The 72,089-nt window shown below is 41.0% G+C and overlaps 2 protein-coding genes across 2 annotated transcripts; both read right to left on the minus strand.

Annotated features, from left to right (window-relative positions):
* Window positions 1–25,544: 25,544 nt before the first annotated feature.
* LOC110933491 lies at window positions 25,545–26,772 on the minus strand. The gene is made up of 3 exons (XM_022176710.2): window positions 26,677–26,772; window positions 26,041–26,533; window positions 25,545–25,570 (listed from the first exon to the last, which is right to left on the minus strand). The coding sequence occupies exons 1-3, from the start codon at window positions 26,695–26,697 to the stop codon at window positions 25,545–25,547; spliced, it is 540 nt and encodes a 179-aa protein (XP_022032402.1). The 5' UTR covers window positions 26,698–26,772.
* A 16,554-nt stretch (window positions 26,773–43,326) lies between these two features.
* LOC118491574 lies at window positions 43,327–44,997 on the minus strand. Its single transcript, XM_035989450.1, has 5 exons — window positions 44,979–44,997; window positions 44,757–44,894; window positions 44,415–44,671; window positions 44,074–44,277; window positions 43,327–43,338 (listed from the first exon to the last, which is right to left on the minus strand). Exons 1-5 carry the CDS (start codon window positions 44,995–44,997, stop codon window positions 43,327–43,329), a joined length of 630 nt encoding a protein of 209 aa, XP_035845343.1.
* Window positions 44,998–72,089: the final 27,092 nt, after the last annotated feature.

Here is a 72,089-nt window from a genome sequence, read left to right on the forward strand (position 1 = left end):
ATACGGCTTTTATGACCCCAACCGGTTTATATTGTTATATTGCCATGCCTTTTGGATTAAGAAATGCAGGTGCAACATATCAAAGGCTGGTGAATATGATGTTCAAAGATCAAATTGGACAGACTATGGAAGTGTACATAGATGATATGGTAGTAAAGTCAAAGAAAGCTGAGGATCACCTAAGGGACTTGGAGGAAGCATTTGATATCCTTGATAATTATAACATGAAGCTTAATCCTTCAAAATGTCACTTTGGTGTTAAAGCAGGTAAATTTCTAGGATATATGGTAACTCAGAGGGGCATTGAAGCAAGCCCGGAACAAATTAAAGCATTGGTGAATATCAAATCCCCTGCCAACGCTAAGGATGTGCAAAGGCTAACAGGCAGGATAGCAGCTCTAAATAGGTTCATATCCAAATCCTCAGAAAGATGTAAAGAATTCTATGATATCCTAAGAAAGAACAAGAAATTTGAGTGGACTGAAAAACATGAGAATGCTTTACAAGCCCTCAAAGAATACATGTCCTCAGCTCCAGCATTGATGAAACCCGAAAAAGGAGATGTGTTATCCTTATACCTGGCGGTATCCTCAACAGCTGTAAGTGCAGTCCTTGTTAAGGATCATGAAGGTGCACAATATCCTGTCTATTATGTAAGTAAGAGTTTACTTGATGCTGAATCCAGGTACTCACACCTTGAAAAACTTATTCTTGCATTAATTATGGCATCTACTAAGCTAAGACATTATTTTGAAACCCATGCTATTGTTGTTAGAACTAATTTTCCAATCAAGAATGTCCTCAGGAAACCAGAGATGTCCGGAAGGATGGCTAAGTGGGCAGTAAAGCTTAGTGCCCATGATATAAGATATGAGCCTAGAACAGCCATCAAATCTCAAGCATTAGCAGACTTTGTGGCTGATTTCAGTAGTGATCTACAAAAGGAAGCCGAATTGGAGGTCCAGCAGCTGGATGAGACCAAGGATCCTTGGATACTACATACTGATGGATCCTCAAATGTCAAAGGCACAGGGCTTGGCATACTACTAAAATCGCCACAGGGGGACATAATACCCCATTCCATAGCTTGTGAGTTCCAAGCCACTAATAATGAGGCTGAATATGAAGCCTTAATCGCTGGCTTACAAATTGCTAAGCATATGGGGATCAGGTATCTTGAGGTATACGTAGATTCATTATTGATCACTAATCACTTTAACGGATCCTATGCTGTGAAAGGTGAAAAACTAACCAAATATTTAGAGATAGTCAAAGAATTGGCACTCTCCTTTGTTTCTTTCAGTTTGACACAGGTACCAAGGGAGGAAAATACAGAAGCTGATGCATTGGCCAATCTAGGATCATCTTTGAAGATCCCTGAGGATATAAGTATCCCCATCATCCATATCCTAGCTCCTGCTATTGAAAATCAGGTGGCCATGGAAATAGAAGAGGATACTGCAATGATCCCTAGTGAGGAGACTCAATCTTATTCAGGATCATGGATCTCACCAATCATGAGATACTTACAACACGAGGAGATTCCTATGGGAGAAAATCCTAGGGCTTTCAGGATTAAGGTGTCTCAATTCACAATCTTGAATAATGTGCTATATAAGCGATCTCTTGCAGGACCATATTTAAGATGTATCGAGGATCCTGAAATTCAAGAAGTATTAAAAGACTTCCATGAAGGAGATTGTGGAAACCACACTGGGGGCAGGGCATTGTTCTCAAGGATCCTTAGGACAGGATACTACTGGCCAACTATGAAGAGGGATGCTGTGGAGTATGCTAAGAAGTGTGATCCTTGTCAAAGACACGGCAATATCCTTCATCAGCCGGCTGAATTTCTACATCCTATACCATCCTCTTGGCCATTCATGAGATGGGGGATGGATATAGTTGGCAAGCTCCCTAAGGCACCTGGTGGAAAAGTATTCATGCTTGCCATGACTGACTACTTCTCCAAGTGGATAGAGGCCGAAGCCTTTGCCCAAGTCAGAGAAAAGGAAGTGATATCCTTTATTAAAAGAAACATTATAACTAGATTTGGCATTCCTTCTGAAATTGTATGTGATAATGGTTCCCAATTTATTGGGAGCAGGACTACTAACTTTTGTGACAGTTGGGGGATTAAGATGATAACATCAACACCAGTCCACCCACAAGCCAATGGCCAAGCAGAATCATCCAACAAGATCATCATCAACAATTTGAAGAAGAAACTTGGATCCAAGAAGGGGAAATGGGCAGAAGAATTGCCTTATGTGCTTTGGGCTGACAGGACAACTCCCAAGAATGCTACTGGTCAAACACCCTTCTCCTTGGTGTTTGGGGCAGAAGCAGTGATCCCAACAGAAATGGTGGTCCCAACTGCTAGAACAAGTACCCGTGATCCTGAAGAGAATGCTGCAAACTTGGCTCAGGATTTGGATACTATTGAAGAAATCAGGGATCTGGCTAGGATAAGGATGGCTAGCTACCAACAAAGAATGGCTGGTGCTTACAACAAAAATGTCAGAATAAGGAAATTCCAAGTGGGGGATATGGTATTAAGAAAAGCATTCCAAAATACCATCAATCCTGCTGACGGGAAATTAACACCAAAGTGGGAAGGTCCTTACTTGATTGAAGCTGAAGCAGGAAAAGGGGCATATAGATTACTAACCATGGAAGGAAATTTGTTACCTAGAGCCTGGAATGCTGTTCACTTAAAGAAATATTTCATGTGAACAGGATCCTCCTTGCACATATGATCCCTACATTGAAAGCATCCTCGAAGGATCCCGATAATGTCAATGATCCTTACTCTGGTAAAATCCTAATCCTAAACAATTTCATTTTCTTATTTTTACCTAAGGATAAGGATCATGCATCCTTCATCCTCTTCTCACGAGAATTTAAGTTCTGATAGTCCAGGTATCCTCAGCATATCATTAAGAATCTTCAAAAGCATCTCAGATCCTTGGGTTCAACCCCAGTTATCCTTGGGCTTGTCCCCAGTTTCCGCCTGTAGCGCACGATGAGCCTGGTATAGTTCACGTCTTTGGGACCAGTACCCACTTTCGGGGCTGATAACCTCATCGTACTGGCTATACCTAGGATCCTGCGTATAATGGTAGACGTACCATACATCCGTTCCTAAGGTTTCTAACGTTTTCACGTTAGCTAAGGTTTTGGCATTTTCATGTCACTAAGTTTGGATAGTCGCCAGTAAGGGCCATACTCCAGTTTACATACGATCCTTGGGCTTGTCCGTTATCCTTCGGGCTTGTCCCCAGTGATCCTATGGGCTTGTCCCCAGTTATCCTTTGGGCTTGTCCCCAGTTACTAACTTATCCTTTATATTGGCTTAGTCCCAAGTTATATTCCATTTTTTCAGGTTTTCGAAGTTAAACAATTAAGGATCCTTAATCCTTATTATCCATTAAAGTTTTACTTATGGTTATCCTGATTAAAGGTTAGGATCCTAACTTGGATCCTCAGGTATGATCCTTAACTATTTTTAATTTCATTCATTATTCATTTGAATAACCCTTAGACCTTGACAACTAAACCTATGATTCTTAAAATAAACTACCTTGAAAATTTTTGATTATAGGATATTTGATCCAGGATCATATCCTAAACTTCTAAAACATAATTTGCTTAACTTTTCTTACTCAAATAAATACATTTCTAAACAAGCAGAAAATAAGAGGATAAACAAAGGATAACAACACGAGATAAGCCAAAAAGATTAGAGTTATTTTATTAACAAAGGATTTTAAACCCTTCAAAGTTGTCAAAATTGCCAACCCACGTTTCTACCAGCAAAACGTGGCCCGTCCACATGGGTTGGCAAAGGGTGTCCATTGTTTGTGCGGTCATAGCATGCAGGTAAATAAAAAGCGGCAGGATCACAAAGGCTTCATCCCCCAAACAGAGGATCCCTCCACCATTTGCAATCCCACCTATTGTCTGAAGGATCCTGGATCCTTGATCCTAAAAACTATTGTTTAAGTTACAGACCATCATTGTTTAAAACATCACAACAACAAAAAACCACTACCAAATTTAAAAAAATTGGGCTCCGGCCAAGTCTCGAAATTTCCATCATCGCCCAATCCTGCAGCTCAAACCTTCGCTGCACCATCACCACTAGCTCCACTTGCTTCTCCCTGATCCTTGCCAGCATCACCTCCTTCAAGCATTGGGATCTCCTCAGCCTCCTCATCATCCTCCAACTCTGCCAGCCTCGCCTTCCAGCCCTCCACGTCCCATGTGCTCTTGTCGAAGGAAGGATCCTGAGCCTCCGCAGCCATCTGCAGCTGGATCTTATACATGGTTATCGCAGCAAAGACCTTGGCATCCTGGGTAATGTCATGCTTCTCATAATCAAAATTGATCAGCATCCTGGCAGCTTTATCCTTGGTGGCCCGGAGCTCCTTCTCAAGATCAGCAATCTTGAGATCCTTCAGCACACCCATCTGTTGGAGGTCAGCAATTTGGCGATCTTGATCCTCGACGTGGCCAACATAAGTTTCTATTTCAGCAAATTTCTACAAGGAAAACAAGGCATAACGTCAGAAACAAGTGATCCTCAAAATTGTCAGGATAACGAACAGGGGCAGCGATCCTTACCTCGTTGAAGTAGTCCAGAAACTGTTGGCGAAGCAGGGGCAGGCCTTGTAGATCCTCAGAGGCCTTTCTCTTCTTTCCTTTACCCCTAATAGGTGCTTTAGGGGCTGAAGCAGTTGGGCTGGCAGCAGGAGTCTTCTTCCTTGCAGATTTGACATTAGCAAGATCATCAATGCCAAACTTTGAGGCAGACTTGGAAGATTTTCCAGCACCTACACAACCAAAATAAGATAAGTTTTCTAATTAAACTTGAAAATCCTACATAGAATTACTTTCTAAATAAGGATACTTACTTGACATCGTGACAGAGGCAGAGGATACTTCTTGGGAATCTTGAGTAGCAACCTGGAAAGTTCTTGTCTCCGGATCAAGCTTCTTGAAGGCTAAAAGTCTCTCTTTTGCAGCAGGTGTCAACTTCAGACGAGAGATGGAGATAGCTGCACAATAAACAAAAAAGAAAGAAAATATTAGTGATCCTCATCCTAAGGAACAAATCTGATGGTGATCCTTCTAGGATCCTCTATCCTACCATGAGTAGCCCACTCCTTGGGCAGATCCTGCGCATCAGGGATGGTATCCCTCCTAACAAAGAAGAACCGTCGCTTCCAATTCGTGTCATTCTTGGTGACCTTGAGAACAGGGTGATCCTCTCCGGCTTTCCGTTTAAACAAATATCGACAGGATCCAAACGTTGTGAGATCATACATCTCAGCCAGCTCCGCCATTCCCAAATCAATCCCTTCCTGCTCAATGATCCTTTCAAGGGTATATAAAACCCTCCAGATCATTGGCATGGCCTGGATATAGGAGATGCCGGTGAGGGAAAAGAAGGACTGGGTGAATTGAGGAAAAGGATACAAATATCCTATTAAGAACGGAGTAACGGGAAAGGCTACCCAAGTATCAGAAATAAAGTCACTCAAAGCAGTGGGAGTGAAGGACTTGAAGATGGTGTTCGCCGGAAAACAATGACGGATTCTATCAACCTGAGGATCAGTAAAACAGCACCTCTCGGTGGGAGAGTCTTTGATGATCCCTTGACCTTTCAAGGGACTGTTCTTCTCAGGATCCTTATGAGGGGAATTCCGGAGCAACATATTTGCAGAAGAATGGAAAGAGACAGAGAAACAGAGTAAGAGAAGGAAGAAAAGAGGAGAATACCTGATCAATCTTCGGACGAGATTATAAAGGGAGTTTCTCTTGAATTTAAATGCAAATTGATCCTATCTCTATCTCCTATATATAATGATGATCTACAGGGCTGTCACTTCTGTGACGTAAGAATTGCAACGGCTAGTCCGACTTCAACGGCTAGTTATCCGATTAACTTGTTGCGGATAAGATCAAGCAAAATATAACTCATTTATTTACAATATTACTCCTTATATTTTGGGGGCAATTTTTAGGGCTGGATTTTTATGACATATGATCCTTACATGTGATCCTAACCAGTGATCCTTATTTCTTTGGCAGATAGTGATCCTCAGAAGAGTTCCAGGATCAGGATCACGGACCATCATAGGGATCCTCATACTAACAGTTGTTTTCATTGGATTTAATGTTATCTTGCAGGAATGTCTAGCAGGATCCGCTCTTAGCAACGTAATCAAGGGACTCGTCTTTACAACTTTGGCATATGCTTAATCAGAGATGAACGTTGTAGAGGATATGGAAACTCAGCATGATTTAAGGGCGATAATTTAGGCTAGATTTACTTTTATTCCTAAAGGGGTAATGAGCTGATAGTTAGTCTATTTACCTAAAATAGGGCCACTCACACTTGTATATATAGCACTCTTCCACATTCGGAAGACACACACAACACATTCCTCACACGCTTAGACACAATACTATAGTGATCCTTGTACTCAGCTCGTTACCATCCGAAGTTGTAATCATTATTTGTGATATTGAACTTTGGTGATCGGTAGTTGCCATCACCCGAGGTTTTTTATGTCGGAGATCATTCGTTGATCAAGGGCTTTTTCCTCGTATAAATCCTTGTGTCACTTGCATATTTCATACTAAAGTGATCCTTTACTTTTTCATCAAACCAAGCATCATTCCCCGATTACATAGAGTTTGGTTGCATTATCCTTGTGTGATTTTTTGACCAAAACAAGCCCCTAAAGCAGGTACTGGTCCCATTGCCATGAACTGCACCAGGATCATCGTGCGCTACTGGTGAAACTGGGGACAAGCCCAAAAAACTGGGGACAAACCCAAATAACTTAGGAGACTTCTGTGGATACTTGATCCTTTCTCGAGGATACAACAATCTTCTGCAAAACTCAGAACTAAGTGAAAGAAGGATAAAGGATCCAGGATCCTTCTCCTTATAAACAAGATAATTAAAGAATTAAATAGATTGAAATTAGATCATTACCGGTGTGAGGATCATCTATCCTCTAAGGATCCTTCAAGGATATCGGTCATGAAAATAGCTAGGGATCCTGGATCCTTATTACATGAAATATCTTTTCAAGTGGACAACATTCCAAGTTCTTGGTAGCAAATCGCCTTCCATTGTTAATAATCGATATGCCCCCTTTCCTGCCTCAGCTTCAATAAGATAAGGGCCTTCCCACTTTGGTGCTAATTTGCCATCAGCAGGATTAGTGGTATTTTAGAATGCTTTCCTTAACACCATATCACCAACTTGAAACTTCCTGATCCTGACATTTTTGTTATAAGCTCCAGCCATCCTTTGTTGGTAACTAGCCATTCTTATCCTTGCCAAATCCCTGAGTTCTTCTACGGTATCCAAGTCCTGAACCAAGTTTTCAGCATTTCCTTCAGGATCACGGACGCTTGTTCTTGCAGTAGGAACCACCATTTCTGTAGGGATCACTGATTCTGCTTCGAACACTAAAGAAAATGGAGTTTAACCAGTGGCATTTTTGGGAGTTGTTCTATCAGCCTATAGCACATAAGGTAGCTCTTCTGCCCATTTTCCTTTCTTGGATCCAAGCTTCTTCTTCAAATTGTTGATGATGATCTTGTTGGATGATTCTTCTTGACCATTGGCTTGTGGGTGGACTGGTGTTGATGTTATCATCTTAATCCCCCAGCTGTCACAAAAGTTAGTAGTTTTACTCCCAATGAATTGGGATCCATTATCACAAACAATTTCAGAAGGAATACCAAATCTGGTAATAATGTTTCATTTAATAAAGGATATCACTTCTTTCTCCCTGACTTGAGCAAAGGCTTCCGCTTCTATCCACTTGGAAAAGTAATCAGTCATGGCAAGCATAAACACTTTTCCTCCTGGTGCTTTGGGAAGTTTACCAACTATATCCATTCCCCACCTCATGAAGGGTCAAGAAGAGGATATAGGATGCAGGAGCTCTGCTGGTTGATGAAGAATATTGCTATGTCTCTGACAAGCATCACATTTCCTGGCATAATCCACAACATCCTTCTTCATAGTAGGCCAATAGTATCCTGTCCTAAGGATCCTTGAGAACAATGCCCTGCCCCCAGTGTGGTTTCCACAATCTCCTTCATGAAAATCCTTTAGGACTTCTTGAATTTCAGGATCCTCAATGCACCTTAAATATGGACATGCAAGAGATCATTTATATAACATGTTATTTAACATTGTAAATTGAGATACCTTGACTTTATAAGCTCTAGGATTTTGTCCTGTAGGGATCTCTCCATGTTGTATATATCTCATTATTGGAAGGATCCATGATCTTGAATAAGATTGTGAATCATCACTAGGGATGATTGCGGAATCCTCTCCTATCTCCATAGCTACATGATCCTCAGTAGCAGGAGCCAAGATATGGATAATGGGAATTTTAATATCCTCTGGAATCTTCAAGGATGATCCAAGGTTGGCCAATGCATCAGCTTCTGCATTTTCTTCTCTGGGTACCTGTGTCAAGCTAAAAGAAACAAAAGAGAGTGCCAATTCCTTGACTATCTCTAAATATTTGATTAGTCTTTCACCTTTAACAGCATAGGATCCATTAAAGTGATTGGTAATTAGTAACGAATCTACGTGTACCTCAAGATACCTGATCCTCATGTGCTTGGCAATTTGCAAACCAGCTATCAAGGCTTCATATTCAGCCACATTATTAGTAGTTTGAAACTCACAAGCAATGGAGTGGGATATTATGTCCCCCTGTGGCGATTTTAGTAGTATTCCAAGTCCAGTTCCCTTGATGTTAGAGGCTCCATCTGTGAAGAGTATCCAAGGATCCTTAGTCTCTTCAAGCTGTTGGACTTCTAACTCAGCTTCCCTTTGTAAGTCACTACTGAAATCTGCCACAAAGTCAGCCAAGGCTTGGGATTTAATGGCAGTTCTTGGCTCATATCTTATATCATAGGCACTAAGCTTCACTGCCCGTTTGGCCATCCTTCCTGACATTTCAGGTTTCCTGAGAACATTCTTAATTGGGAAATTAGTTCTAACAATAATGGCATGGGTTTCAAAATAATGTGTTAATTTAGTAGATGCCATAATCAAAGCAAGGATAAGTTTTTCTAAATGTGAATACGTGGATTCAGCATCAAGCAAACTCTTACTTACATAATAGACAGGATGTTGTGTACCTTCGTGATCCTTAACAAGGACCACACTTACTGCTTTAGAAGAGACTGCCAAATATAAGGATAATATATCCCCTTTCTCTGGTTTCATCAAGGCAGGAGCTGAGGATAGGTAATCCTTAAGGACTTTGAGAGCATTCTCATGCTTTTCAGTCCACTCAAATTTCTTGTTCTTTCTCAAAATGTCATAGAATTCCTTGCACTTTTCTGATGACTTTGATATGAACCTGTTCAAGGCCGCGATCCTCCCTGTCAATCTTTGCACATCCTTGGCATTGGCAGGAGATTTTATATTCACAATTGCCTTGATTTGCTCTGGACTTGCTTCAATGCCTCTTTTTGTCACCATATAGCCTAAGAATTTACCTGCTTTAACACCAAAATGACACTTGGAAGGATTCAACTTCATATTGAATTCCAAGGATATTGAATGCTTCCTCCAAATCTCGTAGGTGATCCTCAGCTTTCTTGGACTTAACCACCATGTCGTCTATATAGACTTCCATAGTGTGTCCAATTTGTTCCTTAAGCATCATATCGACTAGCCTTTGATAAGTAGCACCTGCATTTCTTAGTCCAAATGGCATAGCAATATAACAATATATACCAGTTGAGGTCATAAAGGCTGTATCCTCTTGATCAGATGGTTCCATCTGAATTTGCTGAAATCCACATGAAGCATCCATAAAAGTCAACAACTCATGACCCACGGTAGCATCCACCATGGAGTTAATGTGAGGTAATGGGAAAGGATCCTTGGGATATGCCTTGTTTAAATCAGTAAAATCGACACATACCCTCCACTTTCCATTTTTCTTTTGAACGACAACCACATTGGCTAACCACCTTGGATACTTAACCTCTCTAATCATACCTGCTCGGAGCAGCTTATCTACTTCCTCCTGGATAATGGCATTCCTCTCAGGTGCAAACTTTCTCCTCTTTTGATGTATGGGTTTGAATGACCTCTCAATGCCAAGCTTATTAGTGATTATATCTTTAGAGATACCTGTCATGTCTTCATGCTTCCAGGCAAAGGTAGTTTTTCTCTTCTTTAGGAAGGATACTAGATCCTGTTCAATGTTGTTAAGGATCCCAGATCCTATGAAGATCTTGGATTCAGGATCCTGAGAATCCATAAGGATATCTTTCACATCCTGTTCTCTTGCCTCCAGGACATCTCTTGGAGGATGCTTTAATTGCTATTGCTCCCTTGGTCTTGAGGCTGGATTCATCGATGAAGTATAGCAATTCTTTGCTTCTTGTTGATCACTTTCAATCTTCACCACACCCCATGGACTGGGAAGCTTCACACATTGATGATATATAGATGGGACTGCCTTCATGTCATGTATCCATGGCCTGCCAAGGATAACATTGCAACATGATAAGCAATCTATAACACAAAATTTTTTATAAGAATGAAGTCCCTCTATGTAAATGGGAAGTTTAATGTCCCCCAATGTGTTCTTGGTTTCTCCACTGAATCCCACAAGAACTGAGGATCTTGGGACAATATCCGATTCAAGAATATTCATCTTTTTAAGGACATCAAGTTGAATGATGTTTACTGAGCTTCCTCCATCTATCAAGATCATGCGAACAAAATGACTAGATATAAACAAAGTAATAACAAGACCATTGTTAGGGCTGGATTTTTATGACCTATGATCCTTACATATGATCCTAACATGTGATCCTAACAAGTGATCCTTGTTTCTTTGGCAGATAGTGATCCTCAAAGGAGCTCCAGGATCAGGATCACGGATCATTCCAAGGATCCTCATACTAATGACTGTTCTCTTTGGACTTGATATTATCTTGCAGGAATTACGAGTTGGATCCGGTCTTAGCAACGTAAACAAGGAATATGTCACGATAATCTCGCACATGCATAATCAAAGATGGACGTTATGGCAAATATGGAAACTCAGCACAATTCAAGGGCGATTATTTAGGCTAAATTTACTTCTATTTCTAAAGGGGTAACGAGCTAGTAGTTAGGTGATTTGCCTAAAATAGAACCAAACACACTTGTATAAATGGCACTCTTGAACATTCGGAAGACACAACACATTTCTCACACGCTTTAGCATACGATACTATAGTGATCCTTGTACCAAGCTCGTTACCATCCGAAGTTGTAACCATTATTTGATATATTGAAGTTTGGTGATCGGTAGTTTCCATCACCCGAGGTTTTTTATGCCGGAGATCATTCATTGATCAAGGGCTTTTTCCTCGTATAAATCCTTGTGTCACTTGTGCATTTTACATTTGAGTGATCCTTCACTTTGTTCATCATACCAAGCATCATTTCCCGTTTACATAAAGTTTGGTTGCATTATCCTTAAGTGATTTTTGACCAAAACAGTTTGGCGCCCACCGTGGGGCAATTGGTGCTTCATTCATAAGAAAGTTTTTCTGTTGGTGATCATTCCGGAAGTGTTGCATGGCTTCATCGTTGAAGAATACTTCCACAGCGATGTCTGCAGTCAATTCATCTAATGGCATTCCACCTTTGCCTCCACCACCAGCTGGATCTCAGAAAAATGCTGAGAAGAGACCAACTCCTATCTCCTCTAAACCATCATCTTCTGCTCTAACTTCTTCTATTCCCAGTACTAGTGATATATTTACTTTGATTTTGCAGATGAGGGATCGTATGCAGCAGCAGGATGAAACTAATGACAGGATCCTCAAGGAAATCGGAGATCTCAAAAGGCAAAAGAAAACGGCAGGATCATTCCCCACTAATGCCCAAATCTTTGAATTTTGATACTCCGATGATTACTTCTCAGCCATCAGAGGTCCCAGACGTTCAACACATGTGTGGATCAAGAGGAGTGCATTTCGGCCCAGCAGTAGTGACTCAGGCATCAGGACCATATTTCCAACCGGCAAGATCCTATACTCAGCATATGGGATCCTTCATGAACTCAGGATCCTCCTTCGTTCCAGGATTATCCCAGGTTCAAGGATCCTCCTTCGTTCCAGGATCATCCCAGGTTCAAGGATCCTCCTTCGTTCCAGGATTATCCCAGGTTCAAGGATCCTCCTTCGTTCCAGGATTATCCCAGGTTCAAGGATCCTCCTTAGTTCCAGGATCATCCCATATTCAGGGATCCTTCAGATGCCAGGATCCTTGAAGAATTTGCAAACAGGAAGTCCAGATGTCCATCAAGGAGATTTTATTCCGATGCAGTCCATTGCTTCCACTGGTCCATCAATCATCCCAGAATCCCAGCAATATGGATTCACATCCAATGTTCCTAACTTGAACCCGATGGGAGGTAACACTTTTAATAATTCTCTTACCACTTGTTATGGGTGAAATTCTGAGCCCATATCCTGGAAAATATCTTGATATATATCTTGTTTATATTGTATATGTTTACATCCGGGATGCTGACTCAGGATATTGGTAACATCCTGAATGGTATCCTCAAGATCACTAACGGATTGAATGCAGGTACGTGGGTTAGAAGCTAGCAACGTTCATGAAGACCTTTTCTACTGAAGACTCGGTCCAAGTCGTTCACAAGAAGCCGTTGAAGCCGCATTACTCGGTCTACAACGTTCACATTGGAATATTCGAAGCATCCCATGTTTATAGGAATTTTAGTTTGTAATTCGTTACTATAAATAGTGGGTATATCAGATCAACTAGGACATCACAATCACACTCTCTACACTCTCAACACTTGCTCTCTCGCAACTTTCACAAATTCGTTGTAACACTTAGCGATCTGATCTATATCCTGCACTGTATCCTGAAGTTTAAAGCAATAAGAAGAACTAGGCAGCTGCGATTGTCAGCTCCCGAGGTTTTATGCCGGTGATCTAGATTGATCAAGGGCTTTCCTCGTACATCTCGTGTCATTTACTTTACCTTTTTGCTCATTGTTTGATCGTAGATACAGCTCAATATCCTGAGCCGTATCCTGAACACTGTTTTTCCAAAGAACCTAACCAGCATATTTTCAACACACTTTTTAGCACACTACCTCACTTAACTAATTTGATCACTTAATTGCTTCGGTAATTTTTGACCAAAACAATTTGGCGCCCACCGTGGGGCAAGTGGTGCTCTCTTTACTAAAAATCTCGGTGAAATCGTTAATTGGTTTTCTGTTTTCAAAACTTTTTGCCACATTGTTTACAATGGCCTCAAGATCAAATATGAGCTCTTCTACTGTGTCTGCTACAACTTCTGCAACAGTTGGTTCGGTGCTTCCACCGCCTCCTCCAAGGATGCCAGCCTCTACACAATCTCAAGATGTTATCCCTACTCGGAGTGTCCAGGGATCTGCTCCTGTTTTAGCTTCTAACGATGAAATTCTAACCTTGTTTGGAAGTGTGCAGGAACAAATGAGGCAGCAACAGGAAACAAACCAAATGCTTTAAAGGGAAATACAACTCCTGAAGTCTGGCTCGAGCAGATCTGCTGAGGATAATGTCACTCCATTACATCCCAGAGTGTTGAACTTTAGTTCAGCTGTGTATGCTGAGGATAACAGGGGGAATATCGTGCCCAGCCTTCCTCAGAATCATACTCCTGAAATACCCTCCTCGGTCAGGATATCGACTGTGAGGAGCTCAGGATATGCTTCAGGATATGGGCAAAATCCTCTAACGGGTAACATATCAAATAATAATAATGCTATTACCGCTAACAGTGTTGGACCTTTGCAGGATACAACTGTAGCGTCAGAATTATCCAGGGAACTTCAGAAATTAAAGGATATGATATCCAGTGTACCTGGGGTGGTGCAGCCAATTCCTGAAGTGTCCCAGGATAGCCACAGGGTATCTCGGTTTGTGCATCCTATATGTGATGCTGAAATCCCAAAAAGATTTCAGACTCCGAACATGAAACTTTACGACGGAACCTCGGATCCTGAAGAGCATATTGCCCAGTATAGGGAAAGGATGGAGATCAACCCTATCCCTCCAAATCTCAAGGAAGCCTGCTTGTGCAAGTGTTTTGGTTCAACCTTGACAGGATCGGCTTTGAAATGGCTCCTGAATGTTCCTCCACATTCGATTACATCTTTTGCTCACTTAGTAAATTTATTTAATAGTCAATTTTCTTGTAGTAGAAGCTTTGAAAAATTAACAAGTGATCTCTATAGGATAACACAAGGGCCTCAGGAATCCCTTAGGGATTATGTGAACAAATTCAGCCGGGAATCACTAGACATTCCTCATCTTGATGTTGCAACAGTTGTGCAAGCTTTCAAGATGGGGCTGCAAAAGGATTCTCAATTCTATCAAGACCTTGTAATGAACCCATGCAGGAACCTGGATGAAGCCCGGAACAGGGCTCTAAGATATATTCGGTTGGAGGATGACAGAAAAATGCAAGAAAAGATGAATGCATCCTCAACATATGAATCGACTAACAGGAAATCGGAATCCTCATATAGACCATATCGCTCTAAGCCATATGGCAGAAATGATAACAAGAGAGTGAATGCTGTTGAAGACGAGGATCCTGAAGAATATCCTGAATTATCTGAATATTGTTTTTCTGTTAATATACCTGAACTAATGTATGCTATGCAGGGTTTGGGAGATAAAGCCAGGTGGCCTCGAAAGAATCAACAAAAAGCAGATTGGAAAGACAAGTCAAAATGGTGTGCTTTCCACGAAGATTTTGGACATATGACTGAGGATTGCATCGCTCTGAGGAAAGAAATCAGCTACCTTCTAAGCAAGGGATATTTGAAAGATCTCTTAGGTAGAAAGAAGAATAAGGGTCAGGATACTGAGAGGGATCCTGAGCGAGCGGCATCACCCCCCGCCGATGCAAAGATAATCAACTTCATTTCAGGAGGATCCGACATCTGTGGAACTTCGTATTCAGCAGCGAAGAGACATGCAAGGGAAGCTAAGGCCGAAAGGGGAGACAAACCTGTCAGGATGACTACCCTCACAACTGACAAAGTGATCACTTTTGATGCAGATGATAGGGATACTGTCCAGGATCCTCACCATGATGCTCTGGTAATAACATGATATGTGGCTAACCATTTTGTACGCAGGATATTGGTTGATAATGGCAGCTCCGTCAACATAATACAACTGAAGACTCTGAAGAGGATGAATGTGTCTCCGATGGATATCACTTCGAAGTCTACTGTGCTCGTTGGTTTCAGTGGAGAAGCTAGGAACACAGTGGGAGAGATAAGGCTACCCGTATATGTTGAAGGAGTCAACAAGATGCAACGTTTCTGTGTGATGGATTCTCTATCCTGCTATAACATCATCCTAGTAAGACCATGGATCCACGATATGAAGGCCGTTCCGTCAACGTATCATCAATGCATCAAGATCCCTACCCCTTGGGGGGTTGTCAAGATCGACAGTGATCAGCAGGAGGCGAAAGAATGCTACTCATCCTCGATGAAATCCTCAACCAAACCTAGTGCAGCATAGCAATTAAAGACCCGGGCCCAGGATATCGTGGAGGATCCGGAGCAGGATGTGAAGAAAATTATCCTAGACCAGGATAATCCCGATATTTCGGTGCTCGTGGGAACCAATATCCCTCAGGATATTGAAGAACAATTAATTAACTTTTTGAAATGCAGGATGTCAACGTTTACATGGAAGCATGAGGATATGACAGGTATATCTAAAGACATTATTACTCACAAGCTTGGAATTGACAGGTCGTTCAAGCCTATACAACAAAAGAGAAGGAAATTCGCCCCTGAGCGGAATGCAATTATCCAAGAGGAAGTTGAAAGATTGCTGAAGTCCAGGATGATTAGAGAAGTCAAATTCCCTAGATGGCTAGCAAATGTGGTGGTGGTTCAAAAGAAGAATGGGAAGTGGAGAGTCTGTGTAGACTACACAGACCTGAACAAAGCTTGTCCAAAAGACCCATTCCCTCTGCCTCATATAGACTCGATGGTGGATGCCACTGCTGGTCATGAAATGTTGACCTTCATGGATGCATCCTCAGGATTCCAGCAGATTCAAATGGAACCTTCGGACCAGGAGGATACTGCTTTCATGACACCAACAAGTATTTATTGTTATACTGCTATGCCTTTCGGTTTAAAAAATGCAGGTGCAACGTACCAGAGATTGGTGAATATGATGTTTAAAGACAAACTGGGGGACACCATGGAAGTGTACATTGATGATATGGTGGTCAAATCCAATAAAGCTGAGGATCATCTTCAGGATATTAAAGGAGCATTCGATATCCTGGACCAGTATAATATGAAACTTAATCCTGCAAAGTGGCATTTTGGAGTGGGGGCAGGAAAGTTTTTAGGATACATGGTGACGAAAAGAGGGATAGAGGCAAGCCCGGAGCAGATCAAGGCTATCTTGAATATAAAGTCTCCCTCAAATATGAAGGATCTCCAACAGTTAACAGGACGAGTGGCAGCCTTAAATAGATTCAAATCAAGATCCTCGGAAAAGTGTAAAGAATTCTATGATATCCTGAAAAAGAATAAAAAGTTTGAGTGGGGTGAGAAGCGTGAAGCGGCCCTGTAGGATTTGAAGCAGTATCTCTCAACCGCACCTCTATTGATGAAGCCTGAGGATGGTGAACCATTATCCTTGTATCTGGCAGTATCAGGAAATGCAGTAAGTGCAGTACTCGTAAAGGATCACGAAGGTCAGCAGTATCCTGTTTATTATGTTAGCAAAAGTTTGTTAAATGCTGAAACTAGATATTCTCACCTAGAAAAACTAATACTGGCTCTAGTAATGGCATCAACAAAGCTTAGACATTATTTTGAAACACATAGGATTCATGTTAAGACTAATTATCCTGTTAAGAATGTGCTTAGGAAACCAGAAATGTCAGGCAGAATGGCTAAGTGGTCAGTAAAGTTGAGTGCTTATGATTTAGTATATGAACCTAGAAATGCCATAAAGTCTCAGGCTTTAGCTGACTTTGTGGCTGATTTTAGTAGTGACATTCAGGATGAGGTAGACCTAGAAGTTCAACAGTTAGGAGAATCCTCAGGATCCTGGACATTATATACCGATGGTGCATCTAATGTAAGAGGAGTAGGATTAGGAATACTACTAAAATCGCCACAGGGGGACATAATACCCCAGGCTGTTAGATGCGAATTCCCTGCTACTAATAATGAGGCAGAATACGAAGCCTTAATCGCAGGATTAGAATTGGCTAAGAATATGAATATTAAGAATTTGCAAGTATATGTTGATTCCTTGTTAATTACTAATCATTTTAATGGATCCTATGCAGTCAAGGGTGAGAAACTAATGGAATACCTCGGTATTCTTAAAAAATTAGCAGGATATTTCGATGTTTTTACACTTGAACAGGTACCAAGAGAGGATAACGCCGAAGCAGACGCATTGGCAAACTTGGGATCATCAATCAGGATACCAGAAGGAATCCCAATACCGATATTACATATCCTGTATCCTGCAACGGATCCTCAGCATAAGGAAGTAGCAAGTATTCAAGATCCTGAAGTGGTGTATCCTGGAGAGGATCCTAAATCCTGGACAACTCCAATTATGAGATATCTCAAGGAAGGACATATTCCCGAAGACGAAAATCCTAAGGCATTTAGGATGAAGGTAACACGATTCACTATCATAAATAATATTCTATACAAAAAATCCCTTGCAGGGCCATACTTGAGATGCTTGGAGGATCCTGAAGCCAAAGAAGTACTTCAGGATATACATGAAGGGGATTGTGGTAACCATACCGGGGGCAGGTCATTATTTTCGAAAGTGCTGAGGACAGGTTATTATTGGCCAACAATGAGAAAAGATGCTGCAGAATATGCTCGAAGATGTGATGCATGTCAAAGGCATAGTAACATATTGCATCAACCAGCTGAACCACTATATCCTGTAGCATCCCCTTGGCCGTTCATGAAATGGGGGATGGATATAGTGGGGAAGTTACCAAAAGCTCCGGGAGGAAAAGTCTTTATGCTGACGGATTATTTCTCTAAGTGGGTTGAAGCTGAAGCATTTGTGCAAGTTAGAGACCAAGAAGTAGTATCCTTCATAAAGAGGAATATCCTGACCAGGTTTGGAGTACCAGCTGAAATTATTTGTGATAATGGGTCCCAGTTTATAAGCAAAAGGACTACTGACTTTTGCAAAAGTTGGGGAATCAAGATGATAACGTCTACTCCGATGCATCCTCAAGCGAAGGGGCAAGCTGAGTCTTCAAACAAGATAATAGTGAATAACTTAAAGAAGAGACTTGGAGCCAAAAAAGGAAGATGGGCAGAGGAATTACCCTTTGTGTTATGGGCTGACAGGACAACGGTAAAAAATGCAACCGGCCAAACCCCATTCTCCTTAGTATTCGGAGCAGAAGCAGTAATTCCAACGAAAATGGTGATACCTACTGCAAGATCTATGCTACAGAATCCTGAACAGAATCCTGAAGCCTTATGTCAAGATTTGGATACCATAGACGAAAGAAGAGACGCAGCAAGGCTAAGGATGGCAGCATATCAACAAAGAATATCCAGAGCATATAACAAGAACATAAGGACTAGGAGATTTCAAGTGGGTGATTGGGTGCTAAGGAAGGCTTTTCAGAATACTACTAATGTTAGTGCAGTTGTCTGTCGACTACATCTTAGTTCGAGTCTTAGAGAGAGAGAGAAAGACAAGTCGTTACGAGTTTCACTACGAGATTGACTACGACAATATCCAAGGGGGGGATTGTTGATGCATATTTTGTCTATCGCCTTAGTCAATCCGGTTAATCCGAGTCATAGTGAAAAGCCGAGAAGAAATCAAGCGTATTATGTCATATCTAGTTAGAAATGGCAAGGTGGCAAACTTGTAATTAGTGGGAACTCTCACTAAGTTGCCTTGACCATATAAATAGGAGTTATGTCATATTTTTAGTTAGACTTTTGGAAGTTCTTGATAGAGATTTTGGAGAAGACTTGGAGAAGACTTTCTAGAGAGAGAAAGTAGAGAGAGAAAGTTGTAGATTTGTGATTCTTGTATCGATCTTGTCAAATTCAGCAATGGAATCACATTAGAAGTACGTTATCGTGTGTTCAGTCACGTTCGTTCACGGATTCCGCACGTGAAACGTTCGTTACGCAATCGAACGGTGCCAAAACCGGTCCTACATGTGGTATCAGAGCTCAGGAGGAAGAGTTCTTGCTGTTTAGCTCGATTTTCACTCGAGATTCTCACTTCTACACCTTCTTTTCTGATTCGAAGAGATTTCACGGTCAAAAATCATTCAAAATCTCAGGGATTGTGCGTAATAGTACCGTGACAAACCCTACCAAGTTTCAGATCAAAATTCCAAGTCGTTTGGGAGAAATCGAGGTTGTTCAATCCGAAATTGCGAAAGATTCAGGTCTGAATCGCTTATTTGGACTTCCAGACCGCTTATTCGAACAGCTTGGACCGCTCATAAATTGGAACTTGAACCGCTCATCCGGACGAATTGAGAACCACTCATTCGATCGGATTACTCTTGAATCGCTCCAAAATCAACTGTTGGAACCGCTCGTTCGAACAGGAGTTGAACCGCTCTTTCGGACACTGCTGGACCGCTTATTCGTACAAATCAGGGACAAGATCTTGGATCGTTCATCCGAATGGATAATCTTTGACTTGCTCGAACGAATAGTAGCTGGACCGCTGATTTGGTTTAGTGGTTGGAACCGCTTATTTGGACACTCCATTTGGACCGCTTTTAAGGAACTGTTTGTTCAATTTTGTTATCATTGGCTGTTTCGTGTTTGTGAACAACAGAGACTTGTCAGGAGAATTTGAAAAATGACAATGAGATTCGATGTGCAGGAAAACAATGATGTTGAAAGAATGAATAGTTGGTATCGAGGATATCTTAGTAGTTCTTATCAGAGAATATCAAAAGAAGTTTGGTATGAACGTTTCAAAAGCTTTCTGAGTAAGAAAGATGAAAAATTGGATGATCTGGAGAAACGTTTTGATCGTTTGATAGACTATTTGAACGAAAATCAAATAGTGATATCAGAAGCTGAGATGGTATCAAAGTTCGCTAATGGTTTATCAGTTGAATGGGATGATGTTTTGAAAAATTTGAAAGAAAATTCTAATTTTTCAAAATTAACTTTACATAAATTCATCAGCGAACTTAAAAATCACGATTATGAGAATTATCAAAAGAAGAGAGAATTATTGGAGAAGATAAAAATAAATTTGGAAGATTTGAGTTTAGAAGTGATAAACGAAATAAACAAAAGAATCAATTTGTGTTTGGGAACAAAAAGAAAATCGGTGTATGATATGAAAAGAGGTTGTTATATTGATGATAATAGAAATCCTCTTAATCTTGTTACAATCTTTGGTGCAGGTACATATAAGATAGAGAAAGAACAAGTACCGAAGGTTGAAGAATCTGTGAAAACAGTATGCTTTAAATGCGACAACTTCAAGACGGATAATGACAAACTTGTCAAAGACGCGGAAAGTTTGGCATTAGAAATCAAGAAGTTGAGAGAAGAGAAGCAGACTGATGAAAAACAGATTCTTTTGATTCAAGAAAGTTGTGAGAAGTTGAAGACAGAAAATGACAAACTGTTGGTTGGTTTGAACAGTTTGACATTTGAAAACAGGAAGTTGAAAGAAGATATAAAGGTTTTTGAAAACAAACAGAAATCGTCAGAAGATGAGGATTTCTGGATCAAGCTTGAAAACAAAAACCTGAAAGCCAGTGAATCAAAATTTCAGGAACAGATAAAAATTTTGGAAAATGAAAAGACTGTTCTTGAAAATTTGAAAAATGAAAATGAAAATTCAATCAAGTGTCATCTTGAAAGAATCTCTCAGCTTGAAAGTGAAGCTGAGAATTCGAGGAACAGAATTGATGAACTTGAAAAGAAATTGATCGGTTTTGTGACTTCATCTGACAAGTTGAATATTCCTTGTCCAAAACCAATCAACTCTGTTCCAGTGAGTAACAAAGTTGAAGGTTGTGATGGAAAATCTGATGATAAAAAGGTTAAAATTGAAAAACAAAAATTGATTTTAAACTTGAAAGAAAAGTCTCAGAAATCTGTTCTACAATCGACTGAAAAAGGTGAATGTTCTAAACAGAAACCTTTGAAGAAGAAAGTGGAACAGAAACAAAAAGATAGTAAAAAGTCATCAGATCGATCATCCAACCATAGTGCTCAAAAGCTAAATTCATCAGATTTGAGAAAAGAATATCACCAAGCCAAACAATGTTTTGATCTGAGTGTTTGGACTAAAAATGGTGATAGGTACGATAACAGAATGTGCTACAGCTGCGGCTATCATGGACACATTGCTGTTAACTGCCGGTATTGGAGATATGAGACCAGGAGGTGCTTTAATTGCAATATCAAAGGTCACATTGCCAGAGAATGCCCAAGGAGATCGAATGAAAGATTGAGGGCTAATTCTCAGAAATCGGCAAAAATTCCAGTCAAAGTCAAGCCCCAGGAACAGAAGGTTCTGAAACCCAAAGTTCAAGAACAGTCAACTCCAGAAAAGAAAGTAAAGCTTTCACAGGGGCAGAAAGACAAACTGAGGAAGAAAAGAAAGAAAGCAAGAGAGTATTTAGAGAGAATTTTGTCCTCGGGTTCACCGAACAAAAAGATTGAAAGTTCTGATGAATCGATTCCCTCAGCCGCAAAAACAAGCAAGACGAATTCATCAGATACAAATCTGAGGACAGAACAGAGAGGGAAGAAGAAAAAGGAGAAGGTCGGCGATGAATCTGACAGGTCAAAGTCGGACAAGCCACCTTCAGGCAATGATTCTGGTATGGTAAAACCAGAGGAGCCATTGGTTGAGGTAAAAGTTGAGAATTCTAGTTTAGCAATGGATGATGCAAATTTTCCACCATTGTTGAGCAAGAATTCAAAATCACCCAAGGTCAGTCAGGCTTGGGTGAAATTGTTTAAATAGAAAAACCTGACTTGCCGGAGATCCCAAGATGGTATCGTGGATCATGAATCGGCACATTTCTTGAGAAATTTCACTTTGGTGATTTTTCGCCTCGTACGTGGTAAATCAGGGACATTAATTTGTACTTGATTTTCTACTGATGGTTTATGATCAAACTGGAAATGATAAATCTTTAAAATGTTTGAAGAAAACAAGATGAAGAGATATCCCCGAATCTACAAATGGTTGGAACACAAACTAATTTTTCCGGAAAAACCATTTTGATTGAAACAAACTTAAGTGTTTTGAAATCATTATGGGAAAATAGTTTGTTGTGAGGGGGAGTTCTGATTGTTTTTGCACGAGAATGGTGAATTGAGGTAATTCACATAATGTTGTCAAATTTTTGTATAGTTTGCTTTTCAATTTTTCCTCGGAAAATCAAAATTGAAACATATTTTGATTTTAGGGGGAGTATTAAAATTTTGAAAAATTTAAAAAAATTGAAAAATGAAAATGAGTTTTGTTGCAAAAAGAGGAGATGATAGTACATCGGTGGACTATCACAGCATGCTAGAGATTTGTAAAGACAAAATTGTTTTTAAACAAGTCTTACTAATGATGTGTCAGTAGGCTTCACACAGTTAGTAAATTGTATTCGAGATATAAACATAAAATCAAAACTTACTTATTTTGTGGGGAACACTACTTGGATATATAGGTAACCCCTGAAATCTCGTTTGAAAGGTTTCTTATTCTGGAATACTAGGTTCTTGTACTCAATTGATGTCTGGGGTATTATTCCGGGACTTCTGCTGAACGGTAGTTCTGACCTAGTCCCTGGCTAATACTTTCTTCATATGCTTGAAACATAGCATAAAGCCCTCAGCTGATTAGACAATAAAATTGATGATCAGTTGTTGTAGCTGAAAAGATCCTCTAAAGGGGACCCACTGCTAAGTCGAAGCTGATATCTCTCTGCTGAACGGAAGTTCTGACCTGAGATCCCTCAGTTCTCGCATTTTTCCCCTAATTTATATACAGATATCATTTGTAGTTATACTTACCTGTAGATCAGAATATTGGGATCTGGATACGGGAGTATATTCAAGAGGTGGGACACTCAAATAAGTTTAAGTTCTAAAACATTAAATACGTATCTTGAATCAATTGAAAATTTGTGTAGAGGTTTAAGTGGACAACAATACTGATAATCAGAAGTAAATTTGTTTTTAACATTTGCTGATTAATCAAGATCAACGGTGTTGGTGATATGTCTCAAAAACCGATATGATCCTCTTGCACAATCTCTCAAAAATAGTGTTCATTTCTGTATTGTTCAAAATTCAAAAATCCAAAAATATTGTTTGTTTGTTAGATATTTGAAAACTATAAAAAGATTTTCGACAACAGAGTGTGAAGAACTGATATTTGACATTTCAAGTGCTAAACATGTTGAACTTGTGATTTGAGAGAGAGTGTTAAATTGTGAAGATTTGAAATGCAAATTTGGTTCATTAACTTGATGAATAAGTTGAATGGTAACCTACAGTTTGATCTTCATAATTTTTCTTATATGATTTGCTGATTCATTAAGTTGAATTGCAAATTGTATTAGTTTGTAATAGTATGGTTGAGTTTTGCAGGTTTCTGATCCTGTTGCTACGAATAGCCAGGAGATACATCAGAACCAGAGGAGAGCTTAAACAGAGAAAGCCAGGAGTTGATTTCAATGGTGATAACGATTTCCAGACAGAGATCTCAGCATTATGTTAGAGGGAGTCTGATGAAAGTTAGAGCCAGAGAATGATCCAGGCATATGATTCCAGGAAGGAATTCCTGAAGAAGATATTATTCCAGGCTGAGTTCCTGAAGAAGTTTGAACAAGATTGAGGTGCTGTGAATGATTGAAGACTCTCACTAAAGATTCCGTCAACATTCAAGGGGGAGTTTGTTAGTGCAGTTGTCTGTCGACTACATCTTAGTTCGAGTCTTAGAGAGAGAGAGAGAAAGACAAGTCGTTACGAGTTTCACTACGAGATTGACTACGGCAATATCCAAGGGGGAGATTGTTGATGCATATTTTGTCTATCGCCTTAGTCAATCCGGTTAATCCGAGTCATAGTGAAAAGCCGAGAAGAAATCAAGCGTATTATGTCATATCTAGTTAGAAATGGCAAGGTGGCAAACTTGTAATTAGTGGGAACTCTCACTAAGTTGCCTTGACCATATAAATAGGAGTTATGTCATATTTTTAGTTAGACTTTTGGTAGACTTTGAGTTAGAGATTTAGAGAGAAGTTGGGGAGAAGACTTTCTAGAGAGAGAAAGTAGAGAGAGAAAGTTGTAAATACGTGATTCGTGTATCAATCTTGTCAAAGTTAGCAATGGAATCACATTAGAAGTACGTTATCGTGTGTTCGGTCACGTTCGTTCACGGATTCCGCACGTGAAACGAACGTTACGCAATCGAACGGTCGCCAAACCGGTCCTACAACTAATCCTGCCGATGGCAAGTTAGCTCCAAAATGGGAAGGACCATACGAAGTTGAATCAGAAGCAGGGAAAGGAGCATACAGACTCAAGAATATGGAAGGGGATATGCTACCAAGGTCTTGGAATGCTGTACACTTAAAGCTCTATTTCAAGTAAGAATAGAATTTAATTTCTATCTTAGAATGGTATGTATCCTATCTCTTTTAAATATATATGTTTGAACCCAATACTGACTTAGGCATCGGAGGGGTGTTAGCCAAGCTAACACCCACCTTAGTTTACGATTGTTTTGCAGCATATGCTCCAGGATATGGCTCCAGGATGTGTACTCAGGATAACTCAGAAGATTAGAGGATTGGCCCCCTCTCTCACGTTTAAGGGATACTAATCCCTTCACAGGTTTAAAGGTATTCACCTTTCTCCCGAATTGGGTTTAAACACCCCGCCTGGAGCGCAAGTTGTTCAGGGATAGTACAAGGTGGCGGGACCAGTCCATGTAAAAGTGGCTGACAATTTCGTTACTGTTGGCTATATCCTGAATTCTAAAGGTATATGAGGATTGATCACCCTCTCTCACGAAAGGGTATTTTCATACTCTCTAAGGTTTAAAGGTTTTCACCTTTCTAAGTCTTGGAGTTTATACACTCCCGCCTGCAGCGCATGAAACTCAGGGTTTATCCCCAGTATACTAAGGGTTCATTTCAAGATATCAAGGGTTTTGCCCTGGGGTATTTGGAATTCATTCGAGTCAAAAATATGAATACAGTTGTGTTTCTATGTTAAGTACAGGGGACATACATCATACTATTCTGAGGATGGATTCGAGTTTATAAGTATGCACTGGGGACAAGCTTATAATGAAGAATTGAAATTGATTCACTAAGAATCTCTGGTATGATCTTTCCTTTTTATTTAGACGACTAATAGGTTGTATTTTAATCAGAATATTTTTCAGGATATTTACCGGGATACATTTATAATATGTTCTGAAAAACGTTCAAACAAAACAATTTTCACAAGAGAAGTTTATATAAAGCCAAAAAAGGGTTATATTATTAACATAGCAAAAGATTATGCTCTTGGCTTCGTCTCAAATCGAGACCCATCCACCAAAAGCATAATTAGTTTCCTAACATATTTACTTAACAAATGAAGGCTTCGTCTTGGAACCCAAGATACCTCCACATTCACTTGTTAAAAGCGTTCAAAACAAACCATACTAACTGATGACCAAGGGCTTCGTCCTGAAACTCAGGATCCCTCCACCTTTGGCCATCATATTGTCTACGTGCAGGAAATTGAAATTGTTCAACAAACAAGAAAAGTAAATTGTTCAAGACATCAACCATTAAACCTAAAAAAGTGGGCTCCGGCCTAGGCATCAATATCCATCATCGCCCACTCAGTTGCCCTCACACAGCGGCATCCTCTCCTGCTTTCCCCAGCTTCTCAGCACCAGCATCCTCACCAGCATCCTGTCCAGCATCCTCACAAGCATCCGCTCCGGCATCCTTCTTGTCTCCAGCCTGATCTGCCACCTCCGCTGACTTGGAAGATTCACCGGCTTCAGATGGGAGTGGCACAGCTTTGCCTCCAAGCTCCTTCAACTTGGCCACCCAGGATTCAATTGGCCAGGATGGACAAACAAGACCTGTCTCCTTGGCCTCATAAGCCATCTTGATGCGTGCTTGTAACAGGGAGACAATAGCAGAAGTCTTGATTCCTTCCCGGAAATTGATCATGGCCTGATCATGATCCATTTGCATGGTGGCCAATTTGAGCTCGGCATCCTGAGTGACCTTTTTCAGCTTATCCTCATAGTGCCGACTCTTCGCTTCAGCAATGGCACCTTGGTCGGCAACAGTAGTTTCAAGCTGCTTGATCCTGGCTTCATGAAGTGCGACGGTACCACATGCATCATTGTACAAGTGGAGCAAATGCTGGAGGCCCTGTGCACCAATAACAGGTACGAGTTAGAATATATATATATATATATATAATGACCTAGATATCCTATCAGGATATCCTGTTAGGATATCCGTGCAGGATATATGTGCAGGATATATATGCAGAGTATGCGTCAGGATATTACCTTGTTAAGGAAGGATGTCATTGGCTCTAAGGAATCGGTAAAGCTGAGATCGTCATAGGAGAACCCTCCTGAGCTTGGAGCACTGACCTCAAGGCCCTTCCTCTTTTTCGTTGCGGAAGCGCGAGTCCTTGGGTTGGCCTTGGGAGCTGGGAGTGGCTTGGAGCTGGTGGTAGCAGGAGCCTCCTTCTTGACTATGGTTGGAGTTGGATAGCTGTCGAGTTCGTCGAGGTCTAGATAGACTGGAACTTTGCTGGAATCTGCACACAGGGAGTAAAATTCTAAACCTCTCCTAATAATATCAAATAAAAACATGTATGTACAGGATATTTTGCAGGATCCTTACCAGACATGTTTGCGCTTGAAAGAGGGCTTGGAGTTGGTGGAGATGGGTTGAAACTTCTCTCTGCCTCTGGAAGGAGTCTAATGGCGTCTATTCTTCTTTGAGAATCAGCGAGGGGAGGTGCAACTTTCCTGAAATCAGCTGCATACACAACAGAGAAAGTTGGTCAGTTCAGGATATAAAGCAGGATAAGAGGCAGGATTATCTTTAAACCCTAAATCCTACCCTTCTTCAACCATCTCATCGGATAATCCGTTCCCCCAGGGATTGAATCCCTTTTTACAAAGAAATATTTGGATTGCCAACCATCCTCGTTCCTGGTGGCACGAAGTATCAGTGGGTCACCAGAAGTAGAGTAAAACAAGAATCGACAAGAGCCGTGGCATCTAAGTCGGTATGCTAGGGGGGAGGTCATGGACAGAAAGATCAGGAACGTGGTTTCTCTTGATTTGGTCAAGAACGGATAAAACACGCCAGAGCATTGGCATGGTTTGGCTGAAAGAGATTTTTGTGATATTGAAGAACTCGGTGATGAAATCTGGAAAGGGGAATTGTAGCCCTAGGGTAAAAGGGAAAGCACTAAAGCATATCCACTCGTTGGAGACCATGTCCGACCGGATTTCCCGGTCAAACGGTCTAAATACGGTCCCTTCCGGGAAGATGTCGGAGGATTTCAAGGCCGACAGATGGGCACTATCGAAGGTACATGCTTCCTTCTCTGGCTCTTGGAGAAGGTTCTGTTGGATGAATGTGGGAGCCGAGTCGCCTGAACTGGACCTCGTTTGCCTAGGCATTTGGTCGCCTGAATTCTTGCCGGAGTAAGATAAAAGATGAATACGAAGATGAGGGAGAGAATATTACCTTTTTCCTTGTCGATTGTGGTTAAAAGAGAGATAAGGACGAGAAGATATAGGGCATGATGAGTAAATATAGGCCGGGTGGTTGAAAGCTGTCACATCAATGGTCTTATCTTTTAATTACCTCGGCCACCGTGAAAAATGTAACCGTTAGTGCAGGATGTCAAACGGTAACATTTTTGGGGACAATTGTTATGGGTGAAATTCTGAGCCCATATCCTGGAAAATATCTTGATATATATCTTGTTTATATTGTATCTGTTTACATCCGGGATGCTGACTCAGGATATTGGTAACATCCTGAATGGTATCCTCAGGATCACTAACGGATTGAATGCAGGTACGTGGGTTAGAAGCTAGCAACGTTCATGAAGACCTTTTCTACTGAAGACTCGGTCCAAGTCGTTCACAAGAAGCCGTTGAAGCCGCATTACTCGGTCTACAACGTTCACATTGGAATATTCGGAGCATCCCATGTTTATAGGAATTTTAGTTTGTAATTCGTTACTATAAATAGTGGGTATATCAGATCAACTAGGACATCACAATCACACTCTCTACACTCTCAACACTTGCTCTCTCGCAACTTTCACAAATTCGTTGTAACACTTAGCGATCTGATCTATATCCTGCACTGTATCCTGAAGTTTAAAGCAATAAGAAGAACTAGGCAACTACGATTGTCAGCTCCCGAGGTTTTTTGCCGGCGATCTAGATTGATCAAGGGCTTTCCTCGTACATCTCGTGTCATTTACTTTACCTTTTTGCTCATTGTTTGATCGTAGATACAGCTCAATATCCTGAGCCGTATCCTGAACACTGTTTTTCCAAAGAACCTAACCAGCATATTTTCAACACACTTTTTAGCACACTACCTCACTTAACTAATTTGATCGCTTAATTGCTTCGGTAATTTTTGACCAAAACACCACTAACCATGGATTCATGTAGGATACAGGTATCAATCATGCTATGGCCAGAGAACTACAAAAACTGAAGGATATGATATCAAGTGTTCCAGGGGTAGTCAAACCTATCCCGGAGATTGCAGATGGAAGCCATAAGGTATCTCGTTTTGCACCACCAATTTGTGATGCTGAGATACCCAAAAGATTCCATATCCCTACTATGAAGTTGTATGATGGTACAACGGATCCTGAGAAACACGTAGCACAATACAGGGAGAGGATGGAGATCAATCCTATTCCAGAAAGGTTAAAGGAAGCATGCCTGTGCAAGGGATTTGGATCCACTCTTACTGGATCAGCTCTTAAATGGCTACTAAGTCTTCCCCCTTACTCTATTACTTCGTTTGCTAATTTAGTTAACTTATTCAATAATCAATTTTCTTGTAGCAGAAAATTTGAACGATTGACTAGTGATTTATATAGGATAACACAGGGTCATGATGAATCATTAAGGGATTATATAACCAAGTTTAGTAAAGAATCCTTGGACATTCCTGTTAGGGCTAGATTTTTATGACCTATGATCCTTACATGTGATCCTAACAAGTGATCCTTACTTCTTTGGCAGATAGTGATCCTCAGAGGAGCTCCAGGATCAGGATCACGGATCATCCTAAGGATCCTCACACTAACGATTGTTCTCTTTGGATTAAATGTTGTTTTGCAGGAATTACTAGTTGGACTTGGTCTTAGCAACGTAAACAAGGAATCTATCATGCTAATTTTGCACATGCATAATCAAAGATGGACGTTATGAAGAATATGGAAACTCAGCACAATTCAAGGGCGATTATTTAGGCTAAATTTACTTCTATTTCTAAAGGGGTAACGAGCTAGTAGTTAGGTGATTTGCCTAAAACAGAACCACACACACTTGTATAAAAGGCACTCTTGAACATTCGGAAGACACAACACATTTCTCACACGCTTTAGCATACGATACTATAGTGATCCTTGTACCTAGCTCGTTACCATCCAAAGTTGTAACCATTATTTCTTATATTGAAGTTTGGTGATCGGTAGTTTCCATCACCCGAGGTTTTTTATGCCGGAGATCATTGATCAAGGGCTTTTTCCTCGTATAAATCCTTGTGTCACTTGTGCATTTTTCATTTGAGTGATCCTTCACTTTGTTCATCATACTAAGCATCATTCCCCGTTTACATAAAGTTTGGTTGCAATATCTTTAAGTGATTTTTGACCAAAACAGTTTGGCGCCCACCGTGGGGCAATTGGTGCTTCATTCATAAGAAAATTTTCTGTTAGTGATCATTCCGGAAGTGTTGCATGGCTTCATCGTTGAAGAATACTTCCACAGCAATGTCTGCAGTCAATTCATCTAATGGCATTCCACCTTTGCCTCCACCACCAGCTGGAACTCAGAAAAATGCTGAGAAGAGACCAACTCCTATCTCCTCTAAACCATCATCTTCTGCTCTAACTTCTTCTGTTCCCAGTACTAGTGATATATTTACTTTGATTTTGCAGATGAGGGATCGTATGCAGCAGCAGGATGAAACTAATGACAGGATCCTCAAGGAAATCGGAGATCTCAAAAGGCAAAAGAAAACGGCAGAGGATCATTCCCCACTAATGCCCAAATCTTTGAATTTTAATACTCCGATGATTACTTCTCAGCCATCAGAGGCCCTAGACATTCAACATATGGGTGGATTAAGAGGAGTGCATTTCGGCCCAGCAGCAATGACTCAGGCATCAGGATCATATTTCCAACCGGCAGGATCCTACACTCAGCATATGGGATCCTTCATGAGCTTAGGATCCTCCTTTGTTCCAGGATCATCCCAGGTTCAAGGATCCTCCTTTGTTCCAGGATCATCCCAGGTTCAAGGATCCCCTCAGATACCAGGATCCTTGAAGAATTTGCAAACAGGAAGTCCAGATGTCCATCAAGGAGATTTTATTCCAATGCAAACCATTGCTTCCACTGGTCCCTCCATCATCCCAGAATCCCAGCAACATGGATTCACATCCAATGTTCCTAACTTGAACCCGATGGGAGGTAACACTTTTAATAATTCTTATACCACTAACCATGGATTCATGCAGGATACATGTATCAATCATGCTATGGCCAGAGAACTACAAAAACTGAAGGATATGATATCAAGTGTTCCAGGGGTAGTCAAACCTATCCCGGAGATTGCAGATGGAAGCCATAAGGTATCTCGTTTTGCACCACCAATCTGTGATGCTGAGATACCCAAAAGATTCCATATCCCTACTATGAAGCTGTATGATGGTACAACGGATCCTGAGGAACACATAGCACAATACAGGGAGAGGATGGAGATCAATCCTATTCCAGAAAGGTTAAAGGAAGCATGCCTGTGCAAGGGATTTGGATCCACTCTTACTGGATCAGCTCTCAAATGGCTCCTAAGTCTTCCCCCTTACTCTATTACTTCATTCGCTAATTTAGTTAACTTATTCAATAATCAATTTTCTTGTAGTAGAAAATTTGAACGATTGACTAGCGATTTATATAGGATAACTCAGGGTCATAATGAATCATTAAGGGATTATATAACCAAATTTAGTAAAGAATCCTTGGATATTCCTAACTTGGATGTGGCCACAGCTGTTGAGGCCTTCAAGATGGGATTACTTAAGGATTCATTGTTCTATGATGATCTTGTTATGACACCATGCAGGAACCTAGACGAAGTAAGAACTCGGGCACTCAGGTTCATCCGGTTAGAGGATGACAAGAGGATCCAGGAGAGACAAGTAGGATCCTCAAAACAAGAAAAGCAAGGATCCTCTTTCAAAAGCAACAGATTCAAATCCTATAACAGAACTGACAACCAGAACGTGCATGCTATTGACCAAGAAGAGGATGATGAAGATTATCCTCCAATTTCTGAATACTGTTTTTCCGTTGATAACCATGAACTAATCCTTGCAATGCAGAATCTAGGAGAAAAAGCCATGGCCTAGAAAGAATGACAAACCAGCCGGAACTAAAGACAAATCGAAGTGGTGTGCATACCACGAGGATTTTGGGCATTTAACCGAAGAATGCATCGCGTTAAGAAAGGAAATTGGATATCTGCTAAGCAAGGGGCATCTAAAAGAGTTGTTGGGAAGAAAAAAGCAAAGGACTCAGGATCCTGAAAGGATCCCTGAGAAAGCTCCAGCTCCTCCGGCAGATGCACAAGTGATCAACTTTATTTCTGGAGGATCAGACATATGTGGTACATCATTCTCAGCAGCTAAGAGGCATGCGAAGGAAGCTAAAATGGATAACGGAGAAAGACCTATTCGAACATCAAGTGTCTCGGAAGGAAGAGTGATAACCTTTGATGAGGATGATCGAGTTGACATCCAGGATCCTCATCATGATAGTTTAATTATTACTCTCTTTATTTCTAACCACTTTGTCCGCAGGATCCTTATTGACGGAGGAAGCTCAGTAAACATTATCCAGCTTGATGTTCTGAAGAAAATGGGTATCCCTGAATCAGATATCACACCAAGATCCTCCGTGCTTGTAGGATTTAGTGGCGAAACTAAGAAAACCCTGGGGGACATCAAACTCCCAATTTACGTGGAAGGATTACATAATTATCAGAAATTTTGTGTTATTGACTGTTTGTCTTGTTGTAATGTTATCCTTGGCAGGCCCTGGATACACGATATGAAGGCAGTCCCATCCACCTACCATCAATGTGTGAAGCTCCCTAGCCCATGGGGAATAATCAAGATCGATAGTGATCAACAGGAGGCTAAGGATTGTTACACCTCATCAATGAAACCAGCCTCGAAACCAAGGGAGCAATAGCAATTAAAGTATCCTCCAAGGGGTGTCTTGGAGGCAAGAGAGCAGGATGTGGACGAAATCCTCTTGGATCCTGATGATCCTGAATCCAAGATCTACATCGGATCAGGGATCCTTGGTAAAATGAAAGAAGACATAGTATCCTTCCTCAAAAGAAGAAAATCTACCTTTGCATGGAAACATGAGGATATGACAGGTATATCTAAGGATATTATCGCTCATAAACTTGGCATAGACAGGTCAGTTAAACCGATCCATCAAAAAAGGAGGAAGTTTGCACCAGAAAGAAATGCCATTATCCAGGAAGAGGTAGAAAGATTACTACGAGCAGGTATGATCAGAGAAGTGAAGTATCCAAAATGGCTGGCCAATGTGGTTGTTGTTCAAAAGAAAAATGGAAAGTGGAGGGTATGTGTCGATTTCACTGATTTGAATAAGGCATGTCCCAAGGATCCTTTCCCGTTACCCCACATTGACTCCATGGTGGATGCAACGGCGGGTCATGAACTGTTAACCTTTATGGATGCATCATCTGGATTCCAACAAATTCAGATGGAACCATCTGACCAAGAGGATACGGCTTTTATGACCCCAACAGGTTTATATTGTTATATTGCTATGCCTTTTGGATTAAGAAATGCAGGTGCAACATATCAAAGGCTGGTGAATATGATGTTCAAAGATCAAATTGGACAAACTATGGAAGTGTACATAGACGATATGGTGGTGAAATCCAAAAAAGCTGAGGATCACCTAAGGGACTTGGAGGAAGCATTTGATATCCTTGATAACTATAATATGAAGCTTAATCCTTCAAAATGTCACTTTGGTGTTAAAGCAGGTAAATTCTTAGGATATATGGTAACCCAGAGGGGCATTGAAGCAAGCCCGGAACAAATCAAAGCATTGGTAAATATCAAATCCCCTGCCAACGCTAAGGATGTGCAAAGGCTAACAGGCAGGATAGCAGCTCTAAACAGATTCATATCCAAATCCTCAGAAAAGTGTAAAGAATTCTATGATATCCTAAGAAAGAACAAGAAATTCGAATAGACTGAAAAGCATGAGAATGCTTTACAAGCCCTAAAAGAATACATGTCCTCAGCACCAGCATTGATGAAACCAGAAAAAGGAGATGTGTTATCCTTTTACCTTGCGGTATCCTCAAAAGCAGTAAGTGCAGTCCTTGTTAAGGATCATGAAGGTACACAATATCCTGTCTATTATGTAAGTAAGAGTTTACTTGACGCTGAATCCAGGTATTCACACCTTGAAAAACTTATTCTTGCACTGATTATGGCATCTACTAAACTAAGACATTATTTTGAAACACATGTTATTGTTGTTAGAACTAATTTCCCAATTAAGAATGTCCTCAGGAAACCAGAGATGTCCGGAAGAATGGCTAAGTGGGCAGTAAAGCTTAGTGCCCATGATATCAGATATGAACCCAGAACAACCATCAAATCCCAAGCATTAGCAGACTTTGTGGCTGATTTCAGTAGTGATTTACAAAAGGAAGCCGAATTGGAAGTCCAGCAGCTGGATGAAACTAAGGATCCTTGGATACTACATACTGACGGATCCTCAAATGTCAAGGCACGGGGCTTGGTATACTACTAAAATCGCCACAGGGGGACATAATACCCCATTCCATAGCTTGTGAGTTCCAAGCCACTAATAATGAGGTTGAATATGAAGCCTTAATCGCTGGTTTACAAATCGCTAAACATATGAGGATCAGGTATCTTGAGGTATACGTGGATTCATTGTTAATCACCAATCACTTTAATGGATCCTATGCTGTTAAAGGTGAAAAACTAACCAAATATTTAGAGATAGTCAAAGAATTGGCACTCTCCTTTGTTTCTTTCAGTTTGACACAGGTACCAAGGGAGGAAAATACAGAAGCGGATGCATTGGCCAATCTAGGATCATCTTTGAAGATCCCAGAGGATATAAGTATCCCCATCATCCATATCCTGGCTCCTGCTATTGAAAATCAGGTGACCATGGAAATAGAAGAGGATACTGCAATAATCCCTAGTGAGGATACTCAATCTTATTCAGGATCATGGATCTCACCAATCATGAGATACTTACAACACGGGGAGATTCCTATGGGAGAAAATCCTAGGGCTTTCAGGATTAAGGTATCTCAATTCACAATCTTGAATAATGTGCTATATAAGCGATCTCTTGCAGGACCATATTTAAGATGTATCGAGGATCCTGAAGTTCAAGAAGTGTTAAAAGACTTCCATGAAGGAGATTGTGGAAACCACACTGGGGGCAGGGCATTGTTCTCAAGGATCTTAAGGACAGGATACTACTGGCCAACTATGAAAAGGGATGCTGTGGAGTATGCTAAGAAGTGTGATCCTTGTCAAAGACACAGCAATATCCTTCATCAGCCGGCTGAATTTCTACATCCTATTCCATCCTCTTGGCCATTTATGAGATGGGGGATGGATATAGTTGGCAAGCTCCCTAAGGCACCTGGTGGAAAAGTATTCATGCTTGCCATGACTGACTACTTCTCCAAGTGGATAGAGGCTGAAGCTTTTGCCCAAGTCAGAGAAAAGGAAGTTATATCCTTTATTAAAAGAAACATTATAACTAGATTTGGCATTCCCTCTGAAATTGTATGTGATAATGGTTCCCAATTTATTGGGAGCAGGACTACTAACTTTTGTGATAGTTGGGGGATTAAGATGATAACATCAACACCAGTCCACCCACAAGCCAATGGCCAAGCAGAATCATCCAACAAGATCATCATCAACAATCTGAAGAAGAAACTTGGATCCAAGAAGGGGAAATGGGCAGAGGAATTGCCTTATGTGCTCTGGGCTGATAGGACAACCCCCAAGAATGCTACTGGTCAAACACCTTTCTCTTTGGTGTTTGGGGCAGAATCAGTGATCCCAACAGAAATGGTGGTTCCAACTGCTAGAACAAGTACCCGTGATCCTGAGGAGAATAATGCAAACCTGGCTCAAGACTTGGATACTATTGAAGAAATCAGGGATCTGGCTAGGATAAGGATGGCTACCTACCAACAAAGAATGGCTGGTGCTTACAACAAAAATGTCAGGATAAGGAAATTCCAAGTTGGGGATATGGTATTGAGAAAAGCATTCCAAAATACCATCAATCCTGCTGATGGGAAATTGGCACCAAAGTGGGAAGGCCCTTACTTGATTGAAGCCGAAGCAGGAAGGGGGGCATATAGATTGCTAACCATGGAAGGAAATTTGTTACCAAGAGCCTGGAATGCTGTTCACTTAAAGAAATATTTCATGTGAAGCAGGATCCTTCTGGCATGAGTGATCCTTACATTGGAAGTATCCTTCAAGGATCCCTGAAGCATCAATGATCCTTACTCTGGTAATGTCCTAAGCTCGAACTCTTATTTACATATCTTCTTATTTAAGGATAAGGATTGTTATGGGTGAAATTATGAGCCCATATCCTGGAAAATATCTTGATATATATCTTGTTTATATTGTATCTGTTTACATCCGGGATGCTGACTCAGGATATTGGTAACATCCTGAATGGTATCCTCAGGATCACTAACGGATTGAATGCAGGTACGTGGGTTAGAAGCTAGCAACGTTCATGAAGACCTTTTCTACTGAAGACTCGGTCCAAGTCGTTCACAAGAAGCCGTTGAAGCCGCATTACTCGGTCTACAACGTTCACATTGGAATATTCGGAGCATCCCATGTTTATAGGAATTTTAGTTTGTAATTCGTTACTATAAATAGTGGGTATATCAGATCAACTAGGACATCACAATCACACTCTCTACACTCTCAACACTTGCTCTCTCGCAACTTTCACAAATTCGTTGTAACACTTAGCGATCTGATCTATATCCTGCACTGTATCCTGAAGTTTAAAGCAATAAGAAGAACTAGGCAGCTGCGATTGTCAGCTCCCGAGGTTTTATGCCGGCGATCTAGATTGATCAAGGGCTTTCCTCGTACATCTCGTGTCATTTACTTTACCTTTTTGCTCATTGTTTGATCGTAGATACAGCTCAATATCCTGAGCCGTATCCTGAACACTGTTTTTCCAAAGAACCTAACCAGCATATTTTCAACACACTTTTTAGCACACTACCTCACTTAACTAATTTGATCACTTAATTGCTTCGGTAATTTTTGACCAAAACAATTTGGCGCCCACCGTGGGGCAAGTGGTGCTCTCTTTACTAAAAATCTCGGTGAAATCGTTAATTGGTTTTCTGTTTTCAAAACTTTTTGCCACATTGTTTACAATGGCCTCAAGATCAAATATGAGCTCTTCTACTGTGTCTGCTACAACTTCTGCAACAGTTGGTTCGGTACTTCCACCGCCTCCTCCAAGGATGCCAGCCTCTACACAATCTCAAGATGTTATCCCTACTCGGAGTGTCCAGGGATCTGCTCCTGTTTTAGCTTCTAACGATGAAATTCTAACCTTGTTTGGAAGTGTGTAGGAACAAATGAGGCAGCAACAGGAAACAAACCAAATGCTTTTAAGGGAAATACAACTCCTGAAGTCTGGCTCGAGCAGATCTGCTGAGGATAATGTCACTCCATTACATCCCAGAGTGTTGAACTTTAGTTCAGCTGTGTATGCTGAGGATAACAGGGGGAATATCGTGCCCAGCCTTCCTCAGAATCATACTCCTGAAATACCCTCCTCGGTCAGGATATCAACTGTGAGGAGCTCAGAATATGCTTCAGGATATGGGCAAAATCCTCTAACGGGTAACATATCAAATAATAATAATGCTATTACCGCTAACAGTGTTGGACCTTTGCAGGATACAACTGTAGCGTCAGAATTATCCAGGGAACTTCAGAAATTAAAGGATATGATATCCAGTGTACCTGGGGTGGTGCAGCCAATTCCTGAAGTGTCCCAGGATAGCCACAGGGTATCTCGGTTCGTGCATCCTATATGTGATGCTGAAATCCCAAAAAGATTTCAGACTCCGAACATGAAACTTTACGATGGAACCACGGATCCTGAAGAGCATATTGCCCAGTATAGGGAAAGGATGGAGATCAACCCTATCCCTCCAGATCTCAAGGAAGCCTGCTTGTGCAAGGGTTTTGGTTCAACCTTGACAGGATCGGCTTTGAAATGGCTCCTGAATGTTCCTCCACATTCGATTACATCTTTTGCTCACTTAGTAAATTTATTTAATAGTCAATTTTCTTGTAGTAGAAGCTTTGAAAAATTAACAAGTGATCTCTATAGGATAACACAAGGGCCTCAGGAATCCCTTAGGGATTATGTGAACAAATTCAGCCGGGAATCACTAGACATTCCTCATCTTGATGTTGCAACAGTTGTGCAAGCTTTCAAGATGGGGCTGCAAAAGGATTCTCAATTCTATCAAGACCTTGTAATGAACCCATGCAGGAACCTGGATGAAGCCCGGAACAGGGCTCTAAGATATATTCGGTTGGAGGATGACAGAAAAATGCAAGAAAAGATGAATGCATCCTCAACATATGAATCGACTAACAGGAAATCGGAATCCTCATATAGACCATATCGCTCTAAGCCATATGGCAGAAATGATAACAAGAGAGTGAATGATGTTGAAGACGAGGATCCTGAAGAATATCCTGAATTATCTGAATATTGTTTTTCTGTTAATATACCTGAACTAATGTATGCTATGCAGGGTTTGGGAGATAAAGCCAGGTGGCCTCGAAAGAATCAACAAAAAGCAGATTGGAAAGACAAGTCAAAATGGTGTGCTTTCCACGAAGATTTTGGACATATGACTGAGGATTGCATCGCTCTGAGGAAAGAAATCAGCTACCTTCTAAGCAAGGGATATTTGAAAGATCTCTTAGGTAGAAAGAAGAATAAGGGTCAGGATACTGAGAGGGATCCTGAGCGAGCGGCATCACCCCCCGCCGATGCAAAGATAATCAACTTCATTTCAGGAGGATCCGACATCTGTGGAACTTCGTATTCAGCAGCGAAGAGACATGCAAGGGAAGCTAAGGCCGAAAGGGGAGACAAACCTGTCAGGATGACTACCCTCACAACTGACAAAGTGATCACTTTTGATGCAGATGATAGGGATACTGTCCAGGATCCTCACCATGATGCTCTGGTAATAACATTATATGTGGCTAACCATTTTGTATGCAGGATATTGGTTGATAATGGCAGCTCCGTCAACATAATACAACTGGAGACTCTGAAGAGGATGAATGTGTCTCCGATGGATATCACTTCGAAGTCTACTGTGCTCGTTGGTTTCAGTGGAGAAGCTAGGAACACAGTGGGAGAGATAAGGCTACCCGTATATGTTGAAGGAGTCAACAAGATGCAACGTTTATGTGTGATGGATTCTCTATCCTGCTATAACATCATCCTAGGAAGACCATGGATCCACGATATGAAGGCCGTTCCATCAACGTATCATCAATGCATCAAGATCCCTACCCCTTGGGGGGTTGTCAAGATCGACAGTGATCAGCAGGAGGCGAAAGAATGCTACGCATCCTCGATGAAATCCTCAACCAAACCTAGTGCAGCATAGCAATTAAAGACCGGGGCCCAGGATATCGTGGAGGATCCGGAGCAGGATGTGAAGAAAATTATCCTAGACCAGGATAATCCCGATATTTCGGTGCTCGTGGGAACCAATATCCCTCAGGATATTGAAGAACAATTAATTAACTTTTTGAAATGCAGGATGTCAACGTTTGCATGGAAGCATGAGGATATGACAGGTATATCTAAAGACATTATTACTCACAAGCTTGGAATTGACAGGTCGTTCAAGCCTATACAACAAAAGAGAAGGAAATTCGCCCCTGAGCGGAATGCAATTATCCAAGAGGAAGTTGAAAGATTGCTGAAGTCCAGGATGATTAGAGAAGTCAAATTCCCTAGATGGCTAGCAAATGTGGTGGCGGTTCAAAAGAAGAATGGGAAGTGGAGAGTCTATGTAGACTACACAGACCTGAACAAAGCTTGTCCAAAAGACCCATTCCCTCTGCCTCATATAGACTCGATGGTGGATGCCACTGCTGGTCATGAAATGTTGACCTTCATGGATGCATCCTCAGGATTCCAGCAGATTCAAATGGAACCTTCGGACCAGGAGGATACTGCTTTCATGACACCAACAGGTATTTATTGTTATACTGCTATGCCTTTCGGTTTAAAAAATGCAGGTGCAACGTACCAGAGATTGGTGAATATGATGTTTAAAGACAAACTGGGGGACACCATGGAAGTGTACATTGATGATATGGTGGTCAAATCCAAGAAAGCTGAGGATCATCTTCAGGATATTAAAGGAGCATTCGATATCCTGGACCAGTATAATATGAAACTTAATCCTGCAAAGTGTCATTTTGGAGTGGGGGCAGGAAAGTTTTTAGGATACATGGTGACGAAAAGAGGGATAGAGGCAAGCCCGGAGCAGATCAAAGCTCTCTTGAATATAAAGTCTCCCTCAAATATGAAGGATGTCCAACGGTTAACAGGACGAGTGGCAGCCTTAAATAGATTCATATCAAGATCCTCGGAAAAGTGTAAAGAATTCTATGATATCCTGAAAAAGAATAAAAAGTTTGAGTGGGGTGAGAAGCATGAAGCAGCCCTGCAGGATTTGAAGCAGTATCTCTCAACCGCACCTCTATTGATGAAGCCTGAGGATGGTGAACCATTATCCTTGTATCTGGCAGTATCAGGAAATGCAGTAAGTGCAGTACTCGTAAAGGATCACGAAGGTCAGCAGTATCCTGTTTATTATGTTAGCAAAAGTTTGTTAAATGCTGAAACTAGATATTCTCACCTAGAAAAACTAATACTGGCTCTAGTAATGGCATCAACAAAGCTTAGACATTATTTTGAAACACATAGGATTCATGTTAAGACTAATTATCCTGTTAAGAATGTGCTTAGGAAACCAGAAATGTCAGGCAGAATGGCTAAGTGGTCAGTAAAGTTGAGTGCTTATGATTTAGTATATGAACCTAGAAATGCCATAAAGTCTCAGGCTTTAGCTGACTTTGTGGCTGATTTTAGTAGTGACATTCAGGATGAGGTAGACCTAGAAGTTCAACAGTTAGGAGAATCCTCAGGATCCTGGACATTATATACCGATGGTGCATCTAATGTAAGAGGAGTAGGATTAGGAATACTACTAAAATCGCCACAGGGGGACATAATACCCCAGGCTGTTAGATGCGAATTCCCTGCTACTAATAATGAGGCAGAATACGAAGCCTTAATCGCAGGATTAGAATTGGCTAAGAATATGAATATTAAGAATTTGCAAGTATATGTTGATTCCTTGTTAATTACTAATCATTTTAATGGATCCTATGCAGTCAAGGGTGAGAAACTAATGGAATACCCCGGTATTCTTAAAAAATTAGCAGGATATTTCGATGTTTTTACACTTGAACAGGTACCAAGAGAGGATAACGCCGAAGCAGACGCATTGGCAAACTTAGGATCATCAATCAGGATACCAGAAGGAATCCCAATACCGATATTACATATCCTGTATCCTGCAACGGATCCTCAGCATAAGGAAGTAGCAAGTATTCAAGATCCTGAAGTGGTGTATCCTGGAGAGGATCCTAAATCCTGGACAACTCCAATTATGAGATATCTCAAGGAAGGACATATTCCCGAAGACGAAAATCCTAAGGCATTTAGGATGAAGGTATCACGATTCACTATCATAAATAATATTCTATACAAAAAATCCCTTGCAGGGCCATACTTGAGATGCTTGGAGGATCCCGAAGCCAAAGAAGTACTTCAGGATATACATGAAGGGGATTGTGGTAACCATACCGGGGGCAGGTCATTATTTTCGAAAGTACTGAGGACAGGTTATTATTGGCCAACAATGAGAAAAGATGTTGCAGAATATGCTCGAAGATGTGATGCATGTCAAAGGCATAGTAACATATTGCATCAACCAGCTGAACCACTATATCCTGTAGCATCCCCTTGGCCGTTCATGAAATGGGGGATGGATATAGTGGGGAAGTTACCAAAAGCTCCGGGAGGAAAAGTCTTTATGCTGGCAATGACGGATTATTTCTCTAAGTGGGTTGAAGCTGAAGCATTTGTGCAAGTTAGAGACCAAGAAGTAGTATCCTTCATAAAGAGGAATATCCTGACCAGGTTTGGAGTACCAGCTGAAATTATTTGTGATAATGGGTCCCAGTTTATAAGCAAAAGGACTACTGACTTTTGCAAAAGTTGGGGAATCAAGATGATAACGTCTACTCCGGTGCATCCTCAAGCGAATGGGCAAGCTGAGTCTTCAAACAAGATAATAGTGAATAACTTAAAGAAGAGACTTGGAGCCAAAAAAGGAAGATGGGCATAGGAATTACCCTTTGTGTTATGGGCTGACAGGACAACGGTAAAAAATGCAACCGGCCAAACCCCATTCTCCTTAGTATTCGGAGCAGAAGCAGTAATTCCAACGGAAATGGTGATACCTACTGCAAGATCTATCCTACAGAATCCTGAACACAATCCTGAAGCCTTATGTCAAGATTTGGATACCATAGACGAAAGAAGAGACGCAGCAAGGCTAAGGATGGCAGCATATCAACAAAGAATATCCAGAGCATATAACAAGAACATAAGGACTAGGAGATTTCAAGTGGGTGATTGGGTGCTAAGGAAGGCTTTTCAGAATACTACTAATCCTGCCGATGGCAAGTTAGCTCCAAAATGGGAAGGACCATACGAAGTTGAATCAGAAGCAGGGAAAGGAGCATACAGACTCAAGAATATGGAAGGGGATATGCTACCAAGGTCTTGGAATGCTGTACACTTAAAGCTCTATTTCAAGTAAGAATAGAATTTAATTTCTATCTTAGAATGGTATGTATCCTATCTCTTTTAAATATATATGTTTGAACCCAATACTGACTTAGGCATCGGAGGGGTGTTAGCCAAGCTAACACCCACCTTAGTTTACGATTGTTTTGCAGCATATGCTCCAGGATATGGCTCCAGGATGTCTACTCAGGATAACTCAGAAGATTAGAGGATGGGCCCCCTCTCTCACGTTTAAGGGATACTAATCCCTTCACGGGTTTAAAGGTATTCACCTTTCTCCCGAATTGGGTTTAAACACCCCGCCTGGAGCGCAAGTTGTTCAGGGATAGTACAAGGTGGCGGGACCAGTCCATGTAAAAGTGGCTGACAATTTCGTTACTGTTGGCTATATCCTGAATTCTAAAGGTATATGAGGATTGATCACCCTCTCTCACGAAAGGGTATTTTCATACTCTCTAAGGTTTAAAGGTTTTCACCTTTCTAAGTCTTGGAGTTTATACACTCCCGCCTGTAGCGCATGAAACTCAAGGTTTATCCCCAGTATACTAAGGGTTCATTTCAAGATATCAAGGGTTTTGCCCTGGGGTATTTGGAATTCATTCGAGTCAAGAATATGAATACAGTTGTGTTTCTATGTTAAGTACAGGGGACATACATCATACTATTCTGAGGATGGATTCGAGTTTATAAGTATGCACTGGGGACAAGCTTATAATGAAGAATTGAAATTGATTCACTAAGAATCTCTGGTATGATCTTTCCTTTTTATTTAGACGACTAATAGGTTGTATTTTAATCAGAATATTTTTCAGGATATTTACCGGGATACATTTATAATATGTTCTGAAAAACGTTCAAACAAAACAATTTTCACAAGAGAAATTTATATAAAGCCAAAAAAGGGTTATATTATTAACATAGCAAAAGATTATGCTCTTGGCTTCATCTCAAACCGAGACCCATCCACCAAAAGCATAATTAGTTTCCTAACATATTTACTTAACAAATGAAGGCTTCGTCTTGGAACCCAAGATACCTCCACATTCACTTGTTAAAAGCGTTCAAAACAAACCATACTAACTGATGACCAAGGGCTTCGTCCTGAAACTCAGGATCCCTCCACCTTTGGCCATCATATTGTCTACGTGCAGGAAATTGAAATTGTTCAACAAACAAGAAAAGTAAATTGTTCAAGTCATCAACCATTAAACCTAAAAAAGTGGGCTCCGGCCTAGGCATCAATATCCATCATCGCCCACTCAGCTGCCCTCACACAGCGGCATCCTCTCCTGCTTTCCCCGGCTTCTCAGCACCAGCATCCTCACCAGCATCCGCTCCGGCATCCTTCTTGTCTCCAGCCTGATCTGCCACCTCCGCTGACTTGGAAGATTCACCGGCTTCAGATGGGAGTGGCACAGCTTTGCCTCCAAGCTCCTTCAACTTGGCCACCCAGGATTCAATTGGCCAGGATGGACAAACAAGACCTGTCTCCTTGGCCTCATAAGCCATCTTGATGCGTGCTTGTAACAGGGAGACAATAGCAGAAGTCTTGATTCCTTCCCGGAAATTGATCATGGCCTGATCATGATCCATTTGTATGGTGGCCAATTTGAGCTCGGCATCCTGAGTGACCTTTTTCAGCTTATCCTCATAGTGCCGACTCTTCGCTTCAGCAATGGCACCTTGGTCGGCAACAGTAGTTTCAAGCTGCTTGATCCTGGCTTCATGAAGTGCGACGGTACCACATGCATCATTGTACAAGTGGAGCAAATGCTGGAGGCCCTGTGCACCAATAACAGGTACGAGTTAGAATATTTATATATATAGTGACCAAGATATCCTATCAGGATATCCTGTTAGGATATCCGTGCAGGATATATGTGCAGGATATATATGCAGAGTATGCGTCAGGATATTACCTTGTTAAGGAAGGATGTCATTGGCTCTAAGGAATCGGTAAAGCTGAGATCGTCATAGGAGAACCCTCCTGAGCTTGGAGCACTGACCTCAAGGCCCTTCCTCTTTTTCGCTGCGGAAGCGCGAGTCCTTGGGTTGGCTTTGGGAGCTGGGAGTGGCTTGGAGCTGGTGGCAGCAGGAGCCTCCTTCTTGACTATGGTTGGAGTTGGATAGCTGTCGAGTTCGTCGAGGTCTAGATAGACTGGAACTTTGCTGGAATCTGCACACAAGGAGTAAAATTCTAAGCCTCTCCTAATAATATCAAATAAAAACATGTTGTACAGGATATTTTGCAGGATCCTTACCAGACATGTTTGCGCTTGAAAGAGGGCTTGGAGTTGGTGGAGATGGGTTGAAACTTCTCTCTGCCTCTGGAAGGAGTCTAATGGCGTCTATTCTTCTTTGAGAATCAGCGAGGGGAGGTGCAACTTTCCTGAAATCAGCTGCATACACAACAGAGAAAGTTGGTCAGTTCAGGATATAAAGCAGGATAAGAGGCAGGATTATCTTTAAACCCTAAATCCTACCCTTCTTCAACCATCTCATCGGATAATCCGTTCCCCCAGTGATTGAATCCCTTTTTACAAAGAAATATTTGGATTGCCAACCATCCTCGTTCCTGGTGGCACGAAGTATCAGTGGGTCACCAGAAGTAGAGTAAAACAAGAATCGACAAGAGCCGTGGCATCTAAGTCGGTATGCTAGGGGGAGGTCATGGACAGAAAGATCAGGAATGTGGTTTCTCTTGATTTGGTCAAGAACGGATAAAACACGCCAGAGCATTGGCATGGTTTGGCTGAAAGAGATTTTTGTGATATTGAAGAACTCGGTGATGAAATCTGGAAAGGGGAATTGTAGCCCTAGGGTAAAAGGGAAAGCACTAAAGCATATCCACTCGTTGGAGACCATGTCCGACCGGATTTCCCGGTCAAACGGTCTAAATACGGTCCCTTCCGGGAAGATGCCGGAGGATTTCAAGGCCGACAGATGGGCACTATCGAAGGTACATGCTTCCTTCTCCGGCTCTTGGAAAAGGTTCTGTTGGATGAATGTGGGAGCCGAGTCGCCTGAACTGGACCTCGTTTGCCTAGGCATTTGGTCGCCTGAATTCTTGCCGGAGTAAGATAAAAGATGAATACGAAGATGAGGGAGAGAATATTACCTTTTTCCTTGTCGATTGTGGTTAAAAGAGAGATAAGGACGAGAAGATATAGGGCATAATGAGTAAATATAGGCCGGGTGGTTGAGAGCTAGCACATCAATGGTCTTATCTTTTAATTACCTCGGCCACCGTGAAAAATGTAACCGTTAGTGCAGGATGTCAAACGGTAACATTTTTGGAGACAATTGTTATGGGTGAAATTCTGAGCCCATATCCTGGAAAATATCTTGATATATATCTTGTTTATATTGTATCTGTTTACATCCGGGATGCTGACTCAGGATATTGGTAACATCCTGAATGGTATCCTCAGGATCACTAACGGATTGAATGCAGGTACGTGGGTTAGAAGCTAGCAACGTTCATGAAGACCTTTTCTACTGAAGACTCGGTCCAAGTCGTTCACAAGAAGCCGTTGAAGCCGCATTACTCGGTCTACAACGTTCACATTGGAATATTCGGAGCATCCCATGTTTATAGGAATTTTAGTTTGTAATTCGTTACTATAAATAGTGGGTATATCAGATCAACTAGGACATCACAATCACACTCTCTACACTCTCAACACTTGCTCTCTCGCAACTTTCACAAATTCGTTGTAACACTTAGCGATCTGATCTATATCCTGCACTGTATCCTAAAGTTTAAAGCAATAAGAAGAACTAGGCAGCTGCGATTGTCAGCTCCCGAGGTTTTATGCCGGCGATCTAGATTGATCAAGGGCTTTCCTCGTACATCTCGTGTCATTTACTTTACCTTTTTGCTCATTGTTTGATCGTAGATACAGCTCAATATCCTGAGCCGTATCCTGAACACTGTTTTTCCAAAGAACCTAACCAGCATATTTTCAACACACTTTTTAGCACACTACCTCACTTAACTAATTTGATCACTTAATTGCTTCGGTAATTTTTGACCAAAACAAGGATCATGTATCCTTCATCCTTCTCTCACGAGATTTTGAGTTCTGATAAGTCCAGGTATCCTTAGCATAATGTCAACGATCTTCAGAAGCAACTCAGATCCTTGGGCTTGTCCCCAGTTATCCTTGGGCTTGTCCCCAGTTTTCGCCTGTAGCGCACGATGATCCTGGTATAGTTCATGTCTTTGGGACCAGTACTCGCCTTAGGGGCTGATAACCTCATCGTACTGGCTATACCTAGGATCCTGCGTATAATGGTAGACGTACCATACATCCGTTCCTAAGGTTTCTAACGTTTTCACGTTAGCTAAGGTTTTGGCATTTTCATGTCACTAAGTTTGGATAGTCGCCAGTGAGGGCCATACTCCAGTTTACATACGATCCTTGGGCTTGTCCCCAGTTATCATTCGGGCTTGTCCCCAGTGATCCTTTGGGCTTGTCCCCAGTTATCCTTCGGGCTTGTCCCCAGTTACTAACTTATCTTTTGTATTGGCTTAGTCCCAAGTTATGTTCTACTTTTCAGGTTTTCAGAGTTAAACAATTAAGGATCCTTAATCCTTGTTATCCATTAAAGTTTCACTTATGGTTATCCTGATTAAAGGTTAGGATCCTAACTTGGATCCTCAGGTATGATCCTCAACTATTTTCAATTTCATTCATTAATTGTTTAAATAACCCTTAGACTTTGACAACTGAACCTATGATCCTTAAAATAAACTACTTTGAAAATTTTCGATTATAGGATATTTGATCCAGGATCATATCCTAAATTTCTTAAACATAATTTGCTTAACCTTTCTCACTCAGGCAAATATATATCAAAACAATTGGAAATTAAAAGGATAACAACACAAGATAAGCCAAAAAGATTAGAGTTATTTTATTAACAAAGGTTTAAAACCCTTCATAAGTTGTCAAAATTGCCAACCCACGTTTCTACCAGCAAAACGTGGCCCGTCCACATGGGTTGGCAAAGAGTGTCCATTGTTTGTGCGGTCATAGCTTGCAGGAAATTAAAAGGCGGCCGGATCACAATGGCTTCATCCCCCAAACAGAGGATCCCTCCACCATGTGTAATCCTACCTATTGTCTGAAGGATCCTGGATCCTCAACCCTAAACCTATTGTTCGAAGTTACAGACCATAATTGTTTAAAAACATCAACAAACACAAAAAAAAAAAAAAAAAAAAAAAAAAAAATTGGGCTCCGGCTATGTCTAGAAGTTTCCTTCATCGCCCAATCCTGCAGCTCAAGCCTTCGCTGCACCATCACCACCAGCTCCACTTGCCTCTCCACCCTGATCCTTGCCAACATCACCACCCTCAAGCATCGGGACCTCCTCAGCCTCTTCATCATCCTCCAACTCTGCCAGCCTCGCCTTCCAGCCCTCAACGTCCCATGTGCTCTTGTCGAAGGCAGGATCCTGAGCCTCCGCAGCCATCTGCAGCTGGATCTTATACATGGTTATCGCAGCAGAGACCTTGGCATCCTGGGTGATCTCATGCTTCTCATAATCAAAATTGATCAGCATCCTGGCAGCTTTATCCTTGGTGGCCTGGAGCTCCTTCTCAAGACCAGCTATCTTAAGATCCTTCAGCACACCCATCTGTTGGAGGTCAGCAATTTGGCGGTCTTGATCCTCGACGTGGCCAACATAAGTCTCTATCTCAGCAAACTTCTGCAAGGAAAACAAGGCATAACGTCAGAAACAAGTGATCCTCAAAACTGTCAGGATAACAAACAGGGGCAGTGATCCTTACCTCGTTGAAGTAGTCCAGAAACTGTTGGCGGAGCAGGGGCAGACCTTGTAAATCCTCAGAAGCCTTTCTCTTCTTTCCTTTACCCCTAATAGGTGCTTTAGGGGCTGAAGCAGTTGGGCTGGCAGCAGGAGTCTTCTTCCTTGCAGATTTGACATTAGCAAGATCATCAATACCAAACTTTGAAGCAGACTTAGAGGATTTTCCAGCACCTACACAACCAAAATAAGATAAGTATTCTAATTAAACTTGAAAATCCTACATAGAATTACTTTTTAAATGAGGATACTTACTTGACATTGTGACAGAGGCAGAGGATACTTCTTGAGAATCCTGGGTAGCAACCTGGAAAGTTCTTGTCTCCGGATCAAGCTTCTTAAAGGCCAAAAGTCTCTCTTTTGCAGCAGGTGTCAACTTCAGATGAGAGATGGAGATAGCTGCACAAAAATTAACAGAACATCAGTAATCCTTATGCTAAAAGATAGGTCCTATGGTGATCCTTCCAGGATCCTCTATCCTACCATGAGTAGCCCACTCCTTGGGCAAATCCTTCCCATCAGGGATGGTATCTCTCCTAACAAAAAAGAACCGTCGCTTCCAGTTCGTGTCGTTCTTGGTAACTTTGAAGACAAGATGATCCTCTCCAGCTTTTCGCTTAAACAAGTATCGGTGGGATCCGAAAGTGGTAAGATCATACATCTCAGCCAACTCCGCCATGCCAAGGTCAATACCCTCTTGCCCAATGATCCTTTCAAGGGTGTATAACACCCTCCAGATCATCGGCATAGCCTGGATATAGCTGATGCCGGTAAGGGAGAAGAAAGATTGGGTGAATTGGGGAAAAGGATACGAATATCCTATCAAGAAAGGAGTGACCGGGAAAGCTACCCAAGTCTCAGAAATATAATCGCTCAGAGCGGTAGGGTCAAAAGATTTAAAGAGGGTGTTCGCCGGAAAACAATGACGGATTTTGTCAATGTAAGGATCAGTAAAACAACACCTCTCAGTGGGAGAATCCTTGATGATCCCTTGACTCTTCAAGGGACTGTTCTTCTTAGGATCCTTGTGTGGGGAGTTCCGGAGCAACATTTTTTCAAGACGATGGAAAGAAAAAGAAAAACAGAGCAAGCAAGATAGAAGGAGAAGGGGAATACCTGTTCAATCCTCTGATCGCGGTGATAAAGGGAAGAGTTCTCGAATTTAAATGCAAACGATCCTATCCCTATTTCTATTTATAATGATGATTTGTGCAGGGCTGTCATCTCCATGACGTCAGATCGCAACGGATAGTTCATTCTTAACGGCTATATATCCGTTGAGTTAGTTAGAGATAAGATTCAGCAAAATATAACTCGTTTATATTACATAAATACTCCTTATATTTTGGGGGCAATTGTTAGGGCTAGATTTTTATGACCTATGATCCTTACATATGATCCTAACAAGTGATCCTTACTTCTTTAGCAGATAGTGATCCTCAGAGGAGCTCCAGGATCAGGATCACGGATCATCCTAAGGATCCTCACACTAACGATTGTTCTCTTTGGATTAAATGTTGTTTTGCAGGAATTACTAGTTGGACTTGGTCTTAGCAACGTAAACAAGGAATCTATCACGCTAATTTTGCACATGCATAATCAAAGATGGACGTTATGAAGAATATGGAAACTCAGCACAATTCAAGGGCGATTATTTAGGCTAAATTTACTTCTATTTCTAAAGGGGTAACGAGCTAGTAGTTAGGTGATTTGCCTAAAATAGAACCACACACACTTGTATAAAAGGCACTCTTGAACATGCGGAAGACACAACACATTTCTCACACGCTTTAGCATACGATACTATAGTGATCCTTGTACCTAGCTCGTTACCATCCAAAGTTGTAACCATTATTTCTTATATTGAAGTTTGGTGATCGGTAGTTTCCATCACCCGAGGTTTTTTATGCCGGAGATCATTGATCAAGGGCTTTTTCCTCGTATAAATCCTTGTGTCACTTGTGCATTTTTCATTTGAGTGATCCTTCACTTTGTTCATCATACTAAGCATCATTCTCCGTTTACATAAAGTTTGGTTGCATTATCTTTAAGTGATTTTTGACCAAAACAATTCCTAACTTGGATGTGGCCACAGCTATTGAGGCCTTCAAGATGGGATTGCTTAAGGATTCATTGTTCTATGATGATCTTGTTATGACACCGTGCAGGAACCTAGACGAAGTAAGAACTCGGGCACTCAGGTTCATCCGGCTAGAGGATGACAAGAGGATCCAGGAGAGACAAGTAGGATCCTCAAAACAAGAAAAGCAAGGATCCTCTTTCAAAAGCAACAAATTCAAATCCTATAACAGAACTGGCAATCAGAATGTGCATGCTGTAGACCAAGAAGAGGATGATGAAGATTATCCTCCAATTTCTGAATACTGTTTTTCCGTTGATAATCATGAACTAATCCTTGCAATGCAGAATCTAGGAGAAAAGGCCAGATGGCCCAGAAAAAATGACAAAACAGCCGCAACTAAAGATAAATCAAAGTGGTGTGCATACCATGAAGATTTTGGGCATTTGACAGAGGAATGCATCGCATTACGAAAGGAAATTGGATATCTGCTGAGCAAGGGGCATTTGAAAGAATTGTTGGGAAGAAAAAAGCAAAGGACTCAGGATCCTGAAAGGATCCCTGAGAAAGCTCCAGCTCCTCCAGTAGATGCACAAGTGATTAACTTTATATCTGGAGGATCAGACATCTGTGGTACATCCTTCTCAGCAGCTAAAAGGCATGCAAAGGAAGCTAAAATGGAAAACGGAGAAAGACCTAATCGAACATCAAGTGTCTCGGAAGGAAAAATTATAACCTTTGATGAGGATGATAGAATTAACATCCAGGATCCTCATCATGATAATTTAGTTATTACTCTTTTTATTTCTAACCATTTTGTCCGCAGGTTCCTTATTGACGGAGGAAGCTCAGTAAACATTATCCAGCTTGATGTTCTGAAGAAAATGGGTATCCCTGAATCAGATATCACACCAAGATCCTCCGTGCTTGTAGGATTTAGTGGCGAAACTAAGAAAACCCTGGGGGACATTAAACTCCCAATTTATGTGGAAGGATTACATAATTATAAAAAATTTTGTGTTATTGACTGTTTGTCTTGCTGCAATGTTATCCTTGGCAGGCCATGGATACACGATATGAAGGCAGTCCCATCCACCTACCATCAATGCGTGAAGCTCCCTAGCCCATGGGGAATAATAAAGATCGATAGTGATCAACAGGAGGCTAAGGATTGTTACACCTCATCAATGAAACCAGCCTCGAAATCAAGGGAGCAATAGCAATTAAAGTATCCTCCAAGGGGTGTCTTGGAGGCAAGAGAGCAGGATGTGGACGAAATCCTCTTGGATCCTGATGATCCTGAATCCAAGATCTACATCGGATCAGGGATCCTTGATAAAATGAAAGAAGACATAGTATCCTTCCTCAAAAGAAGAAAATCTACCTTTGCATGGAAACATGAGGATATGACAGGTATATCTAAGAATATTATCACTCATAAACTTGGCATTGACAGGTCAGTTAAACCGATCCATCAAAAAAAGAGGAAGTTTGCACCAGAAAGAAATGCCATTATCCAGGAAGAGGTAGAAAGATTACTACGAGCAGGTATGATCAGAGAAGTGAAGTATCCAAAATGGCTGGCCAATGTGGTTGTTGTTCAAAAGAAAAATGGAAAGTGGAGGGTATGTGTCGATTTCACTGATTTGAATAAGGCATGTCCCAAGGATCCTTTCCCATTACCCCACATTGACTCCATGGTGGATGCAACGGCGGGTCATGAACTGTTAACCTTTATGGATGCATCATCTGGATTCCAACAAATTCAGATGGAACCATCTGACCAAGAGGATACGGCTTTAATGACCCCAACCGGTTTATATTGTTATATTGCTATGCCTTTTGGATTAAGAAATGCAGGTGCAACATATCAAAGGCTGGTGAATATGATGTTCAAAGATCAAATTGGACAAACCATGGAAGTGTACATAGACGATATGGTGGTGAAATCCAAAAAAGCTGAGGATCACCTAAGGGACTTGGAGGAAGCATTTGATATCCTTGATAATTATAACATGAAGCTTAGTCCTTCAAAATGTCACTTTGGTGTTAAAGCAGGTAAATTCTTAGGATATATGGTAACCCAGAGGGGCATTGAAGCAAGCCCAGAACAAATCAAAGCATTGGTGAATATCAAATCCCCTGCCAACGCTAAGGATGTGCAAAGGCTAACAGGCAGGATAGCAGCTCTAAACAGATTCATATCCAAATCCTCAGAAAAGTGTAAAGAATTCTATGATATCCTAAGAAAGAACAAGAAATTCGAATGGACTGAAAAGCATGAGAATGCTTTACAAGCCCTAAAAGAATACATCTCCTCAACCCCAGCATTGATGAAACCAGAAAAAGGAGATGTGTTATCCTTATACCTTGCGGTATCCTCAAAAGCAGTAAGTGCAGTCCTTGTTAAGGATCATGAAGGTACACAATATCCTGTCTATTATGTAAGTAAGAGTTTACTTGATGCTGAATCCAGGTATTCACACCTTGAAAAACTTATTCTTGCACTGATTATGGCATCTACTAAACTAAGACATTATTTTGAAACCCATGTTATTGTTGTTAGAACTAATTTCCCAATTAAGAATGTCCTCAGGAAACCAGAGATGTCCGGAAGAATGGCTAAGTGGGCAGTAAAGCTTAGTGCCCATGATATAAGATATGAGCCCAGAACAGCCATCAAATCCCAACCATTAGCAGACTTTGTGGCTGATTTCAGTAGTGATTTACAAAAGGAAGCCGAATTGGAAGTCCAGCAGCTGGATGAAACTAAGGATCCTTGGATACTACATACTGACGGATCCTCAAATGTTAAAGGCACGGGGCTTGGTATACTACTAAAATCGCCACAGGGGGACATAATACCCCATTCCATAGCTTGTGAATTCCAAGCCACTAATAATGAGGCTGAATATGAAGCCTTAATCGCTGGTTTGCAAATTGCTAAACATATGGGGATCAGGTATCTTGAGGTATACGTGGACTCATTGTTAATCACTAATCACTTTAATGGATCCTATGCTGTTAAAGGTGAAAAACTAACCAAATATTTAGAGATAGTCAAAGAATTGGCACTCTCCTTTGTTTCTTTCAGTTTAACACAGGTACCAAGGGAGGAAAATACAGAAGCTGATGCATTGGCCAACCTAGGATCATCTTTGAAGATCCCAGAGGATATAAGTATCCCCATCATCCATATCCTGGCTCCTGCTATTGAAAATCAGGTGGCCATGGAAATAGAAGAGGATACTGCAATGATCCCTAGTGAGGATACTCAATCTTATTCAGGATCATGGATCTCACCAATCATGAGATACTTACAACACGGGGAAATTCCTATGGGAGAAAATCCTAGGGCTTTCAGGATTAAGGTATCTCAATTCACAATCTTAAATAATGTGCTATATAAGCGATCTCTTGCAGGACCATATTTAAGATGTATCGAGGATCCTGAAGTTCAAGAAGTGTTAAAAGACTTCCATGAAGGAGATTGTGGAAATCACACTGGGGGCAGGGCATTGTTCTCAAGGATCTTAAGGACAGGATACTACTGGCCAACTATGAAAAGGGATGTTGTGGAGTATGCTAAGAAGTGTGATCCTTGTCAAAGACACAGCAATATCCTTCATCAGCCGGCTGAATTTCTACATCCTATACCATCCTCTTGGCCATTCATGAGATGGGGGATGGATATAGTTGGCAAGCTCCCTAAGGCACCTGGTGGAAAAGTACTCATGCTTGCTATGACTGACTACTTTTCCAAGTGGATAGAGGCTGAAGCTTTTGCCCAAGTCAGAGAGAAGGAAGTTATATCCTTTATTAAGAGAAACATTATAACTAGATTTGGCATTCCCTCTGAAATTGTATGTGATAATGGTTCCCAATTTATTGGGAGCAGGACTACTAACTTTTGTGACAGTTGGGGGATTAAGATGATAACATCAACACCAGTCCACCCACAAGCTAATGGTCAAGCAGAATCATCCAACAAGATCATCATCAACAATCTGAAGAAGAAACTTGGATCCTCAGGTATGATCCTTAATTATTTTCAATTTCATTCATTATTTATTTGAATAACCCTTAGACTTTGACAACTGAACCTATGGTCCTTAAAATAAACTACTTTGAAAATTTTCGATTATAGGATATTTGATCCCGGATCATATCCTAAATTTCTTAAACATAATTTGCTTAACTTTCCTTACTCAAACAAATATGTATCAAAACAATTGGCAATTAAAAGGATAACAATACGAGATAAGCCAAAAAGATTAGAGTTATTTTATTAACAAAGGTTTAAAACCCTTCAAAGTTGTCAAAATTGCAAACCCACGTTTCTACCAGCAAAACGTGGCCCGTCCACATGGGTTGGCAAAGGGTGTCCATTGTTTTTGCGGTCATAGCATGCAGGAAATTAAAAGGCGGCAGGATCACAATGGCTTCATCCCCCAAACAGAGGATCCCTCCACCATTTGTAATCCTACCTATTGTTCACAGGATCCTGGATCCTCAATCCTAAACTATTGTTCAAATACAGACCATAATTGTTTTAAAACATCACAACCACCAAACAAAAAAATTGGGCTCCGGCTATGTCTAGAAGTTTCCTTCATCGCCCAATCCTGCAGCTCAATCCTTCGCTGCACCATCACCACCAGCTCCACTTGCCTCACCAGCATGATCCTTGCCAGCCTCTCCACCCTCAAGCATCGGGATCTCCTCAGCCTCTTCATCATCCTCAAGCTCTGCTAGCCTCGCCTTCCAACCCTCTACATCCCATGTGCTTTTGTCGAAGGCAGGATCCTGAGCCTCCATAGCCATCTGCAGCTGGATCTTATACATGGTTATTGCAGATGAGACCTTGGCATCCTGGGTGATCTCATGCTTCTCATAATCAAAATTGATCAGCATCCTGGCAGCATTATCCTTGGTGGCCCGGAGCTCCTTCTCAAGATCAGCTATCTTAAGTTCCTTCAGCACACCCATCTGTTGGAGGTCAGCAATTTGGCGGTCTTGATCCTCGACGTGGCCAACATAAGTCTCTATCTCAGCAAATTTCTGCAAGGAAAACAAGGCATAACGTCAGAAACAAGTGATCCTCAAAACTGTCAGGATAACAAACAAGGGCAGTGATCCTTACCTCGTTGAAGTAATCCAGAAACTGTTGGCGGAGCAGGGGCAGACCTTGTAAATCCTCAGAGGCCTTTCTCTTCTTTCCTTTACCCCTAATAGGTGCTTTAGGGGCTGAAGCAGTTGGGCTAGCAGCAGGAGTCTTCTTCTTTGCGGATTTTACATTGGTAAGATCATCGATGCCGAACTTTGAAGCAGACTTAGAGGATTTTCCAGCACCTACACAACCAAAATAAGATAAGTATTCTAATTAAACTTGAAAATCCTACACAAAATTACTTTTTAAATGAGGATACTTACTTGACATTGTGACAGAGGCAGAGGATACTTCTTGAGAATCCTGGGTGGCAACCTGGAAAGTTCTTGTCTCCGGATCAAGCTTCTTAAAGGCCAAGAGTCTCTCTTTTGCAGCAGGAGTCAACCTAAGATGAGCAACGGATATAGCTGCACAATAAACAAGAAAATGTTAGTGATCCTTATCCTAAGGAACAAGTTCTATGATGATCCTTCCAGGATCCTCTATCCTACCATGGGTAGCCCACTCCTTGGGCAAATCCTTCCCATTAGGAATGGAATCTCTCCTAACAAAAAAGAATCGTCGCTTCCAGTTCGTGTCATTTTTGGTCACTTTGAAAACAGGGTGATCCTTTCCATCTTTTCGCTTGAACAAATATCGGTGGGATCCAAAAGTTGTGAGATCATACATCTCACCCAACTCCGCCATACCGAGGTCAATACCCTCTTGCTCAATGATCCTTTCAAGGGTATATAACACCTCCAGATCATCGGCATAGCCTGGATATAGCAGATGCCGGTAAGGGAGAAAAAAGATTGGGTGAATTGAGGAAAAGGATACGAATATCCTATCAAGAAAGGGGTGACCGGGAAAGCTACCCAAGTCTCAGAGATGAAATCACTCAAAGTGGTAGGACTAAAAGACTTGAAAAGGGTTTCCGCCGGGAAACAACGACGGATTTTATCGATTTGAGGGTCGGTGAAGCAACACCTCTCGGAGGGGGAATCTTTGATGATCCCTTGACCCTTTAAGGGGCTGTTCTTCTTAGGATCCTTGCAGGGGGAGTTCCGGAGCAACATCTTTTACAGAAGAATAGAAGAAGAAGAAAAACAGAGCAAGAGAGAAGAAGATGAAAAGGAGAATACCTGGTTGATCTTCTGAATACGGTTATAAAGGGAGTTGCTTTGAATTTAAATGCATTCGATCCTATCCCTATTTCTATTTATAATCATGATTGTGCAGGGCTGTCACCTCCATGATGTCAGACCATAACGGATAGTTCCACCTTAACGGCTATATATCCGTTGAGTTAGTTAGAGATAAGATTCAGCAAAATATAACTCGTTTATATCACATAAATACTCCTTATATTTTGGGGGCAATTGTTAGGGCTGGATTTTTATGACCTATGATCCTTACATATGATCCTAACATGTGATCCTAACAAGTGATCCTTGTTTCTTTGGCAGATAGTGATCCTCAGAGGAGCTCCAGGATCAGGATCACGGATCATTCCAAGGATCCTCATACTAATGACTGTTCTCTTTGGACTTGATATTATCTTGCAGGAATTACGAGTTGGATCCGGTCTTAGCAACGTAAACAAGGAATCTGTCACGATAATCTCGCACATGCATAATCAAAGATGGACGTTATGGCAAATATGGAAACTCAGCACAATTCAAGGGCGATTATTTAGGCTAAATTTACTTCTATTTCTAAAGGGGTAACGAGCTAGTAGTTAGGTGATTTGCCTAAAATAGAACCACACACACTTGTATAAATGGCACTCTTGAACATTCGGAAGACACAACACATTTCTCACACGCTTTAGCATACGATACTATAGTGATCCTTGTACCTAGCTCGTTACCATCCGAAGTTGTAACCATTATTTGATATATTGAAGTTTGGTGATCGGTAGTTTCCATCACCCGAGGTTTTTTATGCCGGAGATCATTCATTGATCAAGGGCTTTTTCCTCGTATAAATCCTTGTGTCACTTGTGCATTTTACATTTGAGTGATCCTTCACTTTGTTCATCATACCAAGCATCATTCCCCGTTTACATAAAGTTTGGTTGCATTATCCTTAAGTGATTTTTGACCAAAACAACCATCATGATGAGGATCCTGGACATCAACACGATCATCCTCATCAAAAGTTATAACTTTTTCCTGCATAACAATAGAGGTTCGGATGGGTCTATCTCCATTATCCATCTTGGTCTCCTTAGCATGCCTCTTGGCTGCTGAAAAGGAAGTGCCACATATGTCTGATCCTCCAGATATAAAGTTGATAATTTGTGCATCAGCAGGGGGAGCTGGAGCTCTTTCTGGATTTTCTTAGTGCAATACATTCTTCAGTGAGATGACCGAAATCTTCATGATATGCACACCATTTGGATTTGTCTTTTGTTGCAGCTGGCTTATCACTTTTTCTGGGCCATCTTGCTTTTTCACCTAGGTTCTGCATTGCAAGGATTAGGTCATTGTTATCAACAGAAAAACAATATTCAAAAATGGGAGGATAATCCTCATCATCCTTTTCCTGTTCTACTGCATGCACATTCTGATTATCAGACTTGTTGTTCCTGAAGTAGGATCCTTGCTTTTCTTGCTTCGAGGATCCTGCCAGTCTTTCCTGGATCCTTTTATCATCCTCTAGCCGGATGAATCTAAGGGCCCTAGTCCTCACTTCATCAAGATTCCTGCAGGGGGTCATGACAAGATCATCATAGAACAATGAATCCCTAAGTAAACCCATTTTGAAGGCTTCTACAACCGGAGCAATATCCAGGTTAGGAATATCTAAGGATTCTTTACTAAATTTAGTGATATAATCTCTAAGTGATTCATTTTGACCTTGTGTTACCCTATATAGACCACTAGTTAAACGTTCAAATTTTCTGCTACATGAGAATTGACTATTGAACAGATTAACTAGATTAGCAAATGAAGTAATAGAGTAAGGGGGAAGACTTAGCAGCCATTTAAGAGCTGATCCTGTTAGAGTGGATCCGAAACCCTTGCATAGACATGCTTCTTTTAACCTCTCCGGGATGGGATTAATCTCCATCCTTTCTCTATATTGAGCTACATGTTCTTCTGGATCCGTTGAGCCATCATATAGCTTCATGGTTGGTATTTGAAACCTCTTTGGAATTTCTGCATCACAAATAGGTGGTGCAAAACGAGATATCTTGTGGCTTCCATATGGGATTTCAGGAATGGGTTTAACCACCCCTGGTACGCTGGATATCATATCCTTCAGTTTCTGTAATTCCCTAGCCATAGCTTGGTTGATACCTGTATCCTGCACTGAGCCATGGTTAGCATTATAAAAATTATTCAAGGTGTTACCTCCTGAAGGAGTCAGAGCTGGAATTCCAGATGTGAATCCATATTGACGGGATTCTGGTATAATTGAGGGACCAAAGGAAGCAATAGTCTGCATTGGGATGAAGTCCCCTAGATGAACATCTGAACCTCCAGGTTATACACTCCTTAAGAATCCTTGATCCTGAAAGATGTTGGATCCTTGATGTCCTGTAGATGGGGGTCTTGGAGGATAATCCATAGATCCGTAAACCTGTGATGAGGATCCTTGAACCTGGAAGGAGGATCCTTGAACCTGAGAGGATCCTTGAACCTGAGAGGATCCTTGAACCTGAGAGGATCCTTGAACCTAAGAGGATCCTTGAACCTGAGAGGATCCTTGAATCGGCTGTGTCCCCATGTATCCTCCTAAATTGGTGAAGAATCCCTGATGCTGAAATGAGGATCCTAAAGACTGGAAAGAGGGTCCTTGAGCCTGAGACATTGCTGAAGATCCAGAACGCATTCATGTTGATCCACCCTAGTATTAGACATCTGGAGCTGCAGAATGCTGGGAAGTTATGACCGGAGTGTCGAAATTCAGCGACCTCGGCATCAAAGGGGAGTGATCCTCCGCTGACCTCTTCAGTTTCTTGATGTCATCAATCTCCCGGAGGATCCTTTCGTTGGTTTTGCCTTGCTGTTGCATGTAACCCTTCATCTGCACAATCAAAGAATAAAGATCACTGTTAGTAGGGCTAGAAGAAACAATAGAAGTTGGTGGTTTTGAGAAAACGGGACTTGGTTTTTTCGTAGGATTCTCAGCATTCTTCTGAGATCCAAAAGGTGGTGGAGGCAAAGGTGGAACGCCCTGTGAAGAAGTGACTGCCAGCATGGAACTTGAAGTGTTCTTTGCTGAAGAAGCCATATGGTTGAAGGTAATGAACTGAAATGATCACAATGAACAAAACTTCTCAGAAATAAAGCACCAATTGCCTCACGGTGGGCGCCAAACTGTCTTGGTCAAAAATCAGACTAGGATAATGCAACCAAATCTTATTTTGTGGGGTGTGATGCTTGAATTATATTGCAATTGTATGAACAACTTGTGAATGAAATGAACAAGAGACACATGGATTTATACGAGGAAAAAGCCCTTGATCAAGAGATGATCTCCGGCATAAAAAACCTCGGGTGATGGAAACTACCGATCACCAAGTATAATTAAACAAGTAAAAGTTACAACTCGGGATGATAACAAGCTTGTTACAAGGATCACTAGTGTGCAATATATGTGTAATCGCCAAAATGTTGCAGAGAGCTTTTGAAAGTGTGTGTGTGCTAATTGTTCTAACTGTCAAGACTTGTTATCCCCTTTTAAAAATAGAAATAAACTAAATAACCAACATCCCGCAAATTGTGCTAGCCACCCACGACTTCCATAACGGTCATTCAAGCTAAGCACGTGCAGAATATTGAGAGCATATTCCCCAAGAATATCGGCAAGACCAAGTTCTACTCGTATACTCCTGCAAAACGAGTTCAAATATAATGGAAACAACCGTTAGTGTTAGGATAATATTGAGGATCCTGGATCCTTAAACCTGCAACGTCTTCTGAGGATCCTTACATCAAACAGAGCTGAGGATCCGTGATCCTGGCTGCACTTGAGGATCCGTAATCCTTAGGTTTTGAAAATCCAACCCTAACACCTGCTGCTTCCAATTCAATACGAGCATGCCCTTTATTGTCACTACTGCTTCCGTGTCTCGAATAGAAGACATCATGTTCTTATCTCAACATGCCTACGCAAATGAAAAATTGAAAATTGTAGCAATGTCTTCGTATTGATCATTGAGACCGGAGATAAGCTGAAGAACTAATCGATGATTATCGACTGGGTTTCTGACATTTACCAATTGGTCAGCGAGTACCTTGAGCGCTTGACAGTATGCAGAGACGTTTGGAAACCCATCAAGACAAGTGTTTGAAAATTTATGGAGGAAGTGGATGGCTCGAGAACTTTTGTTATCCTGGAAGATGTTCTCAAGAGCGGTCCATGCGTCGTGAGTGGTTATGTTCGGTTTGAGAATTGTATGAACAAGTTCATTAGAGAGGGTGCTGTAAATCCACTGGAGAAGGATGGCATCGAGACGATCCCAGTCATCCACGGATTTGGTTGTTGCTTGTATTTTTCGCCTTCTTTAGAAGACGAAACAGACGAGACAAGTTTAGGTGAGAGATGATCGATAACCAAGAAAGCACGACATTGAATCTTGAAGAGTTCACTCCAAGACGTATATTTCCCGGTTTCCATTTCTAAGGTAATTGGGATGAGGCTTTTGATATTTGAGATTGTGGACGTTGGATGGATCTTAGATTACATGGTTGCGAGATAATAGGTGAGACTGGAGAGGGAAGAGATGTAGGGAAGGAAGGAGGGCTGTGAGAGGAAGAGTGGTGGATCGGCTAGGGTTAGCTATGGGCTTGTGATACCATGAAAGAGGGTATCGTATAAATTGGATCCTTGATCCCTTATTATCTCATTCCCTTTACATAAACATAATACAAATCACCTATCTTTGGATAGGATGTAACCGAATATCCTAAATACATTGAGATTATTTACATGCCAAATATATAGTCCTATTAGTTAGTTTAGGAAAAAAAATCCAAAATGAGATTTTTAAATCATGTTGCTGGCAAGGTTTTTTTTATCCTGATTTAGTTAGGTTTTCTTGAGGTCGAAAGTTTCATGTTGTGAGCTCACTCATATATATTTTTTTTTTTGCAAAGAAAATCAAAATTGTTAACTTGTGGTAGATTCACGAGTCTAACTTTTCATGTGAGTCTCAGTCAAATATATTATTGTCCCCTTTTTTTTGAACAATGGCAATTTTATTCCAAAAGCATAAAAAATGGATATACGAGGTCCATAAGAAGCTGGGAATCTAAAAGAAAAAGATCAAACTACAAAATTACATCACACACACTAAAACCACACCATCTCGCCTATTCCAGATTATTAAACGTAGACCTGTTTTTCAGGCACATGAAAGTATCTTCTTTGATGAACCCCACCACCTTTTGTAAATAGGGAAATGCCCGTTGTCGAATATAAGCTCGTTTCTAGCTTTCCACATTCTCCAAAGAGTTGCATAGAATAGTACCTACGCCACTGTTTTCCCTTGTTACATAGTGAAATTTGGTTATTGTTTTACTATTTATAACACCCCCATATATCATTGATGATCTTGTCAATTTTAAGTTTTAAAATTTATGGTTTCTATTCAAGATACAAGAAACACCCTTCCTCTTTTCTATGTTAAATAAAATTACTCCCTTTTCGTCCTGACTTTTGTAAAGCCTCGTAATTTCCGTATTACTATTTTTAGAAAGTTCGTATTCACATTCTATTTTTAGAAACCTTACATTCGTATTTCAATTCCATTACCACAATTCGAGGCGTTAATCATAATGAGATTCATCTTTCATACTTACTTGTAATACTTATACTTATACGAAAGCAATCTTTGGATACATGTTTTCGTTTATACGCTTGATTATCATTTATAAGTAAACCGTGCATGCTTTATACTCGTACAATACCTTGTTACACTTTAAATACCTAAAAACGGGCTAATATACAAGAAAAACGGCTTAAAATAACATAATTACAACTTCAGGGGCCAAATTGAAAAAACTGAAACTTGGAAATACACTTCTAGCGGCCGGCGAGAAGATTCCCCGTTTTCCTCGTGGGCGGCAAGAATACCCAATCCATAGAAAGTGGTTTCTTGCATACGGGTTGGCCAATTTTTGTAACACCTCGAAAATTCATGTCCAATAAGGTATTGACACGTGTCATAAGCTCTGAACGTGAGAAAGAATACTTTAAAGGGACTAAAGTTGACAAACGGGGAAACTATGTAAATATAAGGGTCCAAAGTGTCAACGATGGATAATTGTATTTAAAAATAGCCCTACAAGATGTTTTTACCTTCAAACGAATAAATCATGGATCATACGAAGCTAAATATGAAAGAAAATGAGGAATTACAAACCACAGGGGCTTAAAGTGTCAACATGTGAAAAGTATGCCTCTGAGTGACCTTTTGGCAGACTCGAAGCTTTGTAACGATGAAATATACTCACTAGAATATGTGGTTAAAATTTCATAAAATTTCGTTATCGTATGAGAAAGTTATGATCAAATTCGTGTACGAGGGGTTAAAAGCATCAACATTGAATTCTAGGGCCTTATGAGTGGTTACAAAGTTGGTCAAGGACTTAACTAAGTTAGTAAAGGTCCAAGAGCCCTTAAAAATCAAGTCAAAAGGCTGAAATAGCAAAATGGGGACTTAAAACCACGTTTCAAAGGACCAGGGACCAAAATGCAAATTGTGAAACTTGTTTGGCTGGTTCTGACAGGCCAGGCGGCCCGCGTAAGAGCCCCTTATGGGCTTACGCGGCCCGCGTTAGAGTGCCAGCGACAGTTTTCACCTGCAGCTTTGTTTTCTTATACCAGAGGCCTCTCCCATGGTTTTTCATGCAGTAGGGGCACTTGTCTTCATCTTGTAACAACTATAGACTCTTGTGGCACCATCTTATGAGATTAAATGGACTATATAAGAACTTCATGTTGTGACCATTTTGAACATTCACTTGCATAAGTTCACAACTCATCTTCTGGAGCTCTTTGATCAGCAAGCAACTTTCATTAGGCTCCCTAAGCATAATTAGGACTCTTGTAAGTGTCCTTAACCTTTCTAAATTCGTTTTAGCTTAGTTAATTAGCTAAAATTCAAACCGTCGTAATTAAGGTTTGACTTCGAGATGAGTCAATAATTACTCACTGATATCTCGAATTAAAAATACCTATAAGTAGGTAATTATGTGGGTAACAAACCCTTAAAAGGGTATTTCCAGATTCCCACTCTAACTATGCTAATTGTCGAGTCAAAGCTTGTCTTAAAAGTCAACAGAATACTTGTTTTCAAATTAATGCATAATTAGCAATGTAGGATACATGCAACCTGTTTGATCATTAAAATAACTTGGTAATTAATGTAAGAACATGTTCCAACATGTTCAACTCGACAATTTTCAGTTTAGGCTCGGTTCGGAGCCGAAAGTCGCATAGTTTGACTATTTCTTTGACTATCAGTTCTGAACCATTTAAGCCAAGTTTAGGATTGCCTTAGAGCTTCTTTTGAACCTATTTACATGTTAGTATAACTCTCTGAGATTATACAACTTGGTTCATTAGATATCCTTTTAACATGCATGTTTCCGTTAATCGCTTATATGTTGACCATTATGCCCATTTGACCTTAAAATGAGATTTTTAAAAATGTAAAAGGGTAGACACCTTAGCTACTGATTTATAAACTTGCACCTAAAATTTGAGATCAGTTTGAGGTGTAGATTAAGAGATATGCTCATTAGCGTAAATTAAAGCTTCTTTAGTAATTAAATGGCGTAAATTACATATAGCCTATCTAAACCCAAATTTTTATACAAAACATTATACCTACTGTTATAAAATAATATTTTGGGATTTTTGGAGATTTTTATTTACTTTTAGGCTAAGCATAACTTAGTGTTCTAAGATTGATTCGGTTAATGCCGGTTTTGCCCTTTTTAGCCATAAAATGAGTTTTACAAATCCTTTTGACCCCAAACCTTTTTCTACTGATTCAATATGTTAAATAAATTATTTTGAGCCTTCTGGAATATTAAAAATATCAGCTTTTTATAAAAAATCCGAAAATGGCTCCAAATCGCCATTTTAAGCATTTCTAGCACCAAGTATGCACTAGAACCTTGTTAAGCATAAGGGGTTGAAACTTACTGATGTAATCAGTAAATTTTTATATTTTAAACAGTAGGGAAATAATTTAAACTCAGATTCCCAGTTTGACCTTTTAGGCCTAGGTGAAATTACCAAAATGCCCCTTCGGAGCATAGAATGGTTAGAAGTAATAAATTTCACATATATTTAATACCCTACTGTTATAATTTGATAAAATGAATATACGTACTGATTTATTCAGACCTGTAACTCAGAATATTTATTAAACTCTTTTACACCCTTTAAAATGACCAAAATACCCTTATGAGGCATAGTTTGGGTTTAAAACCATTTGGGGCATAATGGAAGGTATCATTCTGATGTCACAACATATTTTAGGCATATTAACTTCAGAAACATGTATATAACCCTTATGGATACTCGTTACGCACGTTACGCGTTCGGATCGGCTTATGTAACTAGTTTACCCATTTTAGCCGAAACGGGTCAAACCATATCATTTTGGTCTCAAAATCCAGAATGTGATTATGTTACCCATATTAAACAAGCATGCAAGCTTGTTGGGTCAAAACCACATTCTAAAACGGTCTTCGCCTTATCGTGCGTTTAAAACCGTAATCTTTATATAAAACTAACTAGTCTAAGCTTAAGACCCGTTAGAATTCTAATAGGTTATTAAAACCTTAATTTCCAGATCTAGGAGCCCAGTAAAAGCTACGTGCACTAGCTGTATTGATTTATACTTTGCTCAGGTAAATAAATTTAACTTATTTTCCCTATACGGGCTTGGGGTACGGTATATAAAATACCGCTTGGTCCGGGAATTGACCTTAACCGATCGGTGGTTAAGTGTTGTCAAATTAACCCGTTTAAAAATGCGGTTTTGTTTGTTTAACGCCTTTGGGGGTTTAATGACCATGTCCCGGATATCCTTGGCATCATTCAAAGAATGGCCACGACCTTCGCACACGGGTGTAGGCGTACACCCGTAATGCATTTCAATAAAGTATAATCGTCGGTCGAGAGAAGTCTCGCTGCGATTAAGTGGTGTGTTTATTAATCTTTAACCCGGTACGACCCGGGCAACTGAACGCATAACAGACATATAATTCTTTTACAAGATTATTAAGCAAATAATTATCCCAAGTTATAAAAAGTTTTGTGCCACGGGCATTTAAATCAATTTTTAAACATTTTCAAAATGAGTCAGTTAAATTGTATTTACCAGTGTAAACTGACGTATTTTCCAATAAGGCTAAGTGCAGGTACTACGCGTAATAGGCTGGCCACTCCTTAGCATCCATAAAAGTCTCGAAAGCTTAGGATGCATGAAGTCTGTTGAAATAAAGTCTCCTCTTTGTTTGATCCGCCTATGGATCTATTTCGACTGTTTTGTGATACTTGAATATTACAATATTATTAAGTTGAAATAAATCTTTCTTTTGCTTCCGCTGTGCATTTATATATTGTATATTTGACTATGACGATATCAACTACGTCACGGAACCCCCACCGGGCCCACCGGTGACACGTGGAAAATAGGGGTGTGACAGGTTGGTATCAGAGCCAACGCTGAGTGTATTAAACACTAGCCTCTTGTGTTTAATCTCAGCAAATAAATGCACATTCCTCGAGTTCCGAGTCTAGACAAAGAACATAGGACAAACTCTGCTTTGTTTTATTTCATTTTGTCTTTAGTTTATTTTATATATATGTTGTTGTATTATTGATGTGACAGGTCTAACCATGCCATCAAGAATGAGACGTGGACGGGGAAAGGCTCCTTTCACAAGCCACGATCATGAAGCCGGACCCTCACACCGGCGAACACCTTCCATCATGATGAGTACGAGCCCACAAGAGCCGTGGAGGCTCTATGTTGAGCCCGGGAGGCGATCGGTCTCCCTCAGCTCCTCACCTTCATACTTGCATTCCTTTGGGCCCCAATTAGAGAATGAGCCCAATAATCAACCACATTCATTCATACCCTTAAAAAGATCAAATTCTCACCATTCGTTTGACGTCCCAACCCCAGTTTTTCAAAGCCGGTTCAACCCGGCTAACATTTTTCCAGAACCCATGGGATTCAACCCACTAGGACCTGAGGATCATTTCTCAGGAGACCATGCTGACGATATGGATGAAGACACGGACCCCGTGGAACCAGCATCCGGAACACCAAACCACCCCATCGAGATCTCAGATGGGTCTTCTTTTCACGGATCACCTTATCGTGGTCCGGACAGCTACAAGGAGAGGTTCCGGAATATTGACTGGTATTTTACCCCCTCTCACCACTCATCCCCTTATCAGCAGTAGCAGCAGCAACAGCAACAAGATCCTTCCCAGGATTCTCGTTTTGTGGCAGTCACTCCGCCACCACCACCACCACCAGTGGAGCAACAACCGCCTCCGGAGCCACCGAGGCGGAGAAGGTCAAACGCACGGATGTCCGTGCGAGTGGGAGTCCGCATCAGCACTCCCCAGCCCTCGAGTGGCAGTCACTATCCGCCACTCCTGGAAGAAGAGGAAGAACCGCAAATGGGGGTCCATCAAACCCCATTCCAGAGGTCAACTCAGTGCCTATGGCACCTCCGTTGGGTTTTGACAACCCAATACCTGCTTACGCCGGCTCAGCGGCGTACAACCCTTTTGAGCAGCCGGCTCATACCCAGTTCGACTATGCCAACGTAGACCCATATCAGGAAGCATGGGACTACAATGCACGTCACCCAGAGGGACCTTATGGTGGTCTTTGGACCACTGGTTACCCAACTTATGGGTACCAGCATCCGCCACCTCCTCAACCTCTGTACCAGCCGCCGCAGCCGCAGCTAATCCCGCTGGAGCGCCAGCAGGAGGTTCTTGATAGGTTGAACCAAGTCGAACAAGAAGTTTGAGAAGACCGCAGGGAACGGCAAGGCTTCTTCAAAGGTCTGTCAGACCTGCTAAAAGGGAATTCCAAGAGAAGGGGTCATTGAAGACCTTTGTTGTAATCAGTCCCTGCGTGGACTTTTTATTTCTTTATTCAGCCCCTGCGTGGGCTTGTCTTTCAGTATTCTGCCCCTGTGTGGGCATGTCTTTTAGTTGACCCCTGCGTGGGTTTGTTGTTTATTTTTCGCCCCTGCGTGGGCATGTTATTTTGTAGAAGTCCCGTTTAGGGCAATTGTTGTACTGTTTAATCTTTATTAATGGAATGGTTGAATTTAAATTTTCATAATTGTTTATTATTTATAAGTATATGCATAAACTTAAAATAAAAAGTAAAATGAAACTCACATTCCTAATAAAGAAGATCTACCATTTCTATTAAATGGGAAAATCTAAAAAGGGACAAGACCTAGCCATGTGTCATTTTAAGACAAGGCCAAGATGGTACCTCCATAATTAGATTCAGATCCATAATTAACGTCTCAACTTAGGATTGATCTGCGTTTAAAATTAAGAGAATCTTCGGGGTAAAACCTAGCCACGTGTCATTGTAGACATGGCCAAGATGGTAGAACCTGTCTAAAAGATTCCAAGATTTTGTTAACATCTATAGGTATGTTAGCATTTTGGGCAAATTGTGATGCAGTATAAATCACATAGGCCATCTTTAAAAATCGGGTTAATTTAAAATTCCCTGAAAATAAATAACCATCCCTTGGGGATGAAATGCCTACGGGTAATAAAATTAATGTCCTCTGGGACTAAGAGACAGTAGAAGTCTGTAATTCACTGTCTAGAATAGGATAATGAACTGTGGTTCAGACCCTAATACCTTGATTCTGTAAGAATTCGGGTTATAAATTAACACTGTCTTTGTGACTAAGTTATATGTTAATTCTTAATTGTAATATAGGATTATAATAAAGGTCCTGAATAAATACTCGATTATCAAATTAACCAGTACTGGCTATTTAAAACCATGGTTAATAAAATATAAAATATTGTATTAGCTTCTAAATAAAACCTTGCCTATTATTGTCTATATGTAGCAATTGAAGCTACATGGCGGGGTCCGACGAGGTAAACAGTCGTCCGGTAGAGAATCACGAGAATGCGAAGATACAGTTAACTGGCGCAGAGCTGAAAGCGCTTGTTGATGATGCAGTTACGAAGGCTTTAGAACGGCAGTACAGTGAGTATAGTGAGACTCGCAGTAGGACTCTGTCTACACCACGTACCAAGTCCAAGACTCATTCGGGAGGTCACAGCAAGCCACCACCTACTCCACCAAAGTCTAAGAAAAATGAGTCTAAGAAAGATGATGATAGACATTCCTCCAACGAAAACAACATCCCATCCAAAAGGTTAGTATTGGATGACAAGCCTCGTGTCAAAGGGTGCACATACAAGTACTTCGTCTCATGCAAGCCTCGAGATTTTACTGGAGAGAAAGGGGCGGTAGATTACATGACGTGGTTAGATGAAATGGACACGGTGGTAGATATAAGTTGTTGTGCTGAAAAAGATATTGTGAAGTTTGTGTCGCAGTCTTTCAAGGGTGAAGCCCTAGCATGGTGGAAGTCGTTGATTCAAGCCACCGGAAAGGTACCTCTGTACAACATGTCTTGGGAACAACTTGTTACCCTAATTAAGGAAAACTATTGCCCTTAGCATGAGGTTGAAAGGATAGAGTCTGATTTTCTATCTTTGGTAATGAAGAACCTGGACTGCCAGGCTTATCTCACAAGTTTCAATACCTTGTCGAGGCTAGTTCCTTACCTTGTGACGCCTGAACTGAAGAGGATAGCTCGTTTTATTGGGGGTCTGGCCCCGGAAATAAAAGCAAGCGTCAAGGCCTCTCGGCCCACTACATTCAGATCAGTAGCTGACATATCTCTGTCTCTCACGCTGGACGCAGTTAGACAGAGATCACTGAGAAATTCGGATGTCGAGAAGAGGAAACGCGAAGATGATGGTTCGCGACGCTCAGATAAGAAGCGCAAGGGAAACAACGACCAGAAGAAAGGGTCGGGATCTAAGAAGGGTGATCAGCAGACGGGTGATAAACTCAAGTGCAAGATTTGCAAGAGGCACCATTTTGGGAGGTGCAGGTATGAGTCAAAGTCCTAGTCCCAGCCAAAGGCTTGTGGAATTTGCAAGTCCCCAGATCACAAGGCATTAGACTGTAAGAAACTCAAGGATGCCACATGTTTTAATTGTAATGAGAAGGGGCATCTTAGGCCCAACTGCCCGAAACTTGCGAAGAAGGCTGAGGAGGGAAAGAAGACCAACGCAAGGGTCTTCCGCATGGATGCGAAGGAAGCTATTCAGGATGACAATGTCATAGCAGGTACTTTTCTTATTAATGATGTCTACGCAAGAGTATTATTTGATTCAGGAGCAGATAAATCGTTTGTAGATGTTAAGTTTTGTGAATTATTGAAAATGCCTGTTAAAACCCTAAGTGTGAAATACGAAGTGGAATTAGCTGATGGAACAATAGAAACAGTTTCGACTGAATTAGATGGATGTGTCCTATCCGTTAGGAACCATTCTTTTCCTTTATCCTTGTTACCCTTTAAGCTAGCAGGCTTTGATATAGTAATAGGTATGGATTGGTTATCGCATAACCAAGCCCAGATAATGTGCAACAAGAAGCAGATAGTGATCAAGACTCCATCTGGTGAGCCACTCACCATTCAGGGAGACACTCAACATGGATTGCCTGAGCTTGTGGCTATGCTCAAGGCATCCAGATGTCTGAAAAAGGGTTGTGTCATTTATATGGCGTAGGTAACCATTGACGAAAAAAGCCTAGGATTGAAGATATTCTGGTCATTTCTGAATATCCCGAAGTTTTCCCGGAAGAACTACCTGGTTTGCCACCAGATAGACAAGTGGAATTCAGGATTGACATCATCCCTGGAGCTGCACCTGTTGCTAGAGCCCCTTATAGGTTAGCACCAACAGAGATGAAGGAATTGAGGACACAGCTAGATGATTTGCTAGCTAAAGGTTTTATTAGACCTAGTTCGTCTCCATGGGGAGCGCCAATCTTGTTCGTCAAGAAAAAGGATGGATCAATGCGTCTTTGCATTGATTACCGTGAGCTTAATAAGGTTACTATCAAGAACAGATATCCTTTGCCCAGGATCGACGATCTGTTTGATCAGTTACAAGGAGCAAGCTATTTTTCCAAGGTAGATCTCAGGTCAGGCTATCATCAATTAAAGGTCAAGGATGAAGATGTGCACAAGACCGCGTTTAGGACTCGTTATGGTCATTACGAGTTCCTAGTGATGCCTTTTGGACTCACTAACGCACCTGCCGCATTCATGGATCTCATGAATCACGTCTGCAAGCCTTATTTAGATAAATTCGTCATCGTCTTCATCGACGACATTCTCATCTACTCGAAAAGCCAAGCTGACCATGAGAAACATCTTCGATGTATTTTGAAGCTGCTTCATCGAGAGAAGCTCTATGCCAAGTTTTCAAAGTGTGAATTTTGGCTTCGCGAAGTCCAGTTCCTTGGACATGTTGTGAGTGAACGTGGAATTCAAGTGGATCCCGCAAAGATAGAAGCTATTATGAACTGGCAAGAGCCAAAGGCGCCTACAGAGATTCGTAGCTTCCTAGGTTTGGCAGGATACTATAGGCGATTTATTGAAAATTTTTCAAGGATTGCTGCGCCCTTAACTACGTTAACCCGCAAGAATAGCAAGTTAAACTGGGGGCCTAAGCAGCAAGAATCTTTTGATATCTTGCAGCAGAAGTTGAGCAATGCTCCCGTGCTGACATTGCCTGATGGAATTGATGAGTTTATAGTTTACTATGATGCATCACACACCGGGATGGGTTGTGTGTTAATGCAAAAAGGCAAGGTCATTGCCTATGCTTCACGTCAACTAAAGGTGCACAAGAAGAATTACACCACCCATGACTTGGAATTGGGTGCCGTTTTATTTGCACTTAAGCTTTGGAGGCATTATCTGTATGGGACTAAATGTGTGATCTATTCTGATCACAAAAGCCTTCAACACTTGTTCAATCAGAAAGATTTGAATATGAGGCAGCGACGATGGATGGAAACTCTGAACGATTATGATTGTGAAATAAGATACCATCCGGGAAAGGCAAACGTAGTCGCTGATGCCTTAAGTAGAAAAGGGAGAGTGAAGCCGATAAGAATCAATGCCAAGAGTATTGAAATCAAGAACAGTTTGAATGAAAGGTTGTTAGATGCACAAAAGGAAGTTGTGTTGGAAGCTAACTATCCTGACGAAAAGTTAGGAGTGACTGAAGAACAGTTATCCTACGATAAGGACGGAATGTTGAGATTGAATGGACGAATATGGGTTCCTGTCTATGGAGGACTTCGGGATGTTATCCTCAAAGAAGCCCACAGTTCCAAGTATTCCGTTGATCCTGGAGCTGATAAGATGTACCAGGATTTAAAGGCAAACT

This window comes from Helianthus annuus, chromosome 4, assembly GCF_002127325.2.
Source record: "Helianthus annuus cultivar XRQ/B chromosome 4, HanXRQr2.0-SUNRISE, whole genome shotgun sequence".
Classification (NCBI taxonomy): domain Eukaryota; kingdom Viridiplantae; phylum Streptophyta; class Magnoliopsida; order Asterales; family Asteraceae; genus Helianthus; species Helianthus annuus.

Bases quoted from the DNA above. Each gene is read 5' to 3' on its own strand.
- LOC118491574 (XM_035989450.1), bottom strand. The intron at 44,672-44,756 runs GTAAGGATCCTG...CCTTGTGTGCAG, and splicing joins TTCAAGCGCAAACATGTCTG to ATTCCAGCAAAGTTCCAGTC. The intron at 44,278-44,414 runs GTAATATCCTGA...ATTGGTGCACAG, and splicing joins TGACATCCTTCCTTAACAAG to GGCCTCCAGCATTTGCTCCA.
- LOC110933491 (XM_022176710.2), bottom strand. From the start codon at position 26,697: ATGACATCCTTCCTTAACAAG. The intron at 26,534-26,676 runs GTAATATCCTGA...ATTGGTGCACAG, and splicing joins TGACATCCTTCCTTAACAAG to GGCCTCCAGCATTTGCTCCA. The intron at 25,571-26,040 runs GTGCTGAGAAGC...AACGTTTTTCAG, and splicing joins GGATGCTGGTGAGGATGCTG to AACATATTATAAATGTATCC.